General features: G+C 37.1%; 2 protein-coding genes across 4 annotated transcripts; one reads left to right on the top strand and one right to left on the bottom strand.

Moving 5' to 3' along the window:
- The first annotated feature begins 30,165 nt into the window (after positions 1-30,165).
- LOC125679325 (sodium- and chloride-dependent glycine transporter 1-like) lies at positions 30,166-67,486 on the top strand. 3 transcript variants are annotated; one of them, XM_048918453.2, is made up of 13 exons: positions 30,166-30,585; positions 40,342-40,473; positions 53,425-53,698; positions 54,719-54,851; positions 55,122-55,262; positions 56,710-56,813; positions 58,127-58,251; positions 59,741-59,853; positions 60,071-60,202; positions 61,462-61,561; positions 65,976-66,076; positions 66,973-67,149; positions 67,234-67,486. In XM_048918453.2, exons 1-13 carry the CDS (start codon positions 30,453-30,455, stop codon positions 67,324-67,326), a joined length of 1,758 nt encoding a protein of 585 aa, XP_048774410.2. In that variant the 5' UTR covers positions 30,166-30,452; the 3' UTR covers positions 67,327-67,486. The 3 variants fall into 3 exon arrangements, with proteins under 3 accessions (XP_048774410.2, XP_056018102.1, XP_056018106.1); XM_056162131.1 differs by lacking the exon at positions 30,166-30,585 and adding an exon at positions 40,061-40,156; XM_056162127.1 differs by lacking the exon at positions 40,342-40,473 and having other exon boundaries at positions 30,193-30,585.
- LOC125679428 (uncharacterized) lies at positions 38,026-38,870 on the bottom strand. Its single transcript, XM_048918656.2, has 2 exons — positions 38,766-38,870; positions 38,026-38,623 (listed from the first exon to the last, which is right to left on the bottom strand). The coding sequence occupies exons 1-2, from the start codon at positions 38,837-38,839 to the stop codon at positions 38,095-38,097; spliced, it is 603 nt and encodes a 200-aa protein (XP_048774613.2). The 5' UTR covers positions 38,840-38,870; the 3' UTR covers positions 38,026-38,094.
- Positions 67,487-72,089: the final 4,603 nt, after the last annotated feature.

Genomic DNA, 72,089 nt, shown 5'->3' with positions numbered 1-72,089 from the left:
AATCTGAAATTTATATTTTGCATTGACTGTCCGATATGTTTTGTATATTACTGAATGGAATACATTTACTGTCAAATATTTTCTGTCTGATCGACAACAAATAAATATACCAGGGTAAATGCACGTGTTTCACAGATAATAAAAACATATTCAATATTAAAGATATTTAAACTATATTAAGTAAAATCTATCCCAAAAAGTTGTATGTATCACCTGTCTAAATTGATTTAATAAATTGTACATGAATCGGGCGTGTCACTTGCACTGTAATAGGGTGTGGCATAAAATTGATTGATTGATTGGGTTTTTACGCTGTTTTGGCAATATTTCAGCCATTTTACGGCGGTTACATGTAACTAATTCAATTGTGTTTGGTTGTGAGTGTTTGAGTTTCCTTGACGGCCCCCAGTGAGCCTACTCTTTTTCGAACATCAGGGAGACGATCTTTTGAGTGCCAAGGAGGTTGTGATCCTTGACACGGGACACGCTTTAACGTTCCATCCGACGGATATAAAAGTAAATGTATATAAACATGTTAAAAAACAAAAAATATTTCGTTAGTTAAACAGTTGCATTATAAAGGTTTTCAAATTTTTCTGTAAAAGTTGCATTCTTGTAAATATTGTATAATATAATGATTGTCGATATTTGTAAAAAGTTCATTCATTGATTGCACACTTTTAAAATGTCTATTTCGTATCGGCGTAAAATCACTACATTCTAAAAGAATGTGATGTATAGTTAATGGACAGTCACAAGATATGCTTTCAGGCTGAAGGTGTCTGTTTAGTAGGTATGAATGTGTCAAAAGTTTGAATGTCCAATGCGTATTCTTGAAATAATCACTTCGTCTTGGCGTTTCATTACGATGTTACACGATTTGTTTACTTTGTTTTGAATCAAATAAAGTTTACTTGTGTCACAGAAATCCCAATAGATTTGTCAAACAGTATTTACATATAGTTTTATGAAATATTTAAAATCAGTGTATGGAATTTTGAAGTGTACAATATCACCTTCAAGTGCATTTTTGTCCGCTTTGTTGTTGCCATCGATACCAATGTGACTTGGGATCGAGCAGAACTCAACTATTTTACCTTGTTTGGTTAAAAGATAGTACCGGTGTAAGATATCTAAAATATATGGATAATCAATATTCATGTTGTTTAATGACTGGAGACATGATAGGGCTCTGAGAATACAAGGTGAAGATAACGAATAGTGATCAATCCCATAACTCCTATAAGCAATACAAAATAGATAGTTGGGCAAACACGGACCCCATGGACACACCAGAGGTGGGATCAGGTGCCTAGGAGGAGTAAGCATCCCCTGTTGACCGGTCACACCCGTAGTGAGTCCTATATCCTGATCAGGTAAACGGAGTTATCCGCATTCAAAATCAGTGTGCAAAAAACGGCTTAACAATCGGTATGAAACAGGTCAGACAGCATTTGACCCAATGCGAGTTTGTATTGACGAACTAGATCGTTATAGCGACCATAGAATTTGCGAAATGCTGACTTCAATCGACACTGTTGAAACCCCTGTACCATCAACTTGTTTGTCAGTAGCTTATCTCGATTTAAAAACTGACTATACGCAGAACAAGCTCTTGCATATCGAATCAGTTGAGATATATAAACACCATATGCAAGTGATAATGGAATATTGCTACATAAATATGCGAAGTTGACGATGGGGAAGCTGATATCATCCCGTTTGTCATAAAGCTGAGTTGTTAGTTTGCCGTTAATATCTACTTTCAATAAAATATCTAAGTATGAAGCAGAAGTGGACGACTCTGTGGTGTCCTTTATTTCGAGCTCACAGGGTATCAAATCGACATATGAATGAAAGCTATAATTATTGTTAATAGATAAAACGTCATCGATGTATCTAAACGTCGAATTGAAGGCCACAGCGAGAGATTTGTTTTCTTCTCGCGTAGAAGTTTTTGAATAAATTCTGCTTCGTATGAATATAGAACCAGGTCAGCTAACAAAGGAGCACAATTCGTGCCCATGGGAATTCCAACAGACTGTTGGAAGACCTGATCACCAAAGACCACGAAGATATTGTCAGTGAGGAACTCTAGCATATTTTTTATTTCAACTTCAGAGTACTTGTGCGTGGAATCAGAGTGGTGTTTAACAAAGTAAGTTTTTGAATGACTGATCACTAGATATGAATATTTCCGTTTTTGTTGAAGAAGCAACTGTCTATGATGTCAGAAAGTCTTAGTCTTTAATTTATCGCGAGGAATGGTCGTGTATAGTGTTGAAAAGTCATAGGTTTTAATGTTATTGATTTGGGAAAAATTCTGCGATTTCAAGTTTACTAAAAGTTCTTTAGAATTTTTTAGAATCCACATTTGATTAACACAACTTCTGGCATATGTAGTTGCACAGTAAGTTTGAAGTTTCTCCTTCACACCTGTTAATATTTTCGTGAGGAGCAAAGATAGGGGCTTGATATATAATAAAATGTTTGTCATTAGAAGTTTGTATGTATTCAAACGCAAGCTGAATAGCCTTTGCTTCGGTGGTATAAATTGTTGCTTCATTTGGAAGTCGTGCAGAGAAAACGTCGTTTGTGATTACTGCAGTAGCAGCGACTTAATTTGGTCTTTTGAACCATCTGTGTAGATATCTATTGTAGTATGTTGGGATTGTTTTATTTCGGATAATATTTGCTTGAAAATGGCGGAATTTGTTTCAGATTTTTTTATATTCAGAAAGTGATGTGTCTTCTTTGGGTTTTAGTAGTTTCCATGGTGGTATTTCAGAAGGTGATGAGGGTTTTACGATGTCCAGTGGTATGTTAGAATCACGTATATGTTTTTAACTCGTAGACCGATTGATGTAATGCACTTCTTGTTTTTGTCATATAAATGTTCAAACTGCAGATGGAAAACGCAGTTAAATGCAGGATTGTCAAAGTTAGCTTTTAATTTAACAATATATGGTAATGTAAGTTTTATTCTACGTAGATCGAGGGGTGGTTCGTTGGCCTCAACATGTAATTGTCTACATGAGAGGTTCGGAAAGCTCCTGTGCACAATCGAAGTCCTTGATGGTGAACTGCATCGAGGGCTTTGATATAGGATATTCTTGCAGCACCATATACTATACAGCCGTAGTCTAGTTTAGACCAGATTAGAGAGCGATACAGATGTGGAAGAGTATTTGTATTTGCGCCCCATTTTGTGTTTGCAACAACTTTAATTATATCAAGAGCTTTTGTACATTTCTCTTTGAGCATTGCTATATCAGGAATAAAAGAAAGTTTATTATCAAAAATGACCCTAAAAACTTTAACTCTTTTACGACTTTAGTTGGAGTACCATCTAATTGCAATTGAGGATCATCGTGGTGTTTTCGCTTAGAACACAAATGTATGCATGCAGTTTTAATTTGGGAAAATTTAAAACCATTTACATAACCCCAATTTTGGATTTTGTTTAGACATAACTGTATTTTTCGCTCAGTGGAGTTCATGTTTTTAGATTTATAACAGAGAACAAAGTCATCGACATATAAACTTCCATGGAAGTCGTTTTTAAGATAATCAAGCTAGGAGGTTATTAAAGTTGACTCGGGCTCCAGCTCCAACTCTAGCTCGAAAAAAAGATCTGGAGTATGGCTCCAAATAATTTTAGGTTATAAAAACTGGCTCAAGCTCCAAATCAGGCTCGAAAGTTGTCTTGAAATTTTGAGCCGGAGCACATACTCGAATTCTGGGTTATAAAACTTTTGAGTAAGGAAAACATACTCCAAATGGAGTATGCCATGCTTAAATCTCGAGTAAGCTCTATAGCTTACTTGAGATTTAAAGTATGTGCTCAAAGTGTCGTTTGCTTTTATAATAAAGTGCACCGCCACGGCACATGATACGCCCGTCACATATTGTTAACAGTATAGATTGTACCCATTAAAACATTTTTTTTTTATATCTACTTAATTAAATGTCACAGTGACCTTAAAGTTGGATGCGACACACCTTCTACCTAAGATGCATTAGTTGACCAATTTTGGTGATTCTAGGTCTAATAGTTTTCAAGTTATGAGCCGGACAAGTTTTTGCCATATATGGCCATATCTTCTTAATGAAAAGTCACAGTGACCTGGTTTTAATGTGCGACACACCTTCTACCCAAGATGTATCTACAGACAAAGTTTGATGATTCTAGGCCTTGTAGTATTTAAGTTGCGGGTCGGACACGAAAAAGCTAACAGACGGACGGACAGACGGATATCTTCTTAATGAAAAGTCACAGTGACCTGGTTTTAATGTGCGACACACCTTCTACCCAAGATGTATCTACAGACAAAGTTTGATGATTCTAGGCCTTGTAGTATTTAAGTTACGGGTCGGACACGAAAAAGCTAACAGACGGACGGACAGACATGAACGCCATACCATAATACGTCCCGTCTTAAGACGGGCGTATACAAATGGCTGCATACCGTCAAATGCCAAATAGGAAACGTGCTCCACGCAATATCAGAGACAGATCATGCAACCCTTTAGAAGAATTATCTGCAAATGATGTTTTTGCAAGACATATATTCCTACCACACACCATGATGGATCTCTTGCGTCAGCTGCCAGACATATCATCTCCAACTCAGCGGAACCTTCCAATTCCACCCCTCCTTCAATTACTAGTAACGCTGAGATTTCTAGGTTGGATTTTATAGGGCTTGAAACATGTCCTATATAGTCATTTTTACTATTTTCTGTCATTTTTAATGTGAAATTGATGAAATAATGCAAAGTTTAAGGGTTTTTGGAAAAAAAGTAAGTTCTCCAAAAAAAAAAAGTTATTAAACAAATCAAAATTTTGTCATTAATTCTCTGAGAGTAGAAGAAATTATTGCTTTCAATATTTTCCCGGATTTAAAAGTAATGGAATCACCCTCTTCTATGTATTCGCACGTCCCGCAGCGTGGGTCACCACATTTTTTGACGTATTTGACCTTATTCAGGGAGAAATTGGCTCGAGTTAGTAGTTTTTTTTAGGCATGGTGCCTGACGTCGGCTGTTAATAATTTGAGATGAATTCACCACATTTTTCATATTGTTGGATTGTTCCAAAATTGGAAAAAAACGTTTAGCTGTATTTAAGATATTGTGATTCCTTGGATTGTGTGTGACGACGAAAGGCACATTGTTGTTCTGTTTGGTATCTTTTTGGCAGGTTTTCCGAAGTTCTGAAATAGGTATTTTTTCTGCTTGTTGGATTCCAGTATCAATAAGGTTTTCTGGGTAATGCTGTCGTATCAAATGTATCTTTAATTCTTCTAAGCGTTTTTTACGTAATGTTGAATTTGGAATTATGGTGCATATACGTCTGGCCATATTGTATGGGATATTACGTTTAGTGTGTGACGGGTGACACGATCTAAAATCTAGATATTGATGAGTATCCGTTTCTTTGCTGTATAAATCAGTGGTAATGTGATTGCCCTCTTTTATGATAAATAGATCCAGAAATGGTAGATTTTTAGTGCTCGCTTCCATTGTGAATTGGATTGATTCATGTAAATTATTTAAAATTGAATGAAATCTTTGTAAATCCTCATTGCTTCTCGTCCAGAAAATGAAGCAGTCGTCTAAGTAACGTTTCCAGTTTTCATGTATGTACTTTCCAAATTCTGCATCAAATATTTCCGGTAGTGTATAATAAATCCTTTCCTCTAAATATTCCATAAAGAGAGTGGCATAAGTAGGAGCTACTTTGGTACCCATTGCAGTTCCCTTAGTCTGGAGGTAAAATTGGTCGTCAAATTGGAAATGGTTATTTTCTAGTATAATTTTTAGACCTTTAATGATAAAGTCCTTTGAGAATCTTTCATTAATTTCTGTAGGGTATTTCTCAATCCAGTACTTTACTGCTTCTATGCCTAAATCGTGTGGAATATTTGTGTATAAACTGGAAACATCGAAACTGACAAGAATGGTTTCTGGTTGCACTGTTTTCGGAATGTAGTTCAAGAAATCCATATCATCCCGAACATAGCTCGGCACTTTCTTACATAGAGGTTTTAAAATAATGTCTAGAAGATTGCTCAGTCTATGTGTGCTACAAGAGGGTCCTGCTATTATCGGGCGTAACTTGAGATCAGTAGGTCTTGGAATTTTGATATACGTTTCTTTACAGTTTTTGATATTTTCTTGGATTTCTGTGGATTTATGAACTTTTGGTAAACCATAGAAGTTGCTGGTTTTAATTTCAAAATTGGTCAGATAGTCTAATTCATTTTTGGTGAAGTTATCATCGAATTTTTTCGTAAGTTTCTCAATCTTTGAGATAGTTCGGTGATCTTCATTTTGTTGAAGTTTCTTGTAGAACTGGTCATTTTGGAGCTGATCTAACACCATTTCTTTGTAATGTTCAATGTCCATGATTATGATAGCTCCTCCTTTATCAGCTTCTTTAATAACAATTGATTGATCCCCTCTCAAACTTTGTATTGATTTTTGTTGATTGATAGAAATATTGGATTTCACATTTTTATCAACTACATTAGAATTGGCCGAATTTTGGAGACATGCAATATAATCCTCCAAGTGTTTATCTCGATTTAATGGTGGTTTAAAACCTTTTCTATTTTTCAATAGAGATTCGTCATCATTGGATTCATTTTTGAAAAATTCTCTAAGGCGTAATTTTCGGCAAAATTCCTCTGTGTCTTTGATTAGATCCACTTTGTCCGACCTTGGCGTCGGAGTAAATTTTAAACCATGTTCCAGTAATTCAATTTCATCGTAAAAAACTAAGATTTCATTCATGCCTAAAAAAAACTACTAACTCGAGCCAATTTCTCCCTGAATAAGGTCAAATACGTCAAAAAATGTGGTGACCCACGCTGCGGGACGTGCGAATACATAGAAGAGGGTGATTCCATTACTTTTAAATCTGGGAAAATATTGAAAGTCAATGCCAACATGAACTGTAAATCTGAGAACCTTATTTACTGTGCCACTTGCCCAACTTGTGGAGAAAACTACATAGGACAAACGAACAAACTTAATGCGCGAGTAAGGGTGCACAAACAACAAGTAAAAGATCCTAGTGTGCGGAACACCCCATGTAGTGAACATTTTGCGGAATGCGGGGGTGGTAAATTTAAAGTGTTCCCGTTCTTTAAAATGTGGACTGAAAATGAAATAACTCGCAAAGCCACAGAGGACTATTTTATTAATTTTTTCAATCCAAGTCTTAATAGAAAATAATTATTTGAATAATTGAACTACAATTTAGCATAATATTTTTACAAAATAGACAATTACCAAACGCTACCGGTTAACGTTATTATGACGTCATAAAGGACTCGTTTAATTGACTTCATAACAAAGACGTTACTAAACAATTTTTGTATACATATTTGAACTGCCTGATGAACCATGCAGACATGGAGAAAGCGCTAGCAGTAAATGATTGTTTTTTATGGAATGTGTCATTCTGATTTTCAATATTTATTTACAACTGTGCCGAATCAACTTCTAATATATATATATATATATATATGACCAACGACACGAACAACGAGATTGTCAAATTTTCGGGACGACCCGTCCCTTCTTCAGGACAAACGAAAAGAATTACATAATGTGGTCAATATCAACAGAGCATAATAACAAAGACTACATATAAATACATCTAGCACTACAACTACACTAATCTACAAACGTATTTACAACGCAGACTACATGTTTTTGGTCTTTAGGCTTGCCAGTCAATGTTAAAAATGGAGCGAATTAGGACATGCCTTATTCGTCCAAAGAGCTGATCCAAAATGTCCGAAAAGAAAAACAAATACTTAATTAATCTCACGTGGAACGAGTTAACCCAATTACGTTGACAAATAGTAAGGCTAACTCGTACCCAGAGAGATTCTATTTTAACCATGCATAATTTATAAAAGATAATAATAAGTAACAAATACAAATAAATAAATAATAAATAAATAAATGAAAATAAGCTATGTAAACGAAGTAAGAAATGAACAAAGTTTGAGAGAAAGATAATGTAAACAACAAGTTTGAATAAGTTAACAAAATGGACCAACTCCAAACAAAAACAAAGAATAGGCAGCCCAGGAAATTGAATCAACATCAGACATTCCCGAGGATATGATCCTTGCAAGGTACAATCCGCGATTGATGAGATGTCACTACAGGACCGACAGTCCCTCCTCCAGTATAAAGAAAAACCTCAAAATCACAGGGTTCCATTGGTCACTACGTATCATCCCGCCCTCAAGAACATCAACGGTATTCTGAAGAAACACCTGCCCATTCTGCATGCCAACAAACGAATGGCTGGTGTTTTTAAGGAACCACCGATGGCATCCTTCAGACGTCCCAGAAACCTGAAGAACATGATAGTAAGGACCAAACTGGATAACCCTTTACTCAATGGAGGTTTCAAAATATGCTCAGACCTCAGATGTCAATTATGCAAATATAGCTCAGACACTGAGGGTTTTAGCAGTCCTGTCACGGGTCGCAGTTATAAAATACTGGGAAACTTTTCCTGCAAAACCAATAACTGCATCTATCTCATCAGTTGCGATGTCTGCCAGAAGCAGTACATAGGAGAAACAACAGACCTTCGCAGACGGGTCAACAACCACCGGTCCTCCATCAGAACCAAAAAAGATTTACCAGTAGCAACACATTTCAATGGCAATAACCACCGATGGGAGGACATGACAGTAGTGGTTATTGATCATGACCCTAGTTGGTCAGATACCTAAGGAAAGCAGAAGGAAAAATTCTGGATGCACAGGTTGAAGTCATTTGAACCGCATGGTATCAACAAACCTACTGACTTCACCAGGATGAATACGGGCTAAACCCTTACTAGATTTTAAGCTTCATCTAGACCTACTCGTCTGATCATGTTCCTAACAGTGGTACTATGACCATTTTTGAATACATTTTTTTCTTTTCAATTTTGTTTACAATCAGCCCATCTTTTAAAAAAATTTTGAACTTCATAACCGATTGCTTACATGTAAAACCCATTTATCAGTTTCCGTGATTCTATGTTTTTTACACACCTACCCTAGACATGATCAGTTCTTGAGAAGAAGATTTTTAAAGTTGTTCCCTATATATTTGTGTGTAAAACTTTGATCCCCCCTTGGGGCCCCATCTTATCCCCGGGGGCCATGATTTGAACAAACTTGAATCTGCACTATGTCAGAAAGTTTTCATGTAAAAATCAGCTTTTCTGGCTCAGTGGTTCTTGAGAAGACGATTTTTAAAGAATTTTCCTATATATTTGTATGTAAAACTTTGATCCCCTATTGTGGTCCCATCCAACCCCCGGGGCCCATGATTTGAACAAACTTGAATCTGCATTATGTCAGGAAGTTTTCATGTAAATCTCAGCTTTTCTGGCTTAGTGGTTCTTGAGAAGAAGATTGTTAAAGTTTTTCCCTATATATTTGTGTGTAAAACTTTGATCCCCCCTTAGGGCCCCATCTTATCCCCGGGGGCCATGATTTGAACAAACTTGAATCTGCACTATGTAAGAAAGTTTTCATGTAAAAATCAGCTTTTCTGGCTCAGTGGTTCTTAAGAAGATTTTAAAAGATTTTCCCTATATATTTGTATGCAAAACTTTGATCCCCTATTGTGGCCCCATCCAACCCCCGGGGCCCATGATTTGAACAAACTTGAATCTGCATTATGTCAGGAAGCTTTCATGTAAATCTCAGCTTTTCTGGCTTAGTGGTTCTTGAGAAGAAGATTTTTAAAGTTTTTCCCTATATATTTGTGTGTAAAACTTTGATCCCCCCCTTGTGGCCCCATACTACCACCGGGGGCCATGATTTGAACAAACTTAAATCTGCAATATGTCAGGAAGCTTTCAGGTAAATTTCAGCTCTTCTGGCCCAGTGGTTCTTGAGAAGAAGATTTTTAAAAGACCCCACCCTATTTTTGCATTTTTGTGATTATCTCCCCTTTGAAAGGGACATAGCCCTTCATTTGAACAAACTTGAAAGCCCTTTACTAAAGGATGCTTTTGGCCATGTTTGGTTGAAATTGGCCCAGTGGTTCATGAGAAGAAGATGAAAATGTGAAAAGTTTACAGACAGACGAACAGACAGACAGACGGACGCCGGACAAAATGTGATCAGAAAAGCTCACTTGAACCTTCGGTTCAGGTGAGCTAAAAAAGTTTTGAGTACGAGCTCAAAAACTGGATTAAGTACTCCTAGGAGTACATGCTTGAAATGTTTTATAACCTTAGAATCTGATCACGTACTCCTAGGAGTACGATTTTGAATTCGAGCTAGAGTTGGAGCTGGAGCCCGAGCCAACTTTTATAACCTCCTAGCCAGCTAGACTGTTTATTTTTAGACTGAATAATGTAACCGATAAAATACTTCCTTGTGCCACGCCCATCTCTTGTTCGAAATTGTCTGCAAATGTAAATCCTAGGCGAACATTGAAATGTCTATCACTTAAAAAATTCTTGACGAAGTTTGGTAAATGCCCTTGAAGGCCTATATTATGAAGATTTCCATGTGGTATCATATGCTTTTTCTAAATAAAACAATATAGAGACGACATGCTCTTTGTTAACAAAGGCATCTCGGATAGGTTTCAAGTCTTACTAACTGGTCGACATAAAAAGTGTGAGAGACGGACAATGGACAAAGTGATCCTTATATTATAAGTATCGCTAAGCATCATATGCAACACAAAAAGGATGTAGAAAATGAGTATTTTTAACATATTTATGATTTTTTTTTTTGGTAGTAATAAATCCAGTGTTTACTGTTAATAATGAAATTCAAAATAAATCTCTCCGGAATTTTGTCTGGACTTTTTGCATTGATTTTCTGATGGTACGCATCAATGATAATCATCATCTGCTGTTTTACATCTGCAGTCACCACATGTGCAGGGAACATTTAGGATATCATTATAAAGGCGGTCCTTTGCTATAGAAAAAAATATGAATGAATTTATTATTATTTTTTTTTTTTTTTGGTAAACTGATTGCTAGTTGATACTTTTAATTCATTTTAGGTTTAGTCTCAGACTGTGTCTATGATGCACATATCACAGTCATGAATTTGAATACATTTAAAAGCATAAAATAAGTTACTGTTGTACCGGGTTTTATCAGTGGGTATAGGATGAGGCTTTTTCAATTCAACCGACAATCTCATCAAAACATCGAAGGCGCTCTTCTTCTTTTTTTTTTTATCTTGCATTCCGTCAGTAGAGGATATATCTTCTATGTCAATGGTAACATATTTCAGATTGTTCTCGAAATCATGAACAATCTTTATCATATCGTAAGGAGATGGTTAACATGTTTCGGTATCACTTAGAAACTCTCACTTTCGCAACTTTTTCGAACATTTCATCGATCCCCCGTGGGATTTCAGCTGCCAATCGTTTCTGTAACAATTTCGTAAACATCATACCATGTGTCTGTTGGCCGGAATTGGTGCATACTATTATGGACTATATTTTTTGTTGACGTATTCCCTTTAAAGGGACTGATTCACGATATTCCACAAAATTTTCTTTTCACTTTTCATGATCAAAATCTACTGTCTAATGTGTTTAAAAGATTTCACATAAAAATTAAGGTTATACATTCATGTTCCTTCATGAATATAAAACAGGGGATCCTTACTCCTCCTAGACTTCTGATCCCACCTCTGGTGTGTCCAGGGGTCCGTGTTTGCCCAACTATCTATTTTGTATTGCTTGTAGGAGTTATGAGATTGATCACTGTTCGTTATCTTCACCTTGCATTATGACAGAAGCTCATTTTAGAGAGTTTATTATTTGTTTTGTAAACAAAGATTGCGGTGTGTTATTGTTTACGAACTTTTCAAAAGAAATGGATATCGATCTAAATTTATCATATTTTTCACATTTCAAGCATTTTGGGGGTAAAATATGTCATCTAAAAGTTAAAACTTTTGACTATGCAAAATTAGGATGCTTTATATTGCAAAATAAATATTTCACTTGTTTGTTTGTATACATAAAGACTCGAGTCTTTGTTTACATAACACAGGTTTAAGGTTAAAATATTGCTTTTATTCTTGCATTCAGAAGGTCAATATTTTGGCTGTCAACATTAAATGAGTTATATTTTTAATGTTTAACATCGAAAATGAAAAATACTTTATACTTTATCAAAAAATGTGAACCAGTTCCTTTAAGAAACACGGTTACAGACAAAATTAAACTCGAACTTGTATTTGTAGCAGAATCGCCGCATGCGTTGTTAGACGCCATTTTACATTTGACTCGTGATCACAAAAACGCTTTTATTGTTTTATAAAAACATGAGCATCTAAATCACCGAGACGTACCAAAAATATCGATTGGATAAAAAGAGATAATGGATAAAAAAAAATCCTTGAATCAGTGGGTAGTTTTGGGTGAGTCGGTCGTGTTACTGCAAAAAATAAAAACAAACAAACAAAAAATCTATAAAAAAAAAACAACAAACAAAAAACAAAAACAAAAACACCCAACAATTTTTCAAAGATGGCCTAAATATCTGTTACATAACACTTCCCATCTGCTTGAACGCCCCAGACATCGATCAGCGCATCCTTTACCCGTGAAACAACAAAAGTAACTAAAACAAATTACATACATGTATTTTCTTTGAAGGTTAGATTTCTGATTTCTTTGAAGTTGTGTAAGAAATGCACATATTGAGATTTGAAATATATGTCTTGTTTCTGTTTTGTATTTCTGATGTTAGTACCACACATGTGATAACAAGACTATTAAAAATAACTCCGTTTACCTGATCAGGATATAGGGCTCACGGCGGGTGGGACCGGTAGACAGCGGATGCTTACTCCTCCTAGGCACCTGATCCCACCTCTGGTGTCTCCAGGGGTCCGTGTTTGCCCAACTATCAATTTTGTATTGCTTATAGGAGTTATGAGATTGATAACTGTTCGTTATCTTCACCTTTTATCAACACTCTTAAACTCGGAACCTCTTTACCGGCAGTGTTGACGTCTCCATATGAATGAAATATTCTCGAGAGGAACGTTAAGCAATATTCAATCAATCAATCTTCAAGTAAATTTTGAACTTCTAATATCTTCAATATTCTTGTATTTTTAGACCAATTTATTTAGTCCCCTACTGATGAAGTCGAAGGGGACTTTAGGTTTGGGCTCTGTCTGTCTGTCCGTCAGTCCTGCAAATCAATTTTCCGGACTTTTTTATGTGCTTCCAGATATTCATTTCATATTTGGTGCATTGGTTTGCCATAACAAGTTTCAGATCAAGTTCGAATTTCGTCTCAGATTATTAATTCTTCACTAAGTTATGGCCCTTGAACTTAGAAAAATAACATGAATTGTCAGTTTTGCTAACTTTTTTGTTGTTGTGGTTACATATATTCATTTGATATTCAGTAAATCATGATGATTGCTTTGTCATAACAATTTACAGATCGATTTTGAAGTTTTCCTGGTCTAGTCTTTGTACCTGAATAGTAGTGGATTTCCAACCATTCCTATTCTGGTTTCCCAATCTTGCCTTTTACCATTACCTTAGTCTCATAATGAACTCCGAATATTGCTGCGGTCCAATAATTTTTGCCTCTGGTAGGGGACTATGTATTGCTCAATCGGATCACGCGCTCGTCTTTTTCCGTAACCGGTAAGAGGACTCGGACGTGGATCGTCGCAAGAATTGCATCAAATCGATGCATTTCTTCGCCGGAAGCGCGCCCGTGGATGAGAGTTAAAAGGCCAGAACTGAATCCCTGAACAATATGTTTATATTTTCACCACAGATTCAGTTTTGGTATCATTAACGTCTTATTCACTCTAATACATAACATGGAAATTGATAGTGGTACAATACCTTAGATGTGTATAATATCTTAGATGCATTTGAAAGTTCACGTTTCATAGTGTAACGTACGACTGTGACGTCAAAGTTACGTTTATGTATACGTAACAACCAACTCTGATGGCGTCGATCCACATACGAGGTTCATTTGCGGTTACGGAAATAGCCGAGTAGTTACGATTGTGTATTGCTATGCAATATTTTCAGAATGCTTGTTTGAATTAATAATAGGTTTATTTCTACAGAGAATTCGGCTTTCTATACAACTAAGTCAGAAATGGAAACCCTCGATACAAACTTCACCCGAAACATTTGAGATGAGGAAAACACTTATCTAATTTAAATGTACTTACATACTTATAGTTGTTTCCCATGTATTGCACAATCTCTTTTCCCTTGTAAACTCGACACAAACTATGTTAATGAGATATTTTACAGTTAACTTGTTAAAAACTAAGAAATGATATTTCGTTGACTCTAAGGTAGTGATTGCAAGACATCACACGGTTTATTTATGTAGTTACTAAAGAGAGACTATTTTCGTTTCCGATACAAATGAAAAATCCCTTTCGTTTTGATTATCTTTTAAATAATAGTTATAGTTTAAGTCTCCATGATACATGTAACCCCCTCCCTGTTAATTTTCAGTCTTCCAATACGTAAATTTAATTAACAAACCACTAGGCCTATTAAAATTATAATATATAATGTAATAAATGTCATAACATGAATACAGTGTAAGTGCACAGAAATCTAAAATGCTGGATACACTGTATAATATCCTAGGGAAACTGATAGGCCATGGAAACACATGTTACATACACGCGTCATTTTGAGCAAAAAATATTGATAATTCTTATCATATCTTTCTTAAATGCACTATACATAGATTTTCTCAATTAGTTCAGTTAATTCTTATGATATAAAAAATAAGAAAGTTTTGTTGTTGTTGATAATCGGTTGGTTTGGAAGGAGAAAAAACCGTCGCAGGTAATATGACGTCACAATGCAGTTTACATCGGCTGGGTTATATTTCCAGCGTTTTAGCATACAATTACAGAGCATGATATACAAGTTATTTCAAACAAAAAGTAATAAATACATCTTCAAAGCAGCAGCACTATCATTCTATGTGGAATAAATTCAATGATAAACATCAAAACATTTTTATAGTTTTAATATGAATTAAAATAAATACATGCAAAATGCATATTTATCATATTATCACCTTCAGTATTTATGTAAGGAGGGGAGGGGGTAACTATATAGTGCTCATAGCAGCATAGTAAACCTGAAAACCAATATTGATACTTTCAGGGAAAATGATAAAAAGAATTCATTGATCATTTATTTCTCAGGTGGTGAAAAATTGTCTTCTTTGGTGAATAATTGCACTCTAAAAATAGCGAAATTGCTCATAAGCAGTCGTGCTTCAACTTCATACGAAAGTAAATGGACCTCTTAATACATATTATATATTGATTAAGGCTTTAACTTCAATTTAATATAGTACCGTGGGGATTCGGGTTAGAATAGGTCCTCAGTAGCCCTTGCTTCAATGTCGTAAGAGGCGACTAAATGGGGCGGTCCTTCGGATGAGACCGCAAAAAACCAATCTAACTAAAATCAGATCCTAAGATTCCCTCACAATCGCTTATGCAGAGTATACGGCGCGGATCTAAGAAGTCTGATTCTAATTAGATTGGCAAAAACCGAGGTCCCGTGTCACAACTGGTGTGGCACGATAAAGACCCCTCCCTGCTCAAAGGCCATAAGCGCCGAGCATAGGCCTAAATTTTGCAGCCCTTCACCAGCAGTGGTGACGTCTCCATATGAGTGAAAGATTTTCGAGAGGGACGTTAAATAATATTAAATCAATCAATCAATAAATTTGATATAAGATTTGTATCACTTACTCTTTTTGTAAAAATTTTAAACACCATCTGAAACACACGTACCATTTATTACAGAAAGTCGACAGGAGGGGTTACTATGACAACTGTAGCGTCACTATTGCGGTGAAAACCATGTATGATACTTTTATAATGAGTTGCAGATATTGTCAACTACAAATATGTAACCCCCCCCCCAAAAAAAAAAATATAGATTCATTAATTTTCAATGACCCATGCAATCACTACCTTAAATTAAATAAATTTCCATTAATTTGTGTTGTGTTTGAAACAAGAGAGTAAAGCATCAAGAACGACAACATTTCAATAACGAAATTAAGATCTCACAGATAGCTATAGTATAATGTATATCACCTTTGATATCCCTCATACATACAAAATAACACATAACGATCATAAAACCATAAGCCTTGCGAGCTTAGAATGTTGTAGCCCGAAAGTTAGACAAAAAGACACAAAAATTGTTTTTATAAATGTTTGTAAACAACCTATAAATACATTTTTTTGGACACGTTTCATAATGTAAGCTTTGAAAACAGACGCCCATGTTCTAGTATAACTAAGCATTTTGTTCTTGAATATCAATTTTGTTCCGTATTGTGGTTTAAAACTCGGATGAATAAGAAGTGATCTGAGGAAGTACTTACTGGCAATTATTAAATATTTTTCATAAGTTATAATGGCTTTAAAATACATTTGCCTTTTAGTATGAAGTATGTGAAACGGTGGATATTGGGGATGACTTCCCGTTCTCTCTGTAATTTCTGCTTTCCTTGTTCATCATAAGCCCTTTGATTTTACAAAATACTGACCTTGTCATAAAATTATTGCATACCATGAGGGGGACTCGAACTCACGACCTAATTATCATTTTGAATTAATATGACTGTATACAATTTGATTATACATGTAGATATACAATTGTATGGCATGTCATTTGTGTAAATATATTATATACATGTATATTCTTGATATAATATACAGTTAATCAATGCAAAAGTTTGTTTAAATTCATACTTTTGAGGAAATAAAAGACACTTATGAAACGTCCTGGATATGTATTGAATCATCATGTGATGGTGAACTTTATGCGTTTCATTTTAAACTTTAAAAAGATTTAGATAGAAACACGCACATGCTATTTACCCTATCACCCAAAATAGTATTAAGTTATATCTATGAGGGGATGTTGGAATTTAATTAGATTTATGAAGTTAATTAAACGTAAATTTTTATTCATTTTCTAAATTCTTTTCAAGTGTCGATAGTAAATTCGTAAAAACGAGACACGAAAAAGGTTTCCATTAGTTGTACCATAGTTCGGCGTGCTTTCTTTTGTTAAAAGTGTGGGTTATATGTACATAACCAACAACATTATATCGGGTAACTACTACATGTACAATAGTTATTAAGTTTCTCTCTCTCAGTAGATTAAGGTGAGTAGACAATCTGATTGTAGACGTTGTTTAGAAGATTGTGTATTTACCAAAGGAGCCCTGTGGCTCATAGGCACACTGATAACAATACAGGAAAATGGCAGAGGATTCAGAATTATTACAATATGTAAATAGTATCAGAGAAACAAATAAATTTAAGCAACCAGAAATAACAAATAGTGCTCGTCTTTGTTTTGTAGCTTTCACTAAATACTGACAAAGCTTATATATAGTTTTAAAGTTATATAAACTAAAACGTTCTACGATTTTGGAAAAAGGGGGGGGGGGGTAGGTCACCTGAGTAAACTCAGGTGACCTATCGCAAATGGTTGTCGTCCGTCGTGCGTTAACAATTGAACATTTTTAACTTCTTCTTGATAATTACCAGTCCAATTCTTTTCAAATTTGGTATGAAGCATCATTGGGACAAGGGGGACATCAACTGTAAAATTTCAGGACTCCAGCACCCTAGGAGCGAGGCAAAACCTGCCCAAAATTGACCAATTTTCAAAAATCTTCTTCTCAAGAACAAACACGTGAAAGAAAAACGAAATGCATAGTAATGTAGAGCAGAGAGGCCTCTACCACAATTGTAAATTTCATGATCCCCGGGGTAGGGGTTCTGACCGCAGGGCGGGGCCAAACTTGCTATATAGTGTTTATATGTAAAACACTTTAATAACAAAAATTTTAGTGCTATTGATACTATATTGAAAGGAAATAGATATTTAGAAAGAACAGGTAAACCTTTACCAAAATTGTAAATTTGATGATCCCAAGGGGTAGGGGTTTTGGTATCACGGTGGGGCCAACATGGTCAGTTATTAAATGTGTGAACAATAGATATTTTTAACTTCTTCTTGATAACTATCATTCCAATTCTTTTCAAATTTGGAAATGAAACATATTTAGAACAAGGGGGACATAAATTTTAAATTTCAGGATTCCTGAAGCCCTAGGGATGTGGCAAAAACTGCCCATAATTCACAATTTTTCAAAAATCTTCTCTAGAACTGCACACTTGTAAGTAAAACTAAATGCATAGTGAAGTAGAGCAGGGAAGCCTCTACCAAAATTGTAAATTTCATGATCCCCGGGGTAGGGGTTCTGACACCCCCCCCCCCCCCAGGGCGGTGCCAAACTTGTTATATAGTGTTTATGTATAAAACACTTGAATAACACCTTCTTTAGTGCTATTTATACTAATTGAAACTAAATGAATAGAGCAGGTAGTCTTTTACCAAAAGTATACATTTGATGATCCCCAAAGTAAGGGTTCTGTCCCAGGGTAGAGCCAAACTTAGTATATAGTATATTTATGTGTAAGTTTGCTGATACTGTATAAAATCTAAATGCATACTTAGGAGTAGCAAAAAAGTATGTACAAAAATTGGTGAATTTCATAACCCAGGGTTATGACTTTAGGATGAGTCCAAATTAATCATATCTTTTGATGTTTTAATGTTAATACACCTACCATTTAAAGCCTTTCATCAGTGTAATGCACTTTTGAAGGCAGTGAAGTTATAAGAATCCACCTTATTTTATACTGTTGCTGAACATTAGAATTTAGCACAGATCTTCTCTTTTTTTTTCTTTTAGATTTCATAGCCCATGGAAGTAGTGATACTTTTTCACTAGTATTCAGGTGACCGATAAGGCCTGTGGGTCTCTTGTTTTTTAGTAAAAAGGTTTGATATATTTTTCACGGAAATCAAAAATGCTGGGCATATCAAAACGAAATAAAATTCGTCTTCTATTTTCTGCAAGTTACAAAATGAACATTTGCGTTCAATTCTAGGTAAATGTTTGTACCTTCCATTTTCAACATTCAAAAAATGTGCAGAAATTCGATATTTGCAGAGTAAAGACTTTTCCTTGTGATAATCGCTTCACAAGGTATCTCTGTAAACCAAATGTATCAATTATTTCTTTATATAAAATACATTTCGATGAAATTTCAAAAGCACTAAAACAACTTTGTATAAATGCATCCGAGAGACGCTGTTCCACAAGAAAAGAAAAATGATTAACATTACCAACTTTTTGTTGTTCCCAAGACCAAGCAATGAATTCTTTTCTAACTGCACTCAACCAGTTTGTACAGTTTTTCTTTTGTATTCACATAACAATTGTTCAAAACATGTTTTTAATATACAATTATTTGTATTAAGCAACTTACAAAATTGTCTGTGCATCGCCATGTTTACATGAGTATCGCTCTCGGATTGCAGACGATTGGTTTATACTGAATGACAAATGGTCAGTCATTTATGAATTTGTTTCACAAGATATATTGATTGATTTTTACGATTATGAAATTGAATCATCAATCATCGACGTTTATTGTTGCATTGGCAAAAAAAAAAACCCACACACACCCAAAAAACCGAAGTGTAAGATGTATAAATTTTCTCATAATACGTATGAATGTATATAGTAGAATGATGACCGTGGCATTCCTTTGATTTTTGCACTAACCGTGGTAGAATTACACTTAAAACATTTTTGTTACGCAATCCTTTGTCTTTTTAGGCTTTTATATAGAAGAAAGTTCACTTGTTGCGAAAAGGTTACCTGTAGGTGTCCAATAAGTTGACAATTGCTGTCCAATATTTTTAAGAATGGACAGATACTGTCCGTTCTTAAATATAATGGACAGTAATTGTCAACTTATTGGACAGTGCCAGGTAAACCCAATAACTTATTAGACGTCTACAGGTAGGCTGAAAATAAGAGAAAGACAATACATTTGTCAAAGAGATACAAATTTAATTTTAAATTCCCTACAAGTAAGAATCAACACAGATATCGGACAAATCACTGAAACACTTAAAAACGATATTTCCCTTTAGTAGAATTCTTTGCTTCAACTCGTAAGATTCACAATTTTTAAATTCCATTGGCCATTACTATATCGCATCAAAACTTAAATTTGAAAGACATACTTCCACACTGTATTTGAATTACGCTGGATTCAGAGGCACATTCGGAAACTCCTTCGTAACGCTTTTTCATTCTTTATTAGCATTCTATTTCTAAAATTATCATTTTCGCTTTCATGAATAATTTCATTTCACGAGATAGGCGCATTGGGTTGTTTTGGCTGGCGTTAATTATTTCCTCATCCAAATATTCGAAAACACATATTAATGCTTTTCAGATCAAAATTTGGCTCCATAACTTTCTCACCCTCCATATCCAGAATATAACACTCATAAAGATAATATTTGCAGTACTTTCACTAAAATCCTTTTTAATTGTGCAATGAAAATGCTCTTCCCATCAGAGGAAGACATGTTGATATGGCTCAGTACTAAAGAAAGAGTGAATATAAAACCTGCAGTAGAAGACTACTTACCTGACACTGTCCAACAAGTGAAGAAAAGAAACAGACTTCTACGCAAGACTGGTTATATTGTCAGACTATTAAAAATAGCTTTATTCATAATTATCATCGTCAATGGGTTTACCTGAGTCTGTCCATTCTTAAACAAAGATGTAATGTTTTAAGTAGGATATAAGCCTCAAACTGTCCATTCTGTGAGAGAAAGAACTACGGGCCTCGATCAGTTCTTTCTCTCACAGAATGGACAGTTTTTGGCTTATATCCTTTGCGTAATATACATGTATGTACAGTGTATGCGTGTACTTACAACAGAGATTGTGGTATGTGCAATTTTAAACAACGATAATTAGTGGCCTTATGAAATCGATAGGTTAAAGATCTTGTGTTTGATTTATTAGTTTTTAACTTCCAGAAACTAGAGGGCCTCCGTGGCCAAGTGGTTAGAGCATCGCGCTCAAAATCACACGGCCTCTCACCTCTCACGGTGGGTTCGAATCCCGCTCGCGCCGGTAAGTGAGAACGATTCCCAATTTACTTTCGGAAGGTTGCTGGTCTCTTTCCCAGGTGCATTGTATCTGGGCTCTCTCTTCCACCAATAAAAAAAAACGGCGCCACCTGATAGCTGAAAAATTGTTGAGTGTGGCGGAAAACATTAATCAATCCAGAGAGTAGTAACCGCGGCACTCACATCATAAATAGGCGAGGAGTTCTACCAGTGGCAGTTTATTTCTAAACTGAATTCTTGCATCATGAAAGGGACATGGACACGATTTGAGCTGAAAATTTTCAAATTTTATTTTTCCATTTTTAATGGTCATCAAAAATTTGAATGTTAGTTGTCGAGGTACATGGGAGATACAGAGCTCGCAATTCTTTGTTACCCAAACAAGATTCGTGCCCTGTTTTTGTTTATATATAAGCTAGATATACCAGTAAAAGTTCGTTTGAAGCATATTTAAACTCGAGAATTTTTCACTCATATGGAGACGTCACCACGACCGGTGAAAGGCTTCAAATTTAGGCCTATACTCGGCGCTTACGGCCATTGAGCAGCGAGGGTTCTTTAGTGTGCCACACATACTGTGACACGGGAAATCCGGTTTTAAGGTCATCTCCGAGGCCGTGACTATCACATCCGATCAACATATGAATGGAAGTTATTATTGTTGATAGACAAAACGTCGTTGATATATCTAAATATCGAATTTAAGGCCACAGTAAGAAATGTTTTCTTCTCATGTATTAATTTTTGAAATAATTCTGCTTCATATGAATATAGAAACATGTCAGCTAACAAAGGAGCACAATTCGTGCCCACGGGAATTCCAACAAACTGTTGGAAGACCTGATCACCAAAGACCACGAAGATATTGTCAATGAGGAACTGTAGCATAGTTTTTGTTTCAACTTCAGAGTACTTGTGCTTGGAATCAGAGTGGTGTTTAACAAAGTAATTTTTTGGATGACTGATCACTAGATATGAATATTTGCATTTTCCATTTTTGTTGCAGAAGCAACTGTCTATGATGTCAAAAAATCTAGCCTTTAATCTATCTTGAGGAATGGTCGTGTATGGTGTTGAAAAGTCATAGGTTTTGATGTTGTTGATTTGGGATTTCAAGTTTACTAAAAGTTCTTTAGAATTTTTTAGAATCCAACTTTGATTAACACCACTTCGGGCATATGTAGTCGCACGGTAAGTTTGAAGTTTCTCCCTCACAGCTGTTAATATTTTCGTGAGGAGCAAAGACAGGGGCTTGGTACAGCACTTACTGGATCCAGCAATGTACGTTTGTAAAGGGTTTCATGTAGTTTAGGAATTGAGTATAGGTATGGTAACTCATATTCATTCGACCCATTGACTGGGATATTAAATGTGTCTAAAACGGAAGCATAGTTTTGAAGAATTTCATCTTTTGAAAGGGCAGTTGGAGTACAGGTACGATTACCATAAGTGGAATTAATGCCAAGTAGACATTAACAGCAAAATTTAATTTTAATTAGATTGCAGTATATGAAACAGTGGATTCTGAGCATGTATAACCAGTCTCTCTGTAATTTCTACATCCCTTGTTCATAATAAGCCTTTTGTATTTAGAAAATGCTGACCTCCTCATAACACTAAGTACTGCGTTTTTTTCCGTTCTGTTCCATTATCATTTTAGCAACAACCCCATAAAAACGGAGGACCGGTGTCGCGACAGCAGTTGGCGCATTGAAGAACCCTTAAATCTACGGGTGTTGCTAAAACGCGGAACGGAAAACGAGACGGAACGGAACGGATATGCAATAATGTTAAAAAAAGAGATCAGCATTTTGCAAAATGAAAGGTGAAGATAACGAACAGTGATCAATCTCATAACTCCTGTAAGCAATACAAAATAGATAGTTGGCAAACACGGACCCCTGGACACCCCAAAGGTGGGATCAGGTGCCTAGGAGGAGTAAGCATCCCCTATCGACCGGTCCCACCCGCCGTGAGCCCTATTTCCGGATCAGGTAAACGGATTTATCCGTAGTCAAAATCAGTGTGCTAAGAACGGCCTAACAATCGGTATGAAACACGTCAGACAGCATTTGACCCAATGATAGGTTGTATTGACGAACTAGATCGTTATAACGCCCATAGAAATATAATGTTTATCATAATAGGGAAATTAACAGAGAGAGCAGTAAGTCATTCAGAGAATCCACCGTTTGATATACTTCATACTAATGCATATGAATGAGAATCCACCGTTTGATATACTTCATACTAATGCATATGAATGATTGGTTATGGTTTTATGCCGTTTCGGCAATTCAGCCATTTTAATGTATTTTAAAATTATTAACTTACCGGTTACCATGAAAATATCAATATAGAAAAATAAATAATAATAATATAAATAATCATACTGAAAAAGACTTGAATTTTTATATTTCATATCCAATGAATAAAAGCCCAGCCCACCCCACCCCACCGAAAACAACATTGTAAAACATATTTTATTTTTTACAATTTTCTCCAAGCATAGCCTTCTTAAATTGAACTTGCTTTAATTCGTAATTTAGTTCTACACAATGTGTATTTATGTATCACATCAAATTTTAAAGCGAACGAGTCGGGTGTGTATAACTGATTTGCCTCCTTTGGGATGAATTTATGTGAAAGTTCGTACTTTTACAGACATGCTGCGGATTAGTGTCGAACCCGAAGAGATACAGCGGGAAAGAAAGACTGAAACAGAACCAATGAAAACTAAGGTGAAGTTTACGATCCATAGTATGTGAAATTAACAGACATGTCGCTAAAAGACCTACAGACAATTTATACTTGAATGGAATTAAAAAATCATCTCATTATTAATCTCGCTAACACATCTGTCAATGCCGACATTTCAAAATTCTTGTAAAACACTTTGTAAATTCTTAAACAAACGTTTAACTTCGCTTAATCAATTCAAGCAGGATCTGAAGATAAAATTATTTTACCGCTTGTAAACAAACCAAAATTTTGATTTCAATAATAACAAAGTATTTTCCCCGATTTTTGGTGTTATATTTGCAACATTAATCATTCTTCACCTACAACTGATGACGTCTTAATAGGAGCGAAAACTCTTCGACTGGACGTCAAAGAAACAAACAACCATATATGTGTAATTGATAGTCCAGGAATCAGGTGCTTAGATTGTATAATAATTATTTAGTTCAACGTGATTTTCTTCTATTAAATCCAACTACCCAAAGGGAATGTATAACAGAAATGATTATAAATAAATTATTAATTGATTCATTGCGGGTTTACTCCTTTTTGGCAATATTTCAGCCATTTCGCGATGGTTTGCGATTAATAATGAAAATTCCTAATTATTTCTTCGTGCTTTTCTTACGTACACTGTACTGAACACCGAATGACAAGACTGATTGACACGGGATTCCTATTCATGGTAAATTCATATCTGAAAGACCCCTGACTTTCACTTCAAATACTGAGAATCACTGGATTTCCCAGCCCACTCTCTTCATCCGTCTTCAGAGAGCTATTTTGAAAACTTTTCACATTTTCATAATTTGTTCTGAACATTGTTGACAATTATTCACTTCCTCAAACCTTTACACACGTACTTGAATTTTAAACCACTTTGGTGTAAATTGCGCTATCAGGAAAATATTACGGACATAACTGTTTAAAACTATATCTTATATATTCAAATCAACAATATCGTGATTTCAACAAATAATTGGAACTGTTCTATATACATACATTGTGCCTCTTATCTGAAGAACCGCTTATAGTGCATATTACACTTGTGAACCATGAGAACACAAGGAAATATTCTATTCTACCGAGCTTTTACTTCATTTTCTGCCGAACTTTTAAGTGTTTTATTTGTTTTGTTGATATAAACACATTTCGAAATAAAGAAACACCTGTGACAGAATCCTGCCACCAATCAATACTGCATTATCCATCTGTACATGGATTGGATATTGTTTAACGTCCCTCTCTAGAAAATGGAAATCTTTTTTACGCAAGCCAAATATATATTTGACCTTTGTAAAAATTCGCTTGGTCTATTCTATTTAACCGAATTCGTTTGGTATATTCTATCTGACCTCTATGATGTTTAAACCCGTGGGGATCCGGGTTATAATAGATCCTCAGTACCCCCTGCTTGTCGTAAGGGCGACTATATGGGAGCTTTCCTTCGGATGATATCACAAAAAACCGAGGCCCCGTGACACAACAGGTGTGGCACCTTAAAGATCTCTTCCTGCTCAAAGGCCGTAAGCACCGATCATAGGCCTTATTTTTGCACCCTTTCACCGGCAATGCTGACGTCTCCATATGAGTGAAATATTCTCGAGTGGGACGTTAAACAAGATACAATCAATCAATGAATCGAGAATTCTTTTACGCATATGGAGATGTTGCCGGCGAAGGGAAGAGTTCCTAAAATTTAATGCATTTTCACTATTTGGCCATATTGGCCCTGTCCAAAGGCCTGAACCCTTGACCCAGAAGCCATAAAGTTCACAAATTTGATAGAGGCATCCATACTCATCAAATTTATGTACCTAATTTTTCTGCTAGATGCCCAGTATCAGAGAAAGAATATTTCTAAACAATTCATACAAATTCAATATATGACCAATAGAGAGAGTCCACCCTGATATCACAACCCCTGATCCTGGAAGCAGGAATTTCACAAGCTTGCTCATAATAACCAGTCATGTGCATGCCCCGAGTTTCATAATTTAAGTTCCCCTTCAGATAATTGCTTTGGTCTAAATTGGCTAAATGGTTTAAGAGAAGAAGCTGAAAATGTTCAAATTGACCTCTGTCTGTATCCTGCCCAAAAGGTCCAGACAGACGGACGACGCCACACCCTAATACGTCCCGTTTTCGACGGGTTTATAAAAATATAATTAGTTTGTAAACATGCCTAAAATATTATCAATTTGTAAGCATGCCTCTGAGTGATCATTGGTATTTATTTTACTGTTCATATTCCCAGTTTACTTTCGGAAGGTCGGTGGTCTTTTCCCAGGTACATTGTATGTGGGTTCTCTCTTCCACCAATAAAACTTGGGCGCCACCATATAACTGAAAAATTGTTGAGTGTGGCGGAAAACATCAATCAATCAATATTGTACTTGCCAAACTTTTTTGTCAGCGTGTCCGAGGATTATGTTTTGGTACTATTGATTAGTGCTCTGTATATAGAAAATAATTTTTCAAACCTATATCATTCAAGGTGATTGAAAATCGTAAAACGTTAAAGGGACGTTAGCTGTGAAAGTGATGGCAACAATTGTTTTGGTCAAAATTCCCAATGTCATAAGAATATATAATAATGACTAATAAAAAAATATTTTGTACCAAAACAAGAGTAACCTAAGCTAATAAAACTGTTAGATAACCGCTTTTAGTGTAACATTTCTCCTTTAGGATTACTACAAAAGAAAATATGAAATCAGTTCAGGATGATCCATCATTTTTCATTTCCAGATAAGAAAGAAGGCTCGGTTAATGCTGGTATTACTGATGCTGCTGTATTTGTGCAGTATGTGGAAATCAATGATGCTATTTTAAGCGTACATTAAAGAAATTGGGGGTGCAGCATTTTGTTGTAAAACTGATATTAGGTTTGCTTTTAAAATATTACTTATCACGCCAGAAGATTATGAACTCTTGGGGTTTTATTGGGAGGGTAAATATTACTTTGACAAATGTCTTCCAATGAGATGCCAATCAGCTGAAAATCATTTGAAGAATTCAGTACAACTATAGAATGGATTACTCGCAATGAACTAGGTATAGCACATGTGGTTTATAGATTTCTTTCTTTTCATTAAGAATTCCAACGTTTTAGCATTAAACAAATTCTAGGTATTTCTGGACGTTTGTGCAAATATAGGTATCCAGGGGCGGATCCAGGAATTGCGGTTACGGGGGTGCCACTTTATGAGGCAAGGGGTCTGGGTCGAAGTCCTGGTGGGGGCCCAGGGGGCAAAGCCCCCGGAACCTCTTGGATTTTACAAATTTCATAGGGCTTCAAATATGTCTACTATTTAAGTCATTTGTACTATTTTCTATCATTTTTATAAGGTGAAATTAGTAAAATGACGTAAATTTTAAGGATTTTTGGAAATAATTAAGTTCTCTGAATAAAGTAATTCAAGGAATCAACAGATTTTGTCATTTATCTCTCTGGGAGTGGAAGAAATCATTGCTTCTTTTATCGTTTAGTACATTTTTCTAACCAAGATACCACGAATTACCTTAAATTTGAAAATTTTAGGGGGGGGGGGGGGCGCTGGCTGCGCCCCCTTAAATACGCCACTGGTATCCCTTCAACATCAGACAAGCCAGTACTGCCAATTCAAACTATTGAATTTGTAGGTATTACAATTGATTTTGGTCGTAAGGAAACTAGATGACCTTTGGGTAAGGTTGCAAAATGTAATACATGTTCAAAGAAATGCAATCCTTGGTACGAGTTCTGAATTTTCAAGAGATTTTAATGTTACGGCTGTGATACTTAGTTTGTTTTATGCAGACTGCTACTTAACTTGTTAAGACCTATAAACATTTCACAACGTAATCTTTTATTGGAATACTTTTTAACATTTCTAATGTCCTAGATACTGTAAACAAACTTTTATCCGCGTGCGAGGAAATTTCGCGAGAATCTAATATAAATATATATTTCTCGTCGCGAACCAGTCCTTGAATTCTGTCGTAGGCTCATTTAAGACTCGATCGTAAACATTACTTGCCGTCAACCAGCTTACCACAGGTGAATCGCGAAATAAAGTAGCCGTGAATAAAAGTTGGCTTATAATGTATACATTTACTGTCATCTGTTTACATTCAATGTACTCGGATTGAGCATGTGGATGCATTTCAGACATACATGTACAAGTGTATATTATCATTTTATTTTACATTATTCGTCATCGTGTTTGTTTCATCGTTCCACGGGTAGCGATCTACGGATTTACAAATGCATGAAAGTCGAAGATAACGAACAGTGGTCAATCTCGTAACTCCCACAAGTTATACAAAATAAAACGTTGGGCAAACACGGACCACTAGACATACCGGAGGTGGGATCCGGTGCCAAGGAGGAGTAAGCATCCCCTGTTGACCGTTCACACCCGCCGTGAGCCCCATGCCTTAATCAGATAAACGGTGTAAGATGTTATTTAAGCGTATACACATAAGTAAGTTTGGCCCCGCCGTGAGGTCAAACCCCCTACCCCGGGGATCATGAATTTTACAATTTTGGTGCAGGCTTTCCTGCTCTACATCACTAGGCATTTAGTTTTTCCTACACATGTGCGGTTGTAGAGATTTTTGAAAACTGGTAAATTTTTACCCCGCCGCAAGGGGTCCAAAAATCCTGAAATTTACACTTTATGTCCCCCTTGTCCCATAGATGCTTCATAAAGAATTGGAATTATAGTTATCAAGAAATTAATATTGTGTATTATTCACACATTTAATAACTGACCATTTTGGCCCCACCCTGATACCAAAACCCCATACCCCCAGGGATCATTAAATTTACAATTTTGGTAAAGGATACCTGTTTTCTTCTTCTAAATATCCATTTACTTTCAATTGAGTATCAACAACACTAAAGAAGATGTTATTTGAGTGTTTTACACACTATATACCAAGTTTGGCCCGGCCCTGGGGTCAGAACCCCTACCCCGGGGATCATGAAAGTTACAATTGTGGTAGAGGCCTTCCTGCTCTACATTACTATTCATTTAGTTTTTCTTACATGTATGCGGTTGTAGAGAAGAATATTTTTTGAAAATTGGTCAATTTTGGACAGTTTTTGCCCCGCCCCTAGGGCCCCAGGGGTGTTGCAGTCCTGAATTTTCCAATTGATGTCCCCCTTTTCCCAAAGATGCCTCATGCCAAATATGAACAGAATTGTACTGGTAGTTATCAAGAAGAAGTTAAAAATGTTCAAATGTTAACGCACGACGGACGACAACCAATTGCAATAGGTCACCTGAGTTTACTCAGGTGACCTAAAAATGTCTTTGTATAATGAGTAAATTAGCCAATGTATCCTGATTTTTGATTGGATCTAAATTAGAAATGTGGGTGGGGTTTACTGATTTTTAATCAATTGGTCTTGATAATAAAGACATTTGGCTTAGTTTTTTAATCTTTAGAACCTCTTTCAAATTGTTACAAACTTTTGGTTTTCTAAATTTGTACAAGAAGAACATTTTCTTTATTGATTATATTTTACATACATGTATGTATATTGAAATTATGAACTGAAGTTATATTTGAATTTTCGGTGACAATTAATTTTAAATATAACGTGATTATTTCAAGAAGAGAATTCCCTAAACTTTAATGGACACACATAATCACAACATAAGTCCACATATATGACATGTTCAATGCACCCAACCTTATGCTTAAACCACACAGTTAGACAGAGTGTGATATGCATAGACACAGGGCAGAGGAACGTGGACGTTTGATATATGTAAATTCAGATAATGTTGAGAGAAAAAGGTTTTTGACACTGATGACGTTTAAATGCTTGATTTTGTATGTGTTTTAATGTTTACATATAATAAAGATTTGTGTTTAAATGACTTTGAACCAAACTGACATACATGTGGAACGCATTCTTCATCATCTCTAACACCCACCGCATGGTCAAATTCTACGGGATCCATCTGCAAAGCAACATAGGATATTTCAAATAGGCGACGAGGGTGTAGATGTATAGTGTATCAGATATATCCAGTTTGTTAGGTGTGCTCAGTATACCAGCTATTGGCATGAAGGAACGAATAGAACTACCAAACCTATCACTTATATTCCAATATACATGTAGTAGTTGTTTTCAAAATATTTCGCACTAAAACAGAGTATATACCCACCATGTCGAAGAGGCTGCATATACCTGTCTCGTGTATAACATTACATTTTGAATACGATTGATTTTATTCACAGACAATATATGCGTAAACGTGTACAGAAAACATGTTAAAAAGTGATGATAAACCAAACTTTCTCCTAATACATGCATTTGATCATGATCACACGGTATGTAAAACTCGCCCAGACCATCAGAATATACCCCAAGATGTTTTTTGTTGTTGTAGAAACGAGATAGAACGCAGGTGAATTGAACGTAAATTATCGCGAAACGAACAAGGTGGAGTGTGTATGGTTTCTTAAAAATCTTAAGAATCTTTAGAAAGAATATGGCGCAGAGTGTCAGGCGATCCGGGCATGCGCAAAAACAAATTTTAGGATGTCTGTAATCTCGTGTCAGCTTTGAAAAGGGCAGAGAATTCGCAAAGTGTTCCCAAATATTTCAAACTATACATTTTGTCATGTCAAACGATGAGGGTGTGCAGCGAGGAAACTGGAAGAATTGGTGGGAATTTCTGTTTTCTGTCGTAGGATCATTGGTAGGACTTGGTAATATCTGGAGGTTTCCATACATCTGTTACAAAAATGGTGGAGGTTTGTATATCATTGCTATGATAGACTATTTCAATTACAAAGGCAATTCTACAATGTACAACACGAAATAGTCAATGTGAATGTCAAATTCAAAGAACTACATGGTTTTTCTCCCTTTACGCTCACATGAGCTAAATGCTCAAATGAGTTTTTCTGATCTCCCGTTTGTAAACTTTTCACATTTTCGACGTCTTCTCCAGAAGCAATGGACCGATTTCAAACTTGGCTAATGACATCGTTAGGTGAAGGGATTCCAGTTTGTTCAAATGAAGGGCAAAGCCTTTCTGCAAGGGGAGATAATCACGAAAATGCAAAAATAGAGTGGGGTCATTTAAAAATCTTCTCAAGAACCACTGGGCCAGAAAAGTGGAAATTTACTTGAAAGCTTCCTGACAGAGACTAGATCCAAGTGTGTGCAATTCCCAAAGGTAGGTTGGGGCCACAATAGGAGATAAAAGTATTATATGCTGATATACTGGAAAATGTTTGAAAGTATCTCTGGAATTATTAAAGCTAAGGCTTTCATATTTTTATGCCCCTGAGATCGAAGATCGGGGGGCATGTTGTTTTTGTTCTGTCTGTCATTCTGTCTGAAACTTTAACCTTACAAATAACTTTTGAACAGCAAGTGCTAGAGCTTTGATATTTCACATAAGTATCCCTTGTGACAAAACCTTTCCTTGGGTACCAACATTTTTTACCCTGTGACCTTGACTTTGAAGTTTGACCTACTTTTTTGAAAACTTTAACCTTGCTAATAACTTTTGGACAGCAAGTGCTAGAGCTTTGATATTTCATATGAGTATTCCTTGTGACAAGGCCTTTCTGTGGATACCAAAACGTTTAACCCTGTGACCTTGGAGTTTGACCTATTTTTTGAAAAATTGACATTGTTCATAACTTTTAAATGGTAAATCTATATTAGAGCTTTCATATTGCACACAAACATTTCTTGTGACAGGATCTTTCTACTGGTACCAAGATATTTGTCCTTGTGACCTTGGCCATCTTTGGAATTGGCCATTATCGGGGGCATTTGTGTTTCACAAACACATCTTGTTAATATACATTCTTTCATGTGATGCAGAGGAGTGTGATCTTCTGACCTTGAGCTAAAAGTTTGACCTACGTTTATTATAAACTGACCTATACAATGTCCTGCATATCTTTCATATTTTGTGTCGCCTTGGTCACAATCTGATAGCATTTTGTTTTCCACTCTTGGTAAAAATTGAAGTTCATCAAGGAAGATATTTTGCCAGTCAATATATACATTTTGTCAAATAAAATCAGCAATTTTAGTCAAATCGGTTCATTTATATTTCTTAATATCTCATTAGATTTTTTAAGAATGAGATGTTATAGAAACTATAATATTTTGCCACTTTTAATTTCCTTTATTAAATGGGGGGGGGGGGGGGGGGGGGGGCTCCGTGGCCGAGTGGTTAGAACATCGCGCTCAAAATCACACGGCCCCTCACCTCTGTCGGCGTGGGTTCGAATCCCGCTCGCGCCGGTAAGTGAGAAAGTTTCCCAGTTTACTTTCGGAAGGTCTCTTTCCAGGTACATTGTATCTGGGTTCTCTCTTCCACCAATAAAAACTGCGCGCCACCAGATAATTGAAAAATTGTCGAGTGTGGCGGAAAACATCCATCAATCAACCTTTATTAAATGTTTCACGATTACATGTAAATATACCCGGAACTATATTCTAGGGAGGGCTTTCGTATTTTTTATATATATTCCAAATGGCAAGACCTTGTACACAATGGTATTTGATCTTGTGACCTACTAAAAAACAAAGCCTGACCTATTCAATTTTTTCTGAACCATTTAAGGTAGGACTTTCACATTTTGTATAAAGGCAAGACCTTATTATTTGTGAAGTTTGACCTTGACCTTAGAGCTGGACTTTTTGAATATCTTACCTATTCAAAGCTCCTGAAATATTCAAGGTAAATCTTTCATATTTTGAATATTGATTTCTTATAGCAAGACCTTTTATTTCGTACTATGACCTTTGACCTTGTGACTTTGAAATTTGACTTCCTTTTAAGAAAACCTGTTAAATATCTTCAGAACTATATCTCCTAAACTAAGATGGATTGATTGTATATTGTTTAAAGGGACTGGTTCACGATTTTTGATAAAGATATTTTTCATTTTTGATGTTAAAAATTAAAAATATAACTCATCTAATGTTGACAACCAAAATTTTGACCTTCTTAATGTAAGAATAAAAGCAATATATTAACCTTATATATGTGTTATGTAAATAAAGACTCGAGTCTTTTTATGTAAACAAACAAACAAGTGAAATATTGATTCTGTAATATAAAGCATCTTTATTTTGCATAGTCACAAATTTTAACATTTAGATGACACATTCTACTCCAAAAATGCTTGAGATGTTAAAGATATAATAAAATTAGATCCATATTCATTTTTTTTTTAAAAATTCGTAAACAATAACATACCGCAATCTTTGTTTACAAAACAAATAATACACTCTAAAATGAGCTTCGGTGATAATGTATAACCTTAATTTTTATGTGAAATCTTTCAAACACATTTAGACAGTACTGTAGATTTTAATCATTAAAAGAGAAAAACAAAATTTTGGGGGAAATCGTGAATCAGTCCCTTTAACGTCCCTCTCGAAAATTAAGACAAGGTCTTCATATCATACCAGGCTTTATCCAAAACAGCGAGATCATGTTAGCCATATTAGTGGTGATGCGGGTACCTGTAAAGTGCGAAACGAAACGAAATCTTATTCGGTTATACAATCTGTTTCGTTTCGTTTCGGTAGGTTTCATTTCGTTTCGGTGGGTTTCGTTTCGTTTCGCACTTTACAGGTACCCGTGGTGATGCCTCTCGGTGTTATGTGAATTCATATTCAGTTACGTTTTTAATCTTTGAGGCCACAATATGGGATCAAATTTTAATGGGAATAAAGACTGATAATAAAATCTAAAAGTCACAGCAACTGAACAATGGTAGGATCCAAGGTGAGCGATGTGGCCCATGGGCCTCTCGTTTGTTCTTGTTGCATATCCCATTATAGAATTTCCACTTGTATAGTCATCACTGGCTGTACGTGATATTGAAACTAAGCCTAGTGCGTGTATGACTGCACATATATTACAGATATAATAATTATGTAAAATATTCCGTCTCCCATTCTTAGTCTCATTTCGGTCAATAATATCACCACAGTTAGCGCATGTATGGTTAACCTTTGTAACAATCAGAACGGGTCTTTTGATTTACTGACTTTAATATGACTGCCTGTTACCCAAGCATTTTGTTGTCGCTCTGATTTGTCGGATGGTAAGCCTTTGACCTTTTGCTATTCGTGAACCAACGATAATATGACAACACCAGGGTACTAGTAAAACTTTTGTCAACATGAGTTTTATGACAATAAAATTCTGGATAGCAGAGGACAGGATTTTACATAACCATTGTCTTGAAACGTTTTAGAAAAGATATTAGATGTTTTTAAAATTCTTCAATCCACTCCTGGTGGAAGAAGACGTGGTTCTTGAATTGGTTTCTTTAACTAGGGATGCTTTGTACCGATTTTCAACTATCCTAATGATGGTGAAGAAGTAACAATAGTGAGAAGTTATAGACAGACAAACAAACGAAAATCTTCAATTAGAGTGCGAAAATCAATCTAATCAACAAAACATGACTAATTCATGGTATTTCATAGATGATTCATTGTGTTAAAATGAAGTGCATAATTGATTGAATTCTGTTTTACGTCCCTCTTGAGATATTTCACTCATATGGAGACGTCACCACTGCCGGTGAAGGGCTGCAAAATTTAGGCCTATGCTCGGCGCTTATGGCCATTGAGGAGTGAGGGATCTTTATCCACAGGCACCTGAAGTATGGATATTACTACCCCCCCCCCCTTTTTCATAATTTTTTTTTTTGGTGGCAATAATTTCTCTGAAATGTATGAATTCCCAGTTTATCTCATCCCTCTTTCGATTCATGTAATCGTTTCACGCTTTTTGTAAGCTTTAAAGATTGGCCTTCTACCGGTATAATAAAATACACAAGGTAAGAAACAAAAATTTGTAAACAAACAGGGGGGTCCCCGTTTCTGGGCACATTTTCCAAGTAATTACAGCGTTATCTAAGGAATTTTGACGAGCGGCAGGTCGGGGAGATGTCATACTACAAGTCTCTTTCAACTCAAAACCCATCTCATCTCTTTTATTTGACACAATCTTGCGTGCATTGATCGGACAGGGCTTCATCTCTTCCACTGGCAGCCAAAAAGGAGGTCACAGAGTACGAATTTATAACGTGTCGTGTGATTGGTCCGCGAATAATCCCGAGACCCTTCGGATGATCCCGAGACTAAGCAATGTCTTTGCGAACCAATCACACGGCGCGTACAACAAATTAAATAAATTGTGTCCATCGCTAGCTTGTACGTTATAACTATGAAAAGGTGACTACGAACTTATGAATGAATCATGATACTAGACATAGCAATAGAAATGTTGGTGTAATTATTTACGTGTACAATGTATTGATATGCTAAGTTTTATCAAGGCGGATCACAATTTAGCTCAAACGTACACAAAATATAATGGCTCTGTGTCTGTCGGTAACTGATAATGGTATTTGTGGGTAACCACTAATGTCGGTGACTGATATGGCTTTGTGGGTAACAGTGGTTTTGGTGGTTGTGGCTCTGACTGATGATGACTGTGGTAATTGCACTGTGACTGACAGTGAGTGGCCCTGTGGCTGATAATGACTGTGACTGATGACTGTCATTGACAATGACGTGACTAACAATGATACTTTGACGAACAGTGACTCTGTGACTGACAGTGACTCTGATTGATAATGACATTGTTTCTTAGTGATATTATTTTCATTTGAGAAACATTTAGACGGTACACATTAAGCTAAATGTTATGTCCTACTTGTAAGAGTATCAGATTAAGTAGAAAACACGCCTAAGGTACGCGCATATCGCAATGGAGAGTTTGGGGTTGCCTATAGCCTGTCATTTACCAAGCGTAACCTATAACAAGTAAGGAGCCTTCACGTGTGACATCATATTAAATTACTACATGTGTAAGAGCTTATTCTGCATATGATCAGTTTTAAAATCGAGGTAGGTTACTGACAAACACTAGTTGATGTCACCGGGATTTCAACAGTCGTTTAAAGTCAGCAATTCGCAAATTCTATGGTCGTTATAACGATCTAATTCGTCAATACAACCTATCAATGGGTCAAATGCTGTCTGACGTGTTTCATACGGATTGTTAGGCTGTTCCGGGCAAACTGATTTTGACTACGGATTACTTCGTTTACCTTATCAAGACAGTGTTCATGGCTGGTGTGACTAGTCGACAGGGGATGCATACTCCTCCTAGGCACCTGATCTCACCTCTGGTATGTCCAGGGGTGGGAATAAATCACAAGTAGGTCCAGTAGTACCTTTAACCCAATTAGCTAGTTGTGTAGCTCAGTATGTCTAGGCGCCAATTTTATCTGTTCGTGCGTTCGAGTCTAGCAGGGGCTTAGTTGTTTTTAGATTACTTTCTACTAAAACTGCATGTTTTTTACTAAATGATCGATGTAAATTTGAAAATTTTCAATTTCAAAATATTATACTTTTCCTCCACCCTCCAGCGATATCAGAGTTCTCTAGTGAATTCTCTTTACGAAGTAAATGTTCATTGTTTTACGTCTATGGTACTGATGATACACAATATGTGCCTATTTTTCAAAACATTCTTTGTCAAGTAACAAACATCTGACAATTAGGTATACATTTGTTTTAGATGGTATTATTGTAATATCCCTTTTCCTAAAATTCTTACCGGTCGCAGTAACTCTGGTAAAGTGTTCGCTTCATAACCGGGAGGTCGTGAGTTCGAGCCCCGCTAGTTCTATGGCCGCGTCAAACCTAAGACGATCAAATAGGCATCGTCGCAAGCCACGTCTGAAACGTACGATCCTCTTCCCTTTCACCCGTGGCTCTCTGCGTGACAATTTTTCCATTTCTTATAAGCACTCATGACGTGATTCGGCCAATCGAACAAAACTTAATCGGAGATTTAAACTGTTTATAGATATTACTCTGACCAATCAGAACGTTTGTTCTTCCACTAACAAGCGCAAGTTCATTGTGTACACGTGTGTTGAACATTGGCAGTTATGAAGGTGCATTGATGAGGATTATAATGATGTTTTTCTATCACTAAGAACAGGCGGTGAGAAGTCTTTATACTGCCGGGTGTTTCTAATGAAATATTCGGAGACTAATGATGACGAGTGTCGTGTATTGGTAATTAACACCTCCCCCCCCCCCCCCCCCCCCCCCCCATCTATTGGAACAAGTAGACATAAATACATGTATAAGAAATAAACCGCGAAACTGTTCAGATGTCATCGATCTGTTGGATTTTTGTTTACTATAATTTCGGTGCAAAAAGAACACGTTTTCATTGCCACTTCCATTATAAAATATAGCTGTTTTACTTCTATAATCTATTGATAACGGTTTACGTCATTCTCGTCATGCATATTTATGCGAAACGAAGAAATTGTCACGCAGAGAACCACGGGTGAAAGGGAAGAGGAGCGTACGTTTCAGCCGTGGCGTGCGATGATGCCAAATAGGTAGTGATTGCTCCTTCGCCAAACGCTCGGCATTTAGAAGTGAAAATCGCGGTTCTTTCGGATATGACCTTAAAGACGGAGGTCCCGTGTCGCGACAGGCGTGGGCACGAACACGAACCCTCACTGCTACGGCCCTGAGCGCTAAGCATATGGCTAAAATTGTGGTACTACACCTACAGCGGGTGATGTCTCAGTATGAGTGAAAAATTCTTGATGAGACGTACAAAATACAAATACTTAAAACTATCCAAGCTTGTCTGTCAACAAACTGGAACAGTCATTGAACTATGTCAACAAATTGGAACAGTCATTGAACGGCAGCATGGATGCTCCATTAATGCAATGGTAGGATTGACACCGTGACGTCAACATTACTATTTAACAAGGCATTGTAATACCATGCGGGAATGTAGATATAACAATTATGTTATCAGCACTTTAATCCGGAGTCGAATTCTTTAAAAGGTAGTCCCGTCAAGAATTTTTCATTCATTAAGATGTCATCGGTTGTAGGTGAAGTACCACAAATTTAGACCCATGCTTAGCTGTTAGTCTTTAATGGGCCGAGACACGGGACATCCGTTTTTAAGATCATATCCGAACTCGCTTCGAAATGACTACCAACATGTATTTGTCACATATCTGAACTTCCTTTCCTTTGAACTTTCTATATCGATATAAGCCATATCGCATATGTGATATAACTTTCCACGCCCCCTTATATATCACCGCACGAGCCAGCTGACGTGAGGGGAAAAAATAGAATTACGCAATAAATTTTATTCAATGTATTACCAATACAATTAAAAACAAACGTGATAAAAGCGGATAACATGCAGTTCAATGCATATTAAAGATAACACTGCAGTTAGAAAGGACAAAACCACCGTCGGTCCGGGAAAATGGCGAAATGTTAGAAATGTTTTCCCCAAAATAACGCTCACACGAAGACTTTACATCCAGATGGGTATTAGGCATGTTAGAAATATTTTCCCCAAAATAACGATCACACGAAGACTTTACATCCAGATGGGTATTAGGCGTCTCATCAGGATCCGTGTTTTCGGTCCCTGAAGAACATATCTTTTTGGGTGGCGGATCCAATAATTTACTGACTTTGCTCTGTTGAGTTGTAGAAGTCCGTTTATACTTTCTGACAGCATCACTTCTGTGTCCCGTTCTTTCCATAATTAACTGCTCATCTATCCCATTATTGTACAGGGACGTAGCACAAGTTCTCTTTCCTGAATGATTCGAAAAATTTCCGGACAAACCTGCCTCCGAGCACATATTTTTTACAATAGTAGATAATTTGTTAACGCCGACAACTTGGCTCGAAAATCTGGGGGTAGGTCCAGAAATAGGGCGCCTACAAATAAATGTAAAGGAATTTGTATAAATAGTAACAAGTAATCGGGGAATGCTTGAAAATAATCGCGTTACATGGTATTAAAGATAGCAACAAAAAGGGGGGGGGGGTGGTACATGAAACAAAGATAATTATACCATACCTGTAAAATGATCCAGGTCCAGACGATCCAATTAGATCCAAGTAATTTTTGTATATCAAATACAAAGATCTCATATCGGACGAAGAGCTGTAGTGCCTAACATGTTTTGCCTCTATTTTTGGAAGTTTTCCCTTGGAAATCAATATAAGTTCTTTCTTTATCTTGTCCAAGAGTGAATTGGTCGCTTGTGAGAGAACGATGTTCGTCCATGCCGCGGAGTCCGAACAACTTAAAATTGTAATAGAAAACAGTATTTAGCATCGATTTAGAAGATCAGCTCCCAAGCAAGTTTTTATCCCAAAGTAAATTTTCATCATCAGGTGAAATAGGATCAGCTTGCTTCTTTTTAAGTCCAATACCTTTGGACGATATTTCTTTCATCCGCGCATCAAGTGTTTTTCTAAAGTTGTAAAATCGTTTATCATTATTATCCAAAAAATTCAAATCTGTCACACCATTATCACGCATATATCTCAAAAGTCCTGCACTAATCTGATACAGCGTTGCAGCAGGATATTCGGAGCCGTCCTTTCGTCTGCATTCCAAAACAAAGCATGATAAAAAATGATTCAAATCACTAACATTCATCTTAGTTAAGTCTGGAATATTCCCTCTCCAAGCCGCCCACTCATCCCATGTTCTCTTAGCCCAGTTGGTATTTCTACGCGTGTTTTTGCTTTCTTGATTCGCGACCAGTTGTCTAATATCTGCAGTATCTACTTGTTTCACTGATCCAAAACGTTTGTTTTCAAGACTTCCTGAAATTAAATCCTCTGTTGACATGCCAAATTGTCCAAAATCTATGTCATCAAATTCTCCGGAAACTTATTTCGGCAAGTTCATATTTATCTACGGCTTGGCTAAGTGATAGATCGTCCAAATCATCAAAATTTGATAAAAATTCAAAATTGAAATTGTTGACTACGTCCGACATGTTGACCGATCTCTATTTATTTCAGCTTTAATCTTTTTACTGACGTCATCAGCTGTGAGGTGCGTCATCAGATATGTGACAAGTTGCTTACATCATAGAAGTCTCGTACTATTGGATATACAGTTTCATGGGGCTCCGCGCCCTCGATTTTCACGCCCCATGAAACTGTATATCCAACAGTACTCGACGTCTATGATGTAACCTATACATCTACGTCTTATGTTTGACGTGGCCATGGCCCTAGAGGAGTTCGGAACTTACAACTTTCCAGTTACGAAGCGAACGCTGTACCAACGAGACCTCTGAAAATATTTCTTTTCTTGCAAAGGTTTTACATGTGCATTGTGAAAATAGCGACCAGTGGTGAAGATAACGAACAGTGATAAATCTTATAAGCAATACAAAATAGATAGTTGGGCAAACACGGACCCCTGGACACACCAGGTGCCTAGCAGGAGTAAGCATCCACTGTCGATCAGATAGTGTTGTAAATTTCGAATAATGACCGATTGTACATTCTATGTAGTATAAAAGTATTTATTCATAATATACGTGTATATGTTTGCCTTTTTCACTATAAGTGTGTTCATACATATATCAATTTTACCAATGGAATCGATAGCATCTCTTTGTATTTTTCAGGTGCTTTTCTCATTCCATATTTCATAATTATGTTTCTCTGTGGGATGCCGCTGATGCTCCTGGAGATGAGTTTTGCACAGTATTCCAATTTAGGGCCTGGAAAAGTCTGGGTTTGTTGTCCTCTGTTCAAAGGTTGGTTCGTAGAATTTTATTTGATTTCAAGAATCTTTTGTAAATAAGTGTTACCAGCTCTAGGTGAACTGTTGCAAATTTTGATCTCTACTAGACGTTGTGGACTAATCGATTTATCAGTGATTAGTTCTTTATCCAACAGCTACTATCAGACGGGACAATCTCACCCGTAACATTCAGTTGCTACCAATTCTAACGTTCACAGTCCACTAGTTCGAAGGTTCACTAGTTCGAAGGTCCACTAGTCCGAACGGAACTATACTTTACTGAGGTGCGGGCAGCATCATATAGGCTAAATGTCACTACGAAGCTGAAGACACCGCTAACTAACTCGCTACGATTGATTGTTTTGATGTTTTCCGCCACACTCAAATTTTTTTCCAGTTATCTGGTAGCGCCCAGGTTTTGTTGGTGGAAGAGAAAACCCAGATACATTGTACCTGGGAAGAGACCGCCGACCTTCCGAAAGTAAACTGGGAAACTTTCTCACTTAACGGCGTGAGCGGGATTCGAACCCGCGCCGACCAGAGATGACTCGCTACGAAGCCCTGAAATACTGTGGCATTGCTTTAACTTTTGTTTATTGTGCTGTCGTCTGTCGTAGCAAATTTAAAATCAAGATTGATCAAGAAGAATATGTTAAACATAAATGAATTTATTCAACATCACACTTATGTCCAAATCTTAATTTGTAAGGATTGATTGATTGATAATTGTTTTAAGTCCCTCTCGAGAATTTTTCACTCATATGAGACGTCACCACTGCCGGTGAAGGGTTGCAAAATTCAGGCCTATGCTAGGCGCTTATGGCCATTGAGCAGGGAGGTATATTTATCGTGCCACAACTGCTGTGACACGGGACCTCGGTTTTTGCGGTAAGGTGAAGATAACGAACAGTGACCAATCTCATAACTCCTACAAGCAATACAAAATAGATAGTTGGGCAAACACGGACCCCTGGACACACCAGAGGTGGGATCAGGTGCCTAGGAGGAGTAAGCATCCCCTGTTGACCGGTCACACCCGCCGTGAGCCCTATATCCTGATCAGGTAAACGGAGTTATCCGCAGTCAAAATCAGTGTGCCAAGAACGGCTTAACAATCGGTATGAAACACGTCAGACAGCATTTGACCCAATGCGAGGTTGTATTGACGAACTAGATCGTTTTAACGACCATAGAATTTGCGAAATGCTGACTTCAATCGAGACTGTAGAAATCCCTGTACCATCAACTTGTTTGTCAGTAGCTTACCTCATCCGAAGGACCACCCCATTTAGACCTATTCTAACCTGGATCCTCACGGGACTAATTTGTAAGAAATGTTTATTCCACTTCAATAGTTCAAGGTCATTTCGCTTCAGTATCTGGTATGTCCGTCATTGGTATCAATAACTGCTTGGCATCGTCTTCTCATTGATGCAATCAGATTTCGAGTAAACTGTCGTGGGATGTTATTCTACTACATTTGCAACGCATTCACAAGTTGTTGCAATGTCTGAGATACGGTTGACGTTGTCGGACGTAGGGAGAGGTGTTCAGCCTAAATTACCGTTTTTTAAACACAGGAGTGAGTGTTCCTTTCATATTGTGGGAATGAGGAGCACCCCACCTTACCTCTGGAGTTTATTTCTCTTCTTTATATAAATAAGTAGATTTTAACCCATTTTAAAACTAATGGCAATGGATAATGTGGTGAGTTGAGCGGGATATGGGGAGTCCGTGCCTCTCCTCATTTGAAAGAAATGGAGCGTGTAAAATGGTGCAATATCGGCAAAACCTCTCTCCTGGATCCCCCTTTATTCAGACAAAGTGTTGTCCACTCATTGATCCACTACGACCAAGAACGCACCCGAACGATTTTGTAAAGACAGGGGTAGAGGATTAACTTTGTATGGACTACGCGTGTGTGTCCATGTTGTGGTGTGTTCGTTCCAATATAACATTAGCCATATAATTTTGAATGATGCCTAATGGCATTTTCATATTCCATATGAGCATTTTTTGTGATAAGACCTTTCTATTACAGTATTTATACATGTAGTAACTGTATTTTTATCATTATTATTCTGTTAGAGTTACTTCCCTTTGTTTAGACCCGACCGGGTTTCTTATGGGCGTGCCGGGACTGTAGGACCCGGCCGGTGGGGGATTCTAGAGTGGGATAACAACTTACATCAGAACCCCTCGGACTTATTTTGGGACTGGGGCTAAATTCTGAATTATACAGCTTTTAGATGGTAAATATCACACTCCCTTTGACTTATTAGTCCTCTGCCGACGAAGTCGAAGGGGAGTTCAGGTTTGCGCTCCGTCCGTCTGTCCAGTTTTCCACACTTTTTTCTCTGTCTTTGCAGATATTTATTTTATATTTTGTATGTTGCATTACCATAACAAGTTACAGATCAAGTTCGAATTTCGTCTTGGTCCGTTGATTTTACAATTAGTTATGGCCCTTGGACTTAGAAAATAACATGGATTATCAGTTTTCCGGACTTTCTTTGGCTGTGCTTGCAGATATTCATTTGATATTTGGTACATTGCTATAACAAGTTACAGATCAAGTTCGAATTTCGTCTTGGTCCCTTGATTTTGCATTTAGTTATGGCCCTTGGACTTAGAAAGGTAGCATGAATGATCAGTTTTCTGGACTATTTTTGGTTGTGCTTGCAGATATTCATTTGATATTTGGTACATTGCTTTCCCATAACAAGTTATATATCGAGTTCGATGGGCAGCGATAATTCTTGTTAAAAAGAAAGACGGAACGACACGATTCGTGTCGACTACAATAACAATAGTAGTGGACGAATCTTTAGACACTCTGTCTGGAGCTCAGTACATCAGTACTCTTGATCTAGCTAGCGGATATTGGCAAGTTGCAATGGACGAATCTGACAAGGAAAAGACTGCGTTAGCAACCCACAAGAGGTTATTTCAATTTAAAGTTTTACCCTTTGGCCTTTCTAATAGCCCGGCTAGATTTGAGCGTCTTATTGAAGCCATACTCTCAGGACTACAATGGGGAAAATGTCTAATTTGTCAGGACGATATTACTTTTGGTTCAACATATATTATCACAGCTTCAAAACGGCAACGAAGTTGTCATTACCTATGGCAGCAAGACCTCTCAAGATCCCAGATGGGATCTTGCACAACATATCGCTAACTTTTGGCTGTGGTTACACTTTTAAAACAATTTAAGCATTATCTATATGGCCGACTTTTTCTTCTCAGAACAGACCATGCGTCCCTAATATGGCTTAAAAATTTTAAGGAGCCAGAATGTTTACTGGTGCGATGGTTCTCTCTGCTAGAAACTTATGACTTCACCATGCATCACAAGGGATGTCTCCATGACATCGCAATTGCATTATCTACCTTGCTAGAAAACCTCGTAAAAGATGCAAAAGCGAAAACTGTGAACAGTGTTCAACTGTTGAAAAATGCTCTATAAGTGACCAGCCATGCTACCTGCAGGCACCACCCAACTCATACTGTAATAAGACCAGAGTCCAACTGGTTGGAACAGTGGAGTTTAAAATTCCTTGAAGATCAGCAGGAAAATGATCCGGCTATTAGAAAAATAAAATGCCTTCTTAAAGAGAAAGAACGTCCAATGATGAACGACCCTAATCAATTTGTAAACACCTTCAGGCTTGCTCAGAAAGTGGAACCGACTGAAAGTAATAAAAATGTTTTATACAGGGTATGGGGAAACAAAATAAACCATATTCCAGTTAATGGCACCAAGATTCATGCGGAGAGAAATAATGCAACAATTGCATAATAACCGTACCCGAGGACACGAAAAGACTTGACAGTTTGTCAGAAGTCGATTTTATTGGCCTGGCATGTCCGATGACGTTAACCGTTGGTGCTAGTCATGCAAACCCTGTGCCATGAAAAGGAATATCGGCCATGCAACATTATACAGAGTATGGTACCATGAAATATATTGCCATCGATATCGCAGGTCCACTACCAATGACCAAAAATGACAACCGGTACATCATGGTTATTGGAAATTATTTTTCCAAATTTCCCTTTGGTCGATCATAATGCTCAGACCATGGCAGGCAAGCTGGTTACAGAATTTATCTGTCGATTTGGAGCACCCTATCGCATCCATACAAATCAAGGAAGGGAATTTGAATCAGATATATTTTCTGCAATTTGTACGCTCTTAGGAATAACCAAATCGCGCACCACGCCATACCACCCCCAATCTGACGGTATGATCGAGAGGTTTAATAGAACCTTACAGAGATGATAGCTATATTTGTAGACGAAAACGGAACTAATTGACAGTGGGATGACCATCTGCCTTACTTAATGATGGTATACAGAGCCACAATACATGAAAGTACTAAAAGTACTCCAAATCTTACTATGTTAGGGAGATAAATATTTCTACCAATTGATGTCCTTGCTGGAAAGCCATCTACAGATCTACCAAACACTGAATGCTCCCATGCTTATGTCGAATGGGTTAAAAATGTGATGGAAAATGTCATAAACAGAAACGATATCACGATATCAATTTAAAGCCTCGAGTGTTTGGTACAGCCCAGTAGCTAAGTACTTCGTTACTAGCTTGAAAATACGGATGTATATTTAATTGCTGTTATAAAATTTAGAAATTCATTTCAAAATTAAGGATTATCTCCCTCACGCATAGCTCTTATCCTTAGATGAATTTGACTCCACTTTTTTGGCACACTGTTTTTCCCTATAATAGCTCTAAAACTTCATTGTTACTTCGGATTTCAAACATTTCGGTTGAGCATCACTGAAGAGACATTATTTGTCGAAATGCGCATCTGGTGCATCAACATTGGTACCGTATAAGTTTTACGTACAGGAGATATGGTGTAGAGATGATATCCTCCTAAAGCTCGTCAGATTGGGCCATATTGTGTTATTCAGAGGTTCTCAGACATTACTTACGAAATCCAACAAAATGCTACAGGGAAACTTTTAGTTGTCCATGTAGACCATTTAAAGCAAGTCAAAGGCGACGGAGAGTCAGAGAATCAGTATGATTCTGATCATGAAGAAGTCGTTGATTTCCGAGATGACGATTCATTAATGGATTCTAATGACGATAGTATTGATTTAGCTGAAATTGACCCTCAAATTCGTTCATCTTCACAGTACCCTTGTGTAAAATTATCTCAGAGAGGAAGGTTTAAAGCTGTATGGTCCGAATTACAACATTTTTTTCCACCTCGTAAAAACGCTATTAAATCATCGAACGTATGTAGTTATGAGGCTGTATGGCATATCATACATTATTGTCCCGCAACGCGGAAGGGGACATAGAAATACCGGTGTCCGTGCGTCCTTCCGTCCCACTTCACCTTGTTGATGTAACTCATAAACCGCTCAACAGATTTTGTTTATATTAAGTATGATTGTTAGTCACAATGTGTAGTTAATCATATTTTGCTGCCATTTTGATTCAACAATTTTGACAGGAGTTATGGGACTTTGTTGAATTTGTACATGCTACACTATAGGAACACTTTGTGGACGCAACTCCTCCGAAACCACTCAATGGTTTTGTTCATATTTTGTGGGATTGTTAGTCACAATGTGTAGTTAATCATAGTTTGCTGCCATTTTGATTCGACAATTTTGACAGGAGTTTAGGATTTTGTTGAATTTATACATGCTACATTATAGGAACACTTTGTGGAAGCAACTCCTCCGAATCCGCTCAATGGGTGTTGTTCATATTTTGTGGGGTTGTTAGTCACCATGTGTAGTTGATCATATTGTGCTACCATTTTGATTCGACAAATTTTATAGGAATTATTGGACTTTGTTGAATTTGTACATAGTACACTATAGGAACACTTTGTGGACGCAACTCCTCCGAAACAGCTCACCGGATTTTATTCAAATTTTGTAGGATTGTTAGTCACCATATGAAGTTTATCATATTGTGCCGTCATTTTGATTCGACAATTTTTACAGGAGTTATGAAACTTTGTTGAATTTGTATATGCTACACTATAGGAACACTTTGTGGACGCAACTCCTCCGAAACAGCTCACCGGATTTTATTCAAATTTTGTAGGATTGTTAGTCACCATAATGTAGTTGATCATATTGTGCCGCCATTTTGATTCGACAAATTTTACAGGAGTTATAGGACTTTTGTGCTTCAACTTTTTTTGCGGCGGTGGGGGACACATGGACATGGCTACTTGTAGCAATCTTGTTTCACCTGTTTCCAAAATCATTTAATTCTAAATCGGTGTTTACAAACAACCGCGTCACTCTGCCATTTCAAGTGACAGTCACGTGACCAGTTCAAACTTTCAGATCATCGGTGGTCTTATTTGTGTAAAGCTGTGTATTTTGTTACAACAGTACCGTGCCATAAGTTTAATCGAAATAAATTTATCAAATACCTCTGAGTAATTCGTTGTATTACGCTCTTTCAGCCTTAAAACTAGATAGTTGCGTCTGAGTTGTTGGGATTCTCCTGACGCGCGTGGGGCTATTTATAGACGTCTAACACTGTATAATTTATGCGTTATCTGGACCACCTCGGACCTTTCACTGAATACACCGTGCTTTGGGTGAAAGGCCCGAGGTTTTCCAGATGATTTATACATGTACCACACTATATTTACTTTCTAAATAATATTCTCACTGTTTTCTTTTATATGCAAATGTTTTCAAGCATGTAATTAAAGGAAAGTTGATAACTTTGTAAAGTAATTAATCTGCTTTAAAGTAATTATGTACAAAAATAATACACTAACATCGGGTCATACAGCTTTAAGCCGGCAGCTAGATATTCACCCTAATTCTAAATTATTTTTTATTGATTGATTGTATCTTGCTTAACGTCTCGCTCGAGAATTTTGCATTCATATGGAGACGTCACCAAGACCGGTGAAGGGCTTCAAATTTAGGCCTATGCTCGGCGTTTACGGCCATTGAGCAGTGAGGGTTCTTTAGCGTGCCACACCTACTGTGACGCGGGACATCCGTTTTTAAGGTCATCTCCGAGGACCCGTGACATTCACACCTGATGCCTAGCGTTCGGCGATGGAACTATCACTACCCGTTTTAACGACTTGGGTCTGTCGCGGCCGAGATTCGAACCCCGGCCTACCACATGCGGGGCGAACGCTCTAACCTCTAGGCCACCGCGGCGGTCCTAAATTATTCGAAGATCGGGGAGCATATTGTTTTTGTCATTTTGTCTGAAACTTTAACCTTTCCGTGGGTACCAACATTTTTGACCCTGTGACGTTGGCAATGGAGTTTGACCTACTTTTTGAAAACTTTAACCTTGCTAATAACTTTTGAACAGTAAGTGATAGAGCTTTGGTATTGTACATGAGTATTCCTTGTGACAAGACCTTTCCGTGGGTATTGAACATTTTGACATTTGACCTTTTAATTTTTTTTTTTTTACATTGGCCATAACTTCTAAATGGTAAATATTAGAGCTTTCATATTGTACATGAGCATTTCTTTTAACAAGATCTTTCTACTGGTACCAAGATATTTGCCCTTGTGACCTTGGCCATCTTCGGAATTGGCCATTATCGGGGACATTTGTGTTTCACAAACACATCTTGTTTTGTTTTTTTGAAATGGGGAGGAATGTAGTATTTATTAAAAAAGAAGAAAGACTTTGTTGAGTATTCTTGCGCTTCAGGGAGTTAAATGTCTTTGGTAGGCATGAGTTAGTAGGTCGTGTAAATTCCTACTGGTTTATTTTCACCATGAGTGCTTGTAGATAGCTTTCGGTGACTATGTTTGAAAATGTTATACTGGAGTGTATAATGGGTAATGTTGTTGTATACTTGGTTAATTCACTGGGTTGACATTTTGTATACCCAGGGTGGGGGAGAACATCTATCTTTATTATACTCCCCGCAACAAGTTGTGGGGGGGGGGGGGGGATTATACTGGAACCGGGTTGTCCGTCCGTCTGTCTGTCCGTCCGTCTGTAGACGCAATGGTTTCCGGGCTCTAAAGCATTATCCTTTCCACCTACCGTCACCATATCATATATATGGACTACCCATGGGATGAAGATGTTCCCTATCGATTTTGGGGTCCAAAGGTCAAGCACACTGGACATCGAAGTAGCAATATGGTTTCCGGGCTCTAAAGCGTTATCCTTTCCACCTACAGTCACCATATCATACATATGGACTACCCATGGGATGATGTTCCCTATCGATTTTGGGGTCAAAAGGTCAAAGGTCAAGCACACTGGACATCGAAGTAGCAATATGGTTTCCGGGCTCTAAAGCATTATCCTTTCCACCTACCGTCACCATATCATATATATGGACTACCCATGGGATGAAGATGTTCCATATCGATTTTGGGGTCCAAAGGTCAAGCACACTGGACATCGAAGTAGCAATATGGTTTCCGGGCTCTAAAGCGTTATCCTTTCCACCTACAGTCACCATATCATACATATGGACTACCCATGGGATGATGTTCCCTATCGATTTTGGGGTCAAAAGGTCAAAGGTCAAGCACACTGGACATCGAAGTAGCAATATGGTTTCCGGGCTCTAAAGCGTTATCCTTTCCATCTACAGTCACCATATCATACATATGGACTACCCATGGGATGAAGATGTTCCCTATCGACTTTGGGGTCAAAAGGTCAAAGGTCAAGCGCACTGGACATCGAAGTAGCAATATGGTTTCCGGGTTCTAAAGCGTTATCCTTTCCACCTACAGTCACCATATCATACATATGGACTACCCATGGGATGATGTTCCCTATCGATTTTGGGGTCAAAAGGTCAAAGGTCACGCACAGAAAGTAGCAATATGGTTTCCATTTAAATTCTTTAACGGCTTTTTTCATCGCATGGAGATGCTGTGTTCCTAGATACCTTTTGGATCATAATACTGAAGTTTTACAGTACCTCTTGTTTGGATTGTGTATACATATACTGAAATTTCATTTTTAAAAAGGATTTCAAATGGAAAACGACAGTTTAGATTTATTTGCGGATATTGATGAAGTCAACGCTATTCTTCAACAGTGCGAGACAGACTCTATCGAAATTTTGTTTGATGCCAAAGACATGGTGTGCCCCATATCGGGATGCAAAGGGATAACGTTTTCCTCCTAAAAGTTTGGAGGAGAGCCATAAGCTTCAGTCTGAGAAGTACCTGTGTCCCGTGTCCAACTGCCTAGCAGAATGCAGAAGAAAAGCTGACATGTGGAATCACATCAAGGGAAAACACGAAATTAATTCCCAGAAAATGGAGTGCATTACCGCCAAGTATGAGACCGTGGTCCGGGAAAACGAGGGTTATGTTGACCCTGGCTTATTTATATACGTATAGGGGAGGAACGAAGAAGGAGGAGGCGATGTCACTTCAAGTAGATTTCCTTAAGGAACTGGGAGTCGACCAACAGGTACCTGTTAAGCCTGAAGTCCTCTAAACCAGCTCCTCCATTTAACAAGAAGAGGAAAATGACAGTTGAGGAATATCATTCAAGGGAGACAGGGTCAAGTTCAGTGACGACACAAACCTCTTGGAGGGAATATAAGCCACTTACATTACCTCCCCTACCTACGGACATAGACGAGCTACAGGTCTGCTTTGCCTGGTTATTTAATGGGATCGACCAACTCGGGAGGAACAGGGTAGCCAAAAGAAGACTTGCGAGATACGGAACTACAAAGAGAGAGGCAACTCAGACAGGAAGGAAGAACAAAGAGATGGAAAAGGAGATCAGGCGGTTGAAAGAAAGTGGCTTATTGTTTTCTGAACAGTGAAATAGACTCGTGCATTTTTGTTTCAGAAAAAAATAACCTCTCCTGTCAATATCAGGATTATACATACCTACTAATTTTAAAACTGATGAGATATGTTGTGTTTTTTTAATTGGAATGTAAATAAGATAGTCGCTGTATATGTATTGACTAATGTGGATATCACATTAGATTTTAAGAGAGGGGGAATGTGATGGTTTTGTTCTATTAGAGTTATGTTTAGGCCCGACCGTGTTTCTTGTGCGCGCGCCGAGACTGTAACACTCGGCCGGTGGGGGATTCTAGAGCGAGATAACTTGGGAACGGGGGCTAAATTCTGAATTATACAGCTTTTAGATGGTAAATATCACACTCCCTTGGACTTATTATGATGCTGTATCATATCTTGCTAATTAATTTGTAAATACTGTGATTTTACTAAGAATATATTATTTATTCTTAAACACTGAAACTATCTTTATTCTTTTTGAATACGGAGATACACGGGAAGACTGAAAGTCCCGTTACAGTATTTGTGACCTTGATATGTGCATTTGACGTATATCTTAAAAGGTTTCATATTCGCCAGATGGTATGTGATCGGGTTTTTAATATCGAAAGTATTCCTTGTGACAAGACCTTTCTATCAGAATAAATGGTTTTAACCTTGTGTATTTGTACATGTAGGTCATCTATCAAATGGTTAAAAATAAAGTGAGAACGGATGTATTCAAGTCATGGCAATTCTAACAAATGCTAACAGCCAGCAAATAAATCAATTTTATTTCTATTTGTCAGACAGTGAAATGTTTTAGTTTGGATACTTTTTCATTTTAGACCAGCAAAGAAATATTGTTCATTTCATGTTTTTACAGACATTTTTATTGAATTTGGATATGTTTCATATAAAGCATTAAGTTTACATTTGTAAATCCTTTTCTGCTTTCATCAGATGAGCTGCTCTGTCAGGCAGTATACATTATGTAGTATCAGTCAATAATTGATGCTGTATTCCTGCTTCTTCAGATGGGTAATAGTTGCCCGAGGGCTAATGAGGTCATTCAGAATATCATTACAATGTAACTTACGCTATTTAAGTTTTAATATTTATGCAACCACATTGCCATAAAATGATCACTCCTTATGTTTTCAGATTTTATTTATATTTTTACACCAACTTTTATGATAAACAAAGTGTGTTTGATAAATCTGACATTAATATTATTTTTTAGTTCAGTAGTATAGTTATTATAAATATCATTTTTAAATAGGATTTTAAAATGTTATACTTTTGATAAAAGCAGAAAGTTTGAATCATGATGCATGTGTGTGTGTATATATATATATATATGCCGATATATGTGTATGTGTATATATATATATATATATATATATATATATATATATATATATATGTATATTAATACTTGAAAAATCTTAATATTTATCTCATAAAATTTTTGATATTCCAAATTATGGTATATTATAATAAACTGTTTTCAAAAACCAGTTTGTTATGTAGTTCTTCGTGGTGAGGAAAACGGATACATTTTATTGAATTTTTAGAATATTGTAGACTGCATTGAATGAGAGGCGATCAATAAGCACCATGGCAAAAATGTTGTGCAAGCTGCATACTTACATTTTATCAATGCACAGAAATATTGAAAATCAATTTATTCACAAAATGCATACCCTTTGCAAGGCGACTTCAATATGCAGCATTTTATTTTGGCTATAAATATTTTGAAACATAACAAAACAAAAAGTTATTTTTCAAATTTCACATAAATTATATATATATGAATTCCCTCTAGTGCCCTATGGGTTTTGAAAGTCATTGTGTCTATTCTAAGGGAGTATAAATAACTTGTTTAATTGATGAGGAGGGTTCATAAAATTTTCATGTATAAATGTCAAGAAAAGGGGGGAAGGGTCTCCCGTTATGACGTTTTGAAATAAAGGAGAAATTCGAAATATGTCCAGAATTAAAGTTCAAATGAAAATCTCATTCCACAGATTGTCTATGTAACTGACTTTTGACCACGCACTTGTTTCTGTAAATAAGTTATGACGTCTGTATACAAATGATAGTTATGGGTATACATACGTCGTCGTCGTATAACTTTTTTTACAGAAACAAGTGCTTATGTTTTTGACTAAACAAGTTGGTAATTTATTTCCAATTCTGGGGCTAAAGGACATACAAAGTTCAAATACATAAATCATAAAGGAGTGATTATCCACAAGAAATAAAACTTACAATTCATGATAAATCTAGTTTTATTAAATGAACTTTTTCATGATCATTTCTGTCCTGGAAGTTATAAAACTAACTACTCATACTCAAACTCAGCCATTTTGTTTTGAGTACAACTCTGAGCAAGCTCTGAAGCATACTCAAAAAATCTTGAGCATATACTCCATTTGAGTATGATTTTATAAAGTTTTGTATCCTTCACTTTTGAGTATGAAAACGTGCTCAAAACAGTTTTATAACTTTCAGGCCTGTTCTATAGCATATCAATGAAGATCATCAATTTATCACTCTCTCAGTTCAATGAATTATGACTCATGTCACCGAAGAGTGATATAGACCCATTGGGACCTCTTGTTTTCTTTCAAACGATAACACTCGGGTTAACGGTAAGCGATGTAATCCATTGCAACTTCTTTTCTGTTAAATTTTTGATTTGGGACTAATGGGCTTTTGGACTTGTAGACCTTCAGCTTGGTGGATTTTCGGCGTAGTGGAGTATCGAATAGGTAGACCTTCGGACAAGTAGAATAAGTAGGTGGTCACCATTCTAACTACGCGTCCGTTCTGGAACCCTACTGCATGTTAAAATGTATATTCACAATCTACCATTCTACTAAGTTTGACACTGCATTGTGAAGGTTCCTTCACTTCTTTGCCTCGTGCACCAGGATTATTTCCGATCAACATCGGTTTTCTTTAAGTCATCTGTAGTGATAGAATTTTTATGCCAATGACTTGTCTACATATATGTATAGTGTTAATCTTTATGTCTCATCAAAACTTTAAATAAATCGTTCAGAAGATAAGTCGATGGAAAATGACTAAACTTAGATATGTAATATACCTGGACATCTATAATAGTATATATTAGTACCTCACAATATTCGTAATTTATATATCATATGTATATATTGGATTTGTGAAGGTATAGGACACGGAATGATCGTGTTAACTGGTATTATCAGCACCTACTACAACGTTATCTTAGCCTGGGCCCTGTATTACTTGGGGATGTCATTTTATCCTCAACTTCCGTGGACCAGCTGTAACAATGACTGGAACACGGTGCACTGTATGTTAAGGGGGATGAACACGAGTTCGCCAAATTCATCCCTATTGGTGGAAAATCATTTGAAGAACGCAACCAATGTCGCGAACCATACAGACATGCCACGAACACCCGCAGAGGAATTTTGGGAGTAAGTAAAATATAAGCACTATTTATTATTTAGGCAAGGATAAGAAAACAAAAAAGAGGACGAAGGCTTCCGAGTCGCGTTCATGTTTTCGATATGAGCCCTTAAATTACTTATTTCATGTACGTATTTCGTTTATCTTGTATTGTTCATATTAAAAATTTCAGCACAGGAGAACCTTAACGGAAGTAGACATATAAAGGTGTGATGTTAGTACCGATTACTGGATTATTTTAAAGATCTGGTTTCAGACAATGTTTTGATATAACACTTTATTTTCATGTTTTAGAAATAGGCTAAGCATTATTGGGGATGTGATCTGCAAATTGGGGATTTCCTGTCTGCAAGTCTTCAAATATCGTAAACGTCTACTTGGATCATGAGTTTATCCAGATTTTCCGTATGAGTGGAATTTTAAGCGAGACACAAATTTAGTGATTTTTCCATAAAACTGGGTATAAGTATAGCGAGAGCTAATTTTGGCGACTTTATAATTCTAAGAAAGATAACTATTGTACGATTCGGAATAAATCATTAACGATGTTAGTTTTCGCTATCTCAACACCCTCACTAATAATGCCAAAATTAAATCCTCGCTAAATTTCTGCTTATACGGTAAATTTTGATATGCATTATATATACAATCTAAAACAATTAAAATCGAATATCACCGGAAACAGGAATTATGAATTGGCAGGGGTTGATTCTCCAAATTGAAATACTTTCATGACTTGTGTCAGAATATAGGTACGATATTTAAAATGTATAATGATTGGAGAATACCTTGGTATAGTCATGTGTCGAATTGTGAATTAGATTTGTCTTTCAAAACACACGAGTTTAATAATTACCCCGGATATCCAAAAATCACAGAAAGCTGCTTTCTGTAAGTGGATGTGATTGGGGTTATGGAGAAGCGTGGTTAAGAAGCACTAAAGAAACATGATTTGCTATTGGTATTTAACAAGTGGATAGAAAGATTAAATACATGTGTACCTGGTATTTCAAATGTGAACATTTAAGGCGAAATGTGTTGGACGTCTCTGATGGCATCGACAATCCTGGAGGTATCCGATGGCAGCTTCTACTATGTCTACTGGCCTCCTCGCTCGTTGTATTTTTCTGCTTGTTCAAAGGAATTAAGACTTCTGGAAAGGTAACAGTCAATGACATTTTCAAATATTTGCATATATTATAATCGATACCAAAATAATAGATAGTGGGTTTTGATATGGTTTGGTTGTTCACTGCTTGATTAAAACGTATAAAATGCATGGTATGCAGAAATACATAGATATACATGTATAGATATTATCTGGTGTTTGTAGATATGTGTAGATAAAACAAGAAATATATCTTAACCGCACACAATGTATACTGTAGTTTCAGCCATTTTCAGATTTCAACGTGCTTCATTGACTTGCAGGTTGTATACGTGGCAGCCACAGTCCCCTATCTCTTCCTGCTGACGCTGTTTATACGAGGCTTGACGTTCAACATTGACGGAGCTGTTAAAGGGTTGGGAGTTTTCCTGATTCCGCGCTGGGAGGACTTACTGAAATTTAGTGTAATAATTCATTAAATTCATAGATCATCATTGCAGTTTAGGGCAGATCTCTAGAGCCTGTAAATCGATTAAAGATCCAGGTTTGATTAAGAAATATTTACATTCACTTTGTTTTCCTTTAACATTCGTGCTAACGGAATCTGAAGGTTAATGGGGGCAAGGACACGATTTGAGCTGAACAATTTAAAATTTTATTTTTTCATTTTCATTGTATATAATACTTAATTGAAGTATTCCTAATTGTCAACCAAAATTTGAATATTAGTTGTTGCGTTACATGTGAGATACAGCAATTACAATTTCTTGTTATGTAAACAAGGCCCTCGTCATGTTATTTGTTTACATATGGATTGCTCAATTGAAAATATGTTTAAAACACAAAAAGATGTCAAAGACTAGAAACTATTTAATTGTGTTAAGAAAAGAAAAACATGTAATTTGAAGAAATCTGCTTTAAACAAAACGTTTACTAGTATATTTAACCTACATGTATGTAAACAAAAACATGGCACAAGCCTTGTTTGCATAACAAAGATTTGTGAGTTCTGTATCTCCCATGTACCCCAAGAACTAACATTAAAATTTTGCTGACCATTAAAAATACCTTATTAAAACATTTCTACACATTGATAATGGAAAAATAAGATTTGAAAATTTCCATCTCAAATCGTGTCCATGCCCGTTTTAATATCTTATTTAAACTTTCAAGTTTTGAAATAGGCGAACCACTTCGTATGAATCCACTTGACGTAATCTACATAGGCTAACCAGAACACGTTTTTTCAAAATCAAAATGTACATATAAATATAATGGAATGCCTTTTGGTTTTTGAAAGCAAAATTGAAGGATATTTACATTTTAATTACAAGTATTTTAAACGTGGTTGTCAGTTTATGAGGTAATATTTATTAGTGGAACAGGTTCGGAGGAATCTCCAGAACCTGGATATCAATTACAGATCAGAGTTTAATTAAGAAATGTTTACATTCACCCCGTTTTCCCATAATCTTCAATTTTGGATAGTTACATGTAAGAATGTTAATATCTCATAAACTTTTGAAAAGGGCTACTCACTCCTTACCAATACACCACCCACAACTATATCATACAAAGTGCTCCATTTAACACTCCGGTTTGAAAATGCTCTAAGTACATCATTTCATATAGTAATACGTTCAAAAACTTCGGGACAAATAGTCTTCAGTTTCATTTAGTAATGTTAATAAGTGTCACACTCACAACAGTTAGCATACCCGACACTCCTTAACAAAATAAAAGTACAAAAGCTTAGTGATAAAGATAAAACAATCGTTTTACTATAAAAGTGCAAGTAACCTTTACTCTAAAAATTAATGCCTTGTATTGGCATTCGAAAAATCACCCAGTCTTCTCCGTTGAAGTTCGAACGCCGTTCCAAATGTGTGCATTCCGTGCTTCTCTTAACAGGTGTGGTGTGATGCGGCAGTGCAGATGATTTTCTCTGCAGGCATAGGAATTGGGGGAATTTCTACGTTGGCAAGCTATAGTTCCTTCAACAACAATATTTTCAGGTGAAAGTTCTTACAAATATGATACCTCTATGGATGGTAATACTAATCTACATTTAGGTTTATTTCTTATTGTTACAATGTTCACCTAATACATGAAAGGTGAATATAACGAACAGTGATCAATCTAATAACTCCTAAAATCAATACAAATTAGATAGTTGGGCAAACACGGACCCCTGGACACACCAGAGGAGGGATCAGGTGCCTAGGAGGAGTAAGCATCCCCTGTCGACCGGTCACATCTCAGTAGAAAGTTAACAAATAGTCGTAGTAGCGCGTTCGCTTCGCAACCGGGAGGTCATGAGTTCAAACCCTGTTCAAACATGACCGTTTCAAACCAAAGACATAAACATAATTAGTGGTGACTCCTCCGCCAAACACTCGGTATTTAGAGTGGGAATTACGGGTCTTGCGGGGGCTTCCGTGGCCGAGTGGTTAGAGCATTGCGCTCAATATCACACGGCCTCTCACCTCTGCCGGCGCGAGTTCAAATCCTGCTCGCGCCGGGAAGTGAGAAAGTTTCCCAGTTTACTTTCGGAAGGTCGGTGGTCTCTTCCCAGGTATATAATAGTATCTGGGTTCTCTCTTCCACCAATGAAAACTGGGCGCCACCAGATAACTGAAAAATTGTTGAGTGTGGCGGAAAACACCAATCAATCCAATACGGGTCTTGTGGATGACCTTTAAAATGGAGGTTCCACAGGCGTTGGCATGTTAAAGAACCCACACTACTACGGCCCTGAGCGCTAAGCATAGATCTCAATTTGTGTGGTTTCACCTCCAATTGAGGACGTCGCAATATGAGTTAAAATTTCACGAAGAGACGTAAAATAAAAAGCAACAGAAAGATTAGAAAATGATAAAGTTTCGATGGGTTGTCGTACCTACTGTTTTTAATCAAATATAGGTTAAAGAGCACCGTAATTCGAATATATTCATTTAGAGTCTACTAGTGTTCGCCAATGATTGATGGTATATTTGTTAAAACGTATTTATATTGTTCGGAATATGTGCAGAAACGTGTGTACACAGTAACTAAAAGACACCTGAAATCCTGTACTGTTAGTTAATTAAAACACAGACTTTACTACCCCTTTATCACTGTAATCAGTGTGTAAATGCGCTAATAACTTTGAATATTCACGGACATTTAGTATGATCTGATGAACTTGCAAGGAATATAACACACTGTATATAAGATGTAAACAGAATTCAAATCATGAATGTTTGAGTGGAGACCTACATTGCTATATTAGAATAAAATGAAGTTTTCCCACAATATATTAATTTTGATGAAATTTTCTGATCCGCAGGGATGCTATGATATTACCAATTCTGGACGTTTTGACAAGCGTTTTCGCCGGCTGCGTGGTGTTTGTGACGTTGGGTGTTATGGCCCATGAAGCTGGTGTACCTGTTGATAAAGTTGTTGATAGCGGTAAGTGAGCGTTTGTGATTATATGAATGTAATATTGATCAATATACAACCAATTATAAGAATTTCAAGGAAAGATTCTTTACTTTAAAAAAACTGCTGTGAGAGTGCAATGCGCTTTAACTTTTAGATACTTTAGTAAAACAATGAGGTGTGACTGTTGTCATCATTATGCATATGGCGTGATCGTCATCTCTATAGTCCAGTGGGGATCCAGGTTGGAATAGGTCCTCAGTACCCCTTGCTTGTCGTAAATGGCAACTAAATGGGGGCGGTCCTTCGGATGAGACCGCAAAAACCGAGGTCCTGTGTCACAGCAGGTGTGTTACGTTAAAGATCCCTCCCTACCAAAGGCCATAAGCGCCGAGCATAGGTCTAAATTTTGCAGCCCTTCACCGGCAATGGTGACGTCTCCATATGAGTGAAATATTCTTGAGTGGGGTGTTAAACAATATTCAATCAATCATCTCTCTAAATAACAAATTTCATTTTTTTAAAATATACATCAACACCAAGTGAAACAAGAGGTACTGTGAGCAATGCTCACTAAGAATACCCCCCGCCTACCCCAATCTCCCAAAGGGTGTTGATAATAGGTATAAACTACCTCTTTTCTGAGTGTAAAAAACAAATGGCATGACAAACCGAACCATATTGCTACTTCGATGTCCAGTGCGCGTGACCTTTGACCTTTTGACCCCAAAATCGATAGGGAACATCTTCCTCCCATGGGTAGTCCATATATATGATATGGTGACTGTAGGTTGAAAGGATAACGCTTTAGAGCCCGGAAACCATATTGCTACTTCGATGTCCAGTGCGCTTGACCTTTGGACCCCAAAATCGATAGGGAACATCTTCATCCCATGGGTAGTCCATATATATGATATGGTGACGGTAGGTGGAAAGGATAATGCTTTAGAGCCCGGAAACCATTGCGTCTACAGACGGACGGACGGACAGACAGACGGACAACCCGATTCCAGTATACCCCCCCCCCCCCCCAACTTGTTGCGGGGGGTATAATGACTGATGAACGCGTTTTGCGGTCTATAATATACACATTTACAACCATGTTACGTAAAGTAAGAACACTAAACGGAAGAGCAGACGGGTGATCACATGAATTCCTCATTGACAGAGAAGGTCAGCGGTTTCTTTTGGGTTTGTGTAATGATTCACTGAAAAAACTTTTTAAAAAAATTACAGTCAGCTTTTCATTAATTTCTTGTGCTTAATACGACAAGGATAAAGGAAAATTGACATAAATTGTCTCTAATGCGTCGGCAGTTCACATAAACCGCGCGGGTCGGTTACATCTTACCAAGTACTGTCAACTGCTTTACGCATTATTGACAAATAAATTCGAAAATATAGAACAGAAATATTGAATGTACATAGTTGAAGCTCTCTTGTGTAAGAACAGATTTGATAAGGAAAATAACAATTAAATATAAATATAAGACAATATGTTATATTTGTTTCCCTCTAGGTCCAGGAATATCATTCATCGCTTACCCTGAGGCAGTTTCTAAGCTCCCCTTTCCCCAGATATGGGCAGTTCTCTTCTTTTTCATGCTCTTCATTGTCGGACTTGATAGCCAGGTAAAACGTATTGTAACTGTGTAGAACATTTTGTTCACATGTGTCATTATAAGAGGTGATCCTATCCGTTTTGTATACAGGATTGAGGAAAGGCAGCATTTCTAATGATACAATTTGTTTTTAAATGAATGATGCAAAAAATGAAATAATCTAATTCAGAACATACTCCATATAGCTGAAATTTGTTTCGGTGTGATGACTGACTTGTGTTTTTTAGATGGTTCATATTCAGACTTTGACAGCTGCTCTTCTGGATAATTTCCCGAAAGCTTTAAACAAATGGAATACTGTATTAACCGGAGTATTGTGTTTGGTTAGCTTTCTACTAGGAATCCCTTGTATCACACAGGTATGTAGGAACACACACAAGGCAAAGTGGTGGTCTCCATCCAAGCTCATATGTCATCTTCATTTTGTTTTCATTTTATTAAAAGTACAATTTCTGATAATAACTATGAAGTAAAGCTCCCTTAAACTCTTCTCTAGTTATCCAGACTGTTAAAGTCGGTGTTTACTCCTGGTTTTCACTGGTGTGGTGAGATAACTTCTAAAATGTGGGTCAATCGTGACAAAAGTGGAAGCTCAACTTGATCTGTAAATCGCTGCCTATGTTTACGTCGTGTAGGTTTGACGCGAGGCTCGAACTCACGACCTCCCGGTTACGACGCGAACGTTCTACCATGTCGCTACCGCGACCGATGGATGTGTAATGGTTATATAAACACGAGATAATATATACAAAACATCGTTCAGCTATTGCTTGCGAGAGGATTGACCCTTCGAGTTTGCAATATGTATAACAGCATTGCGCTGTCAATCACGGAACAGATGTTACAACCTATCATTGGGTCAAATGCTGTCTGACGTGTTTCATACCGATTGTTAGGCCGTTCTTATACACTGATTTTGACTACGGATAACTCCGATTACCTGTTCAGGATATAGGGTTCCCGGCGGGTATGACCAGTCTACAGGGGATGCTTACTCCTCTTAGGCACCTGATCCCACCTCTGATGTGTCCAGAGGTCCGCGTTTGCCCAACTATCTATTTTGTATTGCTTATAGGAGTTATGAGATTGATCACTTTTCGTTATCTACTGTTTGGGGCAACATGAAAAACAAGGACGGTCTTTACAAATTATGCAGACTTCAAAAGCGAGCTGCTAGATTGATTTTAAATAGAAATTTGTATACATCTACAATATAAATGATGCAGCAACTCAGGAGGAAGCATCTGTAGGACTATTTTGTAAATAGAACTATCGTTCTTGTCTTTAACGTTTTACATGGTCTATCTCCCGATTATTTATATGTTGTTCAGTATGTTCACGGAATTAGCCGTTGATCTACCAGATTAAGTCAAACTAATTCATTATATATCCAGAGGGCAAAGACACAATATTCTAAAAGATCTTTTACAATTTGCGGTTCACAGTTATGGAATAATATGCCAGGATTGTTTTTTTATATATATTACCCAACATTGGAAGCTTATAAATCCGCTTTTCTTGACCTTAACATCATCGAGTCTATATCTAATTGATATGGTAGTGTAAAGCTTGTCTTTCAAGAATGTTAATTTTACTCCATTGTGTTTTATATTTGTAGGGAGGTGTGTACGTTCTAACGCTTATAGACTGGTACTGTACCAGTGTGTCGGTCATGCTGTTAGCACTCATAGAAGTAACGTCATTGGCCTGGTGTTATGGTACAGTATTAAAAGATGTTTTTAAAAACACATGCTATTGTAAATATATTAAAGTAAAATAAATTCATTAAGAAAATGATGATAATGAATCTTTTTTTCTAAAAGTTATATCTAGTTGAAGTAATTTTATGGTCTTATGTCTATATTATCCTGTGATATTTTTATTATGCCCCCTTTTCAACCTTATACGAGTTGTGAGATTTATCACTGTTCGTTATCTTCACCTTTCACTCGTCGTTAGGTGGGTCGGTAGACCAAATGTCCGCTCAATATATTTAGAACCATTCATTTCGTCGTAATGATATTTCATGCAGGGATTGAAATTAAGTAGCCAAACGGGCTACCAACTTTCAAATTTCACCAGCCCAGAATGGGATTTACCAGCCCATATAACGAAAAACACATTTTGTCAGAAACATTCACTTTATTATTTATTATTCACTGCATTTACTCTAACTCATGTTCTATTTCATTTTCCATGTTTGGGGAACGTGCAAAACATGCCTAGCTCATCGTCTAACTCCAACCACGGTCTGTTTTCCTTCCACGAAATTTTCTCTTTCTTGTTAGTTCGTAGTTTTTATTTTTTCTGTCTTTCGTTTATTTGTGGGATCGGGAGCCTTTAGCCCTTCAACAAATCCCTACATGATGCTTTTCGGATTTTCTTAATCGGGCTAATCTTCGCCCATGTGCGACTTAACTAACAGGAAACATACCACGCAACGTAAATGTAGATACCCAAATGCACAATTTAAAATTCCGTAATATTGCTACGTAAGACACCTTGTGAAAAAAATCGTATAGAGCTTCGCCGATGGTATTTTTTATTATTTTATTTAAAAAGATAAAAAACACAAACTATGATTTCAATGAGAAACCATGTTTATTACCGATATCAGAACATTGGACATAGAGGAAATTCTGGTCGCCAACCGGGCCGGTGCCTTACGAAGTTTTCGTTGCCCGTACCAATATTTAGTCGCCACGGGCGACCGTTAATTTTAATCCCTGTCACGTGTGACTTGGTTACGAGTAGAAGAGGACCTCAATTTATTTTAAGGTCAAGGGTCAATCTACATAGGAAGATGCTGTCCTCTCAATATCTTGAGATAACTTGACAGACATTAAACTTGGTACACTGATAAATTGTGTGGAGTAGATGACCCGTCCTGATTTTGAGGTCACATGGTCAAGGGTCAAAACTGAACATAGGAATCTACTGACCACTCAATGTTTAGAGAACCTTTTGCTTGACAGACATTGAACTTTGTACACTGGTACATCTTTTGGAGAAGATGACCCCCGTTGATTGTGAGGTCACATGGTCAAAGGGCAAGGATCAAATTGGATATAAGAATATACTGTCTGCTCAATATCTTGAGAACCCTTTGCTCGACAGACATCAAACTTGGTACATCGTAAGGAGTAGATGACCAATATTGATTTTGGGGTCAAAGGTCAAACTGGGCATAGGAAGATACTGTCTACTCAATATATTGTGAAATCTTTGCTTGACATACATCAAACTTGGTACACTGGTCCATTTTCAAGAGATGAATCCTACTGATTTTGAGGTCAAAGGTTAAGGGTAAAACTCGACATAGTAAATTACTGTCTGCACAATTTCTTGAGAACCCTTTGCTTGAGACATCAAACTTGGTACACTGGTACATCGTAGAGAGTAGATGACCTCTATTGATTTTGAGGTCAAAGGTTAAGGGTCAAACGGGACAAAGGAAGATACTGTCCATTCAATATATTGAGAACCCTTTGCTTGACAGACATCAAACTTGGTAGACTGTTTCATCATAAGTGACCCTTATAAACTTTGGCTTCATATGGTCAAGGTTTAAACTACAGATACATGTAGTAAGATATTATCTCCGATATTTAAGACTAATATGCTTGATTGACACCAAACTTAGTACACTGGTACAGCATAAGGAGTATATAACCCTTATTGATTTTTAGGCCACATGGTCAATCCTCTCTGGACATGGATAGATATTGTCTGCTCAATATCTTGAATTGGTTGATTGATTGATTTGATATTGTTTAACATCCCACTCGAGAATGTTTCACTCATATGGAGACATCACCACTGCCGGTGAGGGGCTGCAGAATTTAGGTCTATGCTCGACGCTTACCGCCTTTGAGCAGGAATGGATCTTTATCGTGCCACACCTGCTATGACACGGGACCTCCGTTTTTGCTATATCATCCGAAGGACTGTCCCATTTATTCGCCTCTTACGACAAGCAAGGGGTACTGAGGACCTTTTCTAACCCGGATTCCCACTGGACTCTTGAATTACTTTGGCTCTACTATCAATCAAATCATGCATGTGTTTAACCATTTTCATTGGGGCATATATGTTTCACAAACATTTCTTGGTTGAAAAGAAAGCACAACGTTGTGAATCTGTGCCACATTGAATATAGAAATGCAAGATGGGTACAAATTGACATGAATCTGACAAAATACACAATAGCGTAAAATTCTAATGAACGCATAAACATATACAAGACATTTTAATTTGAACTTATTTTATTTTATAATACATAAAATGGATTGGATACAAGTTTTGCAACTACACAATGATCCTCTCCATTATACTTAAATACAATGCATTTCTAAAGGCTAAAACTGTCATACAAACACTTTAAAATCCAGCTATATATTTTGAAAATTATACTATTCAAACCTTAAATTATCTACAATGTACTTGTGTACAGAGGGGAAAAATTCTATTTGAATCGTGTGGTAGTGCTTTGTTTCCCCATAACATGCAGTGAGTATCTATAATATGTACTTGCTCAATTTGCAGTAGTTCGTTAAAAGGATTGTTTCTCGCATGGCTATATATTTCATATGTTAAATATAATATTTTCAAGATATTGCGCAAACCTCAGGATTGATTGATTGGTTGTATCTTGCTTAACGAATGGAGACGTCACTAAGACCGGTGAAGGGCTTCAAATTTAGGCCTATGCTCGGCGCTTACGGCCATTGAGCAGCGTGGGTTCGTTAGCGTGCCACGCCTACTGTGATACGGGACATCCGTTTTCAAGGTCATCTCCGAGGACCCGTGACATTCACACTTGATGCCGAGCGTTTGGCGGTGAAACTCTCACTACGTGTTTTAACGACTTGGGTCTGTCACGGCCGGGATTCGAACCCCAGCCTACCGCATGCGGGGCGAACGCTCTAACCTTTCGGCCATTAATCGCAAATCAATTCAATTGCTCATGAAACTAATTCAGATATTCATGCCTGGTTTGTAGTTGAACACAATCCCATCTTTACGCTTTTTAATGTAAAAGATTGATTGATTGAGGTTTTACGCCGTTTTGGCAATATTTCAGCCATTTTACGGCGGTTAGCTAATTCAATTATGTTTGGTCGTGAGTGTTTGAGTTTCCCTGACGGCCCCCAGTGAGCCTACTTTTTTTCGAACATCAGGGAAACGATCTTTTGCGTGCCAAGGGGGTTGCAATCCTTGACACGGGACACCATTTAACGGACATCCGCCGGGCATAAAATTTAAAAATGCATGTTTATAAACAGGTTAAAAAAACAATTCGTGTATGTAAACAGTTGCATTATAAAAATTTTCCAATTTTTCTGTAAAAGTTGCATTCTTGTAAATATTGTATAATATAATGATTGTCGATATTTGTAAAAAGTTCTTTCATTGATTGCACACTATTAAAAGTTTATTTCGTATGGGCGTAAAATCACTACATTCTAAAAGAATGTGATGTATAGTTAATGACTCGTGTGATCCATTGTGATAAATATGACTCATGTGATCCAGTGTAATAGTCCCGTGAGGATCCGGGTTAGAATAGGTCCTCAGTGCCCCTTGCTTGTCGTAAGAGGCGACTAAATGGGGCGGTCCTTCGGATGAGACCACAAAAACCGAGGTCCCGTGTCACAGCAGGTGTGGCACGATAAAGATCCCTCCCTGCTCAATGGCCATGAGCGCCGAGCATAGGCCTAAATTTTTGCAGCCCTTCACCGGCAGTGGTGACGTCTCCATTTGAGTGAAATATTCTGGAGGGGGACGAAAAACAATAATCAATCAATAAAACTTCACTGCCTTCAAAAGTGCATAAACTGATGACAGGCTTTAAATAATAGGTGTATTAACATTAAAACATCTACAAGTATGCGTTTAGATTTTATACAGTATCGGCAAACTTAGACATAAATACTATATATTAAGTTTGGCCCTACCCTGGGGTCAGAACTCTTACTTTGGGGATCATCAAATTTACAATTTTGGTAAAAGACTGCCTGCTCTATCCATTTCTTTTCAATTTAAAAATGTTTATTCACACATTTAATAACTGACCATTTTGGCCCCACCTGGATACCAAAACGCCTGTATGCAAGTCCATATGGTTTTTAGGTGTGGATAGAATTTACAAAGATTTGGAAATGATGATTGGATACAGACCAAACCCAGTATGGAAAATCATGTGGCTATGCATATCGCCTCTGGTTGTATTGGTAATGCTTTCTATCGCTTTTTAAACAGTCAACAATGTTCCTAATATCGCTGTGCAGTATCTGTTATTACTATAATTTAAATATATATTATTCATAAAGATAAAAAGGATGTGACTGTAGGCAATGTTTAATATTCTTTATACCTGTACATGTAGATATATTTTTAAAAGCAAATAAATAGACACTCAAGAAATTTAGAATGCAATAAGTGGTGTTTGTGTCCCAACTGATTCCATACGTAAGAGCTTGTTCTGCGTTCGATCAGTTTTTAAATCGAAGCAGGCTACTGGCAAACAAATTGATGTTGCAGGGGTTTCTAAAGTCAGCATTTCTCAAGTTCTATGGTCGTTATAACGATCTAGTTTGCCAATTTAGTCTATCATTGGGTTAAATGCTGTCTCACGTGTTTCATACTGATTGTTAGGCCGTTCTTGGCACATTGATTTTGACTACGGATACCCCTGTTTACCTGATCTAAGATACAGGGCACATGGCGGGTGTGACGGTCGAAAGGGGATGCTTACTCCTCCTAGACACCTGATCCCACCTCTGGTATATCCAGGGGTCCGTGTTTGCCCAACTCTATTCTGTATTGCTTGTGAGATTGGTCACTGCTCGTAATCTTCTCCTTTCATATAGCTCACAGCGGGTGTGATTGGTCGACAGGGGATGTTTATTTCTAGGCACCTGAACCCACCTCTAGTATATCTAGGGGTCCATGTTTGCCCAACTATCTATTTTGTATTACTTATAGAAGTTATGAGATTGATCACTGTTCGTTATCTTCACCTTTATAGGAGTTATGAGATTGATCACTGTTCGTTATCTTCACCTTCATAGGAGTTATGAGATTGATCACTGTTCGTTATCTTCACCATTATTCTATTTCTGTGTAGCTCATCTGGATAGTGAGTCTGGTTCGTTACTCCCCCGTGACGTACGGTGAATACAAATACCCAACATATGCCGTGGGGATAGGATGGTTGATCGCCATATCGTCATTAGTATCTATACCTGTAGGAATTATATCAACACTCTTAAACACAGGAGATAACTCGGAACCTCTTCTTCAAGTAAATTTTGAGCTTCTAATCTCTCCAATATTCTTGTATTCCTAGACCAATTTATTTCAATGAAATATTAATGCATTTCTACAGAGATTTCGGCATTCTATACGACCAACTCAGAAATGGAAACCCTCGAGACAACCTTCACTTGAAAACTTGGAGATGAGGAAAACACTTATTTAATCTAAATTTACTTAATTGTTTCTCTAAACATGTGATAGGTATTACATAATATCTTTTTCCTTGTAAAGGCCACACAAATATGTTTATGAGATAAATTACAATTGAATCCTTAACAACCAGGAAGTGATGTCTGTAAATCAAATAAAGGTTTTTGTAGTAATGTGCGTTGTATTTTATGCAAGAGAGTGAAATACTTAACTTCAGAAGCATTGCGAGCTTGGAATATAGTCGTCCAAAAGTTAAGAGATAAAAAGAAACAACAAGAGTGCCGCAAACGGTACAATATACGCCCGTCGGACTGTGAAATTCAACCTGGAAGCATGTTATGCACTCTGAATTGATACAACACACATTCTGAATAGAAAAGCATTAAAGTGTGTCATGGTGCACCAATCCATCTGACATGTGAACTGATCATGTATTTCTCCGAGAGGGAGGTTGTGACAAAACGTCCGTGCAATATATATCTATGATGATAAAAAGTCCAGGAACCCATTTGATCTACTTCTAGCCCTAAAGTAGGTCATGGTGCAACAATTAAGTTGAAATGTGAACTGATTATGTATTTCTCCGAAAGGGAGGTTGTGACAAAATTTCAGAACAATAGCTTTGACCATACAAAAACAATCTGGAAAACTGTTTGACCTACCTCTACCCATAAAGTCGGTCATAGTGCACCAATCCAGCTGAAATGTTAACTGCACTTGTATTCCTCCAAGAGTAATAAGCCTATGACTAAATATGAGGGCAATATCTGTATTCGTTATGAAAACAGCCCGGAAAACTTTGACCTATTTTCAGCCCAAAAGTAGGTCAGGGATGGACCAATCCAGCTGAAATGCAAACTTAGCTTGTATTCCTGTGAGGAAGCCTTTGACTACATGTAAATATCGGCGCAATATATCCGCAATGAAGAAGAATTAATGACGTATTATATTATGGCGCAGTTCGTGCGTCTGTCTGGATAGCTCTCCGTCCGTCTGGGTCATGTTTTCCAGACCTTTTTCCTGTAACGGATGCATGTACAACTTTGAAATTTTGTCACAATTTCTCCTTCAAGAATTGTTAGAATGATTTGCATTTCAGCTGGATTGGTCCATCCTTGACCTACTTTAAGGCTATCAGTAAGTCAAACAGTTTCTCGGACTTGTTGTCCACCACCGCAACGCGGAAGGGGACATAAAAATACCGGTGTCCTTGCGTCCGTCCCACTTCACTTTGTGGACGCAACTCCTCAGAAACCGCTCAACGGATTTTGTTCATATTAAGTAGGATTGTTAGTCACCATGTGTAGTTGATCCTATTTTGCTGCTATTTTGATTCGACAAGTTTTATGCCCCCTTTCAAAGAAGAGGGGCATATTCGTTTGGACCTGTCGGTCGGTCTGTCGGTAGACCACATGTTGTCCGCTCAATATCTTGAGAACCATTCACTTGATCGTAATGATATTTCATATGTGGGCTGGTTATGAAAAGAAGAGGACCCCTATTGTTTTTCAGGTCAAAAGCTTAAATGTTAAGGGTCAATCTACTCTGGACATAGGAATATAATGTCCGCTCAATATCTTGAGAACCCTTTGCTTGACAGATATCAGACTTGGTACATCTTAAGGAGTAGACGACCCCTATTGATTTTGAGGTCAAGGGTCAAACTGGACATAGAAATATATTGACCACTCAATATCTCGAGAATCCTTTGCTTGACAGACATCAATTTTGATTTTGAGGTCACATGGTCAAGGGTCAAACTGGACATAAGAATATACTGTCTGCGCAATATCTTGAGAACCCTTTGCTTGACAGACATCGAACTTGGTACACTGTTACATCTTCATGAGAAAATGACCCCTATTCAATTTGAGGTCACATGGTTCAAGGTCAAGGGTCAAACTGGACATAGAAATATACTGTCCGCTCAATATCTTGAGAACCCTTTGCTTGACAGACATCAAACTTGGTACACTGGTACATCATCAGGAGAAGATGACACCTATTGATTTTGAGGTCACATGGTCAAAGGGCAAGGGTCAAACTGGACATAGGAATATAGAGTCCTCTCAGTATCATGAGAATATTTTGCTTGACAGACATCAAACTTGGTACACTGGTACATGTTCAGGAGAAGATGACTACTAATCATTTTGAGGTCACATGGTGAAGGGTCAAACTGGACATACGAATATACTGTTTGTTTAATATCTTGATAACCCTTTGCTTGACAGACATCAAACTTGGTACACTGGTACATCTTCAGGAGTTGATGACCCCTGTTGATTTTGAGGTCATATGGTCAATCCACTCTGGACATAGGAAGATATTATATTGTCTGCTCAATATTTTGAATTAATGATACTACTCTCAATTAAATGATGTGTGTGTGTATAACCCTTTTCAATTTTGCACCATGGGGGGGGGGGGGGGGGGGGGGGGCATTTGTGTTTTACAAACAGCTCTTGTTACAGGAGTTATGGTACTTTGTTGAATTTGTACATGCTACACTATAGGAATACTTTGTGGACGCAACTCCTCCAAAACCGCTCAACGAATTTTGTTCATAATTTGTAGGATTAATAGTCATCATGTGTAGTAGTACATGTTACACTATAGGAACACTTTGTGGACGCAACTCCTCCGAAACCGCTCAACGGTGTGTTAGTTTGCATTTCAGCTGGATTGGCCTACAAATAGGTCAGTTTTCCAGGCTTTTTTCATTATGGATACAGATATTACCCTGAAATTTAGTCACAGACTTTCTCTTCGAGGATTCCAAGTTCAGTTTGCAATTCAGCTGGATTGGTCCATCTTTGACCTACTTTTGCGCTAAAAATAGGTCAAACCATTTTCCGGGCTTTTGTCATTATGGATACAGAAAATTAGTCATAGGCTTACTCTTGGAGGAATACAAGTGCAGTTAGCATTTCAGCTGGATTGGCGCACTACAGTACTTTAGGAGTGGAAGTAGGTCAATTTTCCAGATTTTTTTTTTATATCGTTACAGGTATTGCTCTGAAATTTAGTCCCTCCCCTTCAGAGAAATACATAATCAGTTCACATTTCCAACATTTCAACTGAGTTGGTGCACCATGACTTACTTTAGGGTTAAAAGTACATATATGTAGGTCAGATAATTTCCTGGACTTTTTATCATCATAGATAGATATTGCATTGACACTTGTCACAACTTCACTCTCAGAGAAATACATAATCAGTTCACATGTCAGATGGATTGGTGCACCATAACCCACTTCAAGGCTCTTCTATTTAGAATATGTGTTGTGTCAATTCAGAGTCCACAATATGCTTCCAGGTTGAATTTCACAGTCTGACGGGCGTAAATTGTACTGTTTGCGGTACTCTTGTTATGATTATAAAATTTGCATTAGCAAAACTCGAAGTGCAAGCGAGATGTGTATCAATTTTTAGCGGAGTTGCGTAGCAAATCTTGGCTTTTAAATTGGAGAAGGATGGGCGTTCAGTCGGCGTCCACAATTAGCTTGTCCGATCTCTAACTTTCATACTACTAGGGACATCTTTGTGAAACTTACATAACGTGATATCGTCCAAAAAGGGAAAGTTCCTATTAATTTTGAGGTCACTGTCACTAAATGCCATAGATCTGAGCTTGTCCGGTCTCTAAAATTCCCACTACTTGGTCCGTCTTTGTCAGACTTGCATATTTTGATCACATCCAAAAGAGGAAGGTTCCTATTTATTTTAAGGTCAAGGTCTCTTTTTTCACTATATGCTGTAGATTTGAGCTTGCCTCTTTTATACATGTACTTGCTGCTGCATGTTTATCAGACTTCAAATCCTGATAGGTTCGAATCTCGCTCGCACCGGTAAGTGAGAAAGTTTTCCAGTTTACTTTCGGAAGGTCGGTGGTCTTTTCCCAGGTACATTCAGTGGCGTAGCTTCCATTGAGGCTGCCTCGGTAAAAAAAAAAAAAACAACCTTTTACGTTGTTAAAATGTCGATAACTGACCCCCTGCCTCGGTAATATTCGAACCCAAGCTACGCTTATGACATTGTATCTGTGTTCTCTCTTCCACCAATAAAAACTGGGCGCCACCAGATAACTGACAAATTGTTGAGTGTGGCGGAAAACATCGATCAAATCCTGATGACATTCAAGATTCGTGTTGATTTTGAAATCCATAGGTGAAGGTCATTATCACACTAAATACCTATTGCGGTCATTCAAAGCTTCATACTTATAAATTATATTAAATACGTGCATGTTTTTACTTCGTGAATGTAAGCGTGCATATTTTTCCAAACTGCAACTCGGCCATATGCATCTTTGATGCGTTTTAACGATTTTTCCGTTAATACGTATGAAGGTATATCGTAGAATAATGACCGCAGTATTCCTTTGATCTTTGCAATAACCATGATAGAATTATTATTATTATTATTAATATTTATTATACATTTATCTACCGCTTTATCTAATGAAGACAATTACCTTAAAGCGTTTTACATGTAACACAATGAAATCAAATTAAAACAAAGAACAATAAATACATAACAAAAGGCAGAAAATAATACTAAAACTGAGGTTGGTTTTCTTTTTTGGTTTTGTTTTAAAAAGAACTGTATCCATAAATACCCAATTACAGATTAAATGAAAGTTTAAGAAGATGTGTTTGTTTGTGAAACACAAATGCCCATGATAATGGCCAAGGTCACAAGGACAAATATCTTGTCACAAGAAATGCTCATGTACAATATGAAAGCTCAAATATTTACCAATAGAAGTTATGA

The sequence above is a fragment of the Ostrea edulis genome, chromosome 1 (assembly GCF_947568905.1).
Source record: "Ostrea edulis chromosome 1, xbOstEdul1.1, whole genome shotgun sequence".
Lineage (NCBI taxonomy): Eukaryota > Metazoa > Mollusca > Bivalvia > Ostreida > Ostreidae > Ostrea > Ostrea edulis.
The sequence above is the reverse complement of the archived record's forward strand: the minus strand, read 5'-3'. Positions and strand labels throughout refer to the sequence as shown.

Coding starts and splice junctions, on each gene's coding strand:
- LOC125679325 (XM_048918453.2), top strand. CDS start 30,453: ATGTCAAACGATGAGGGTGTGCAGCGAGGAAACTGGAAGAATTGGTGG. Junction 58,252..59,740: donor TGATAAAGTTGTTGATAGCG/GTAAGTGAGCGT, acceptor GTTTCCCTCTAG/GTCCAGGAATATCATTCATC. Junction 60,203..61,461: donor GAATCCCTTGTATCACACAG/GTATGTAGGAAC, acceptor TTATATTTGTAG/GGAGGTGTGTACGTTCTAAC.
- LOC125679428 (XM_048918656.2), bottom strand. CDS start 38,839: ATGAGATCTTTGTATTTGATATACAAAAATTACTTGGATCTAATTGGA. Junction 38,624..38,765: donor GGACCTGGATCATTTTACAG/GTATGGTATAAT, acceptor ATTTATTTGTAG/GCGCCCTATTTCTGGACCTA.